This window comes from Canis lupus, chromosome 35 (genome assembly GCF_003254725.2).
Source record: "Canis lupus dingo isolate Sandy chromosome 35, ASM325472v2, whole genome shotgun sequence".
Classification (NCBI taxonomy): domain Eukaryota; kingdom Metazoa; phylum Chordata; class Mammalia; order Carnivora; family Canidae; genus Canis; species Canis lupus.
Window position 1 is genome coordinate 15,241,531 of NC_064277.1, and position 72,089 is coordinate 15,313,619.

Sequence of the window (72,089 nt, forward strand, 5' to 3'; positions counted from 1 at the left end):
ATAGTCTCCACAGAGCCAGCCATCTCTTCTAATGTATCCTAAGTACCACTTGAGAGAAGGCTGTGGATCAGAAAGGCTTGAGGAAAGAGCTGGCTCTGAGGGATATGTAGGCCTCTGGTGGAAAGGGAAAGGAAGGCATTGGGATTGGGGGCAAAACAGAAATATGGAAGAAGCACCAGAGGGACAATTGTTAGAAGCTGACGTGAAGACCTGAAGTGTTTGGTTGTGAGGGAAAGGAAGATGCCAATGGGCCATGAGCAACCCTGGAAGGAGGTAGCAAGGTCTCCAAGGAGAGGAGAGTAAAAATGTAGAGGCTGATGACAAAGGAGACACACTGGGAAAATACCACCTTTATGAAGGAGCGATTGGTACCTTCTTTTGAGTGAGGTATTCATTAATTTACCTGCAGATATTTACTGAATTCCCACTTCCCAATTCCTACTATGGACAGAAAGTCCCTTCCTTCTCTGAGTTTACACTCTAGTGAGGAAGACAGAGAGTAAACAAGTAGCAAAGTAAGTCAGAGGGTTGCGAACACTATGGAGGAGAACAAAGCTGGGCCAGGGAATGAGGTATCCAGTAGAGCCTGTGACACAGGAACCATTTTGTCTTACAAATCCATGCATGGCCACAGATAACTCCACTTCCCCAGGTTTCATCACTCACTCAATCATTCATTTGTTCATTCACTTTGCTCATATTTCTTTTTGCCAAACACTGTTCTAGGCACTGGAGCAGAGCCATCAACACGACGAGCCAACTCCATCCCTCAGGGGAGCTCGTGGTCTAGTAAACAAGCAACAGATAAGTAAATAATGCAATTGTGAGTAGTAGTGGTCATTGTGATGGATGAGCAGGTAAGGAGTGAGGGAAGTGGTGAGGAGGTGCTTGAACAGAGAATGATGAGTACTCACGTGCTGATGGATAAAGAGTATTCTAGAGAAGAGAAAAGCAAAGCAAATACCCTGAAGATGGATTGAGCTTTAAGTATCACAGAACAGCAAGTTCATGGTTTATGATGTCTTTCCTCTCCTCTTTTGTTTTTAAAGATTTTATTTACTTATTCATGAGAGACACAGAGAGAGAGAGAGAGGCAGAGACACAGGCAGAGGGAGAAGCAGGCTCCCCACGAGGCACCTGATGTGGGACTTGAACCCGGGACTCCAAGATCACAACCTGAGCTGAAGGCAGATGCTCAACCGCTGAGAAACCCAGGCATCCCCCTCTCCTCTTTTCTTTTCCTTCCCTTCTTTTTAAAAAATATTTTATTTATTTATTTATTTATTTATTTATTTATTTATTTATTTATTTTAGTATTTTAGAGAGAGGGAGAAAAAGAGAGACTCTTAAAAAGACTCCACACTGAGCTCAGAGCCCATTGCAGGACTTGATCCCATGACCCCAAGATCACAACCCACGCCAGAATCAAGAGTCAGGTGCCCAACCACCTGAGCCACCCAGGCAGGCACCCCACCCTTCTCTTCTTTTAAAGACACTCTGCTCCTCAGTAAAAGACTTGTGTAAACCAAGGCATCATCTTACTATGAGGGAGAGGCAGTGTGACATTAGGAAAGTGTGACATCAAAGAACTCAACTGCTTGGGGTCTAGTTAGAAGACCTCCTTCTGTGTTCTTACCTGTAAAATAAAGGCTGGGGTTCCATTTTCTTGTTAATATTCGTCGACCTTCTGCTTTGTGATGGAAGAGGCAGATGGAAGAATGTTCTTAGGCAGAGAAGGAAGGCAAGATTCCTCTGTGCATTTTTGTGCATTCTGGTTCTTCTTCAATTCTATGATGGGCACAGAGGGTGTTTATTGGGCCACCTCAAGGCCTATGCCATAATATCAAAAGCTTTGTTGATGTATGTGGTGGTGGTCAGAGACAGCTTTCTGGAACACTTTCCTGGTACCCATTGGGAGGCACAGATGTTCTGAGAGCTGGAAACTGGAAAGAATCCATTTGGGGTCCTAAGGTGACTTCTCGCAGCATACATCAAGGGCATATTGGTGACAGGCAGGGATCCCTGCATGGCCACAGGCACCATTAGTTGGTGCGGTTTCATTCAGTTTCCCTTGAGTCCATGACATTACACACTGCAGTGCAGACCCAGTTCTAACCCAGGAACCCAGTGCACAGCATTGGTGGCGGTGCCACCTCCAGGCTCAGCAGGACAGGGCACGAGGCTTTTACTGATAGAGATCCTGAGGCTCACACAGGCAGAGGGACTTGCTCAGGGGTGTACAGTGATGGGGCAAGGACTTGAACCCAGCTTTTCTGGCTTATGACAGAATCTTACATGAAGATAGTTATCCTGAGAGAGGATGTGGACAGATTCTAAACTCCCAAAGATGGCCTTGCTTCCTAGCGCTGCCCATGGCAGTGACCCACATCAGAATCACCTGGGGGTCTTGCAAAACTCCTGATGCTGGGTCTCATGCAGGGTCAATTGGAATGGAATCTCTGGAGGTGAGCCCAGGCGTCAGTGTTTTGTGAAGGACCCCAGATGGTGCCACTGTGCAACCGAGATTGAGAACCACTGTCTAAGGTCAAGCTTAGTTCCAGCTGTTGAAAATGAAAATATAATCATTGAGGAACTCTTCTCTCTCTCTCTCAAAAAAAAAAAAAAAAGAAAAAAGAACCTGATAATTTGCCACTTTTTCTTTCTCTGGTCACTCTAGAGCAGTCATTTTTCAAGATAAGGACCTGGGTTAAGTGGGTGCAAATGCATGAATAAAATGTGAAATAAATTACTAAGTGAGAAATAAAATCCATGAATAATGTAAAAGGGGAAGAGCTGGGGGAACTAGGGCAGAGAGCAAAGCCAAGGAAATACAAGAAGAGGGTCACTTGGGGAAGGCTCCGTGGGTGTGAATACAAATGGAGAAAGAAAACGAGTGTGCAAATCCTCTCTTTTTGAGACTTCAGAGCAAAATGTGCCTGGGATACCTGAGGGATATCAGCTCTTATGAATGATTGACATGCTCCAGCCAGAGGCGGCCAGTGCCTCCCAGAAAGGACGGTCACAGCCTGGGTCTGTGCAGCGTGTGTAGGACTGAGCGGGGACACACTCAGCTCCAAGGTGAGGTGTGGGGAGAAGGGACGAGTGTGGGAATCAGAATCCATGGTGAATGGAGGTGGGGGGGCTTGGGGAATTTGAAGAGTTCTCTGATGGTTGGATATGCTTTTCCCTGCTCCCTTCTCTTGTTCTATCCCACTCCTCCACTGAGACTTTGGTGTGACCAGCCCCCCTGTAAGCCCAAACAATCGGACACTCTGTGATTAGCCATGGTTTGCATTTTCCAGGCACCTCCCTGGATGAACAAACTGGAGACGTGGTAGGTAATGACTCCAAACCATGGTCACTTGGGGACTGACTTTATTCTCATAGTTGCCACTAAAACCTCCCAAAGGGAGGAAACTCTGTCAGTGTCCTTTGATTGACAAATAATGAATTCTCTGAGAAATTCGCTCCTGACAGATTCCCAGCAAGCTCAGGCTGCGAGTGAAGAAGTTTTGTGAGCTTGAGATATTTTATCAAATGGTAACCGGTTATGTGCTTTATGGTTTCAGGATAATACATTCTTTCTTAGACACAGTCCACTGAGGAGAGGATGTCACCATGAAAGACTCATTTGAACTGACAATTCTTTATCATCAATTAATTACGATTGAAAGTTGAGAAAGTACATGCAATTGCTAGATGTCTGGGGCATGATTGGAAGGCACTGAGTTTCATAAATGGCCTCTATGAAATTGTAGTTGAGCTGGGGCAAGACAGCTCAACTACATATTTGGATGAATATTTGGTGCATATTTGGATGAATTTTATTCTCAGGTGCTGCAAGAGAGATGTGTGTGTAGTTTCCTACTTCAACTTGCTTGGCCCACAAAAATATCCTTATTTTTTAAAAAAGATTTATATAAATTCGAGAGAGTTCAAGAGGGATAAGTGGGGGCAGGGGAGGCAGAGGGAGAGGGAAAAAGAATCTCAAGCAGACTCCATACCGAGTGCAGAGCCTGACATGGGACTCAATCCCAGGACCCTGAGATCATGACCTGAGCCAAAATTAAGAGTCGGTTGCTTAAACAGCTGAGTCACCCAGGTGATCCCCTCTTCCACTTTCTCGGTATAATTCCATTCACTTCCCAATGGAATCTCTCCTTGCTTTATAAAATTTTTCTGGACTGAATGTTAATGCCTCACCCCCCAAGTTCATATGTTGAAACCCTACTACCAAATGGGATGATATGAAGAAGGGGTGCTTAGGGAGGTAATTAGGGGAAGATAAGGTCTGGAGACCTCATAAATGGGATTAGCACCCTTATGGGAGTCATGTGAAAGCTTGCTTCCTATTGCTGCTCTCCACCATATGAGGACACAGTGAGAAGTCAGCAGTCTGCACCCCAGAAAAGGGCCCTTTCCAGAACCTGACCATCCTGGCATCCCAATCTCAGATTTCCAGGCTCTGAAACTGTGAGAAACAAGTTTCCATTATTCATAAGCCACAGGTATACTTTAGAATGTTCTCAGAACATTGACTGGAAAGGCAGATATTATTATCAAAGTGTGGCTAAACAGATATCAACACCCTCAATGATTTACTGTGTTACTATGGTTTCCTGAAAGAAGAAAAAAAAAGTTCCAAATTGGCAGATTGGCATAAATGGTACATAATGAGAGATCCTTTTGATTGCCTAGGATAGCAAATGGGTGCCTTTGATGTGAATGTCTGTAAATGTGCTTTCGACACCTGTGTGTAAATGCGTAAGGCAAATATTGTGGTGCCAGGCCCAGCAGAAATTGCCATAGACACAGAAATTCCCAAACAAACACTTAGCATAACAACTCTACCAAACTAATCATAATGTTCCTATTGAATCATCTAAAATAAGATGAGATCTCTCTTGCCTGCACAGAATTAGTCAAGCTCCTTTTCTGCATGATTACATCTCTACAGAAGCTTCCTTTGAGCTTATAACCCATTTATTTAAGCATGGCCAATGCTGTTTACTCCTTCATGGGAAAGGAAGACCTTGTAGCTCTTAAAAACATTATAAGACTGGGAAAAGGAGAAAGAGTCCCAAGCCGTTTGGCAGCTAGGAGGAGAGTAAGCCACATGCTCAGCATTTGAGTCCGTGACTGATCCCTGGATTCATCAAGAAAAGCATAGCAAGAAACATGCTTATCAATTAGACATCCAGAACCCTGAAGCTACCCAACCCAAAGTCAAGTCATGCTACGGGAATCCCACTGACAGCTGCTGAATAGATTTTTAGCTGGGAAAGAACACGCCTTAAGGAGAAACAGTATGGGTCTGCAACCTTTTTATTTTTTTTATTTTTTTATTTTTTGCAACCTTTTTAGTAAAGGGCTGAACACAGGAAACATTTTAGATTTTGCAGCCCATATGGTCTCCATCAGTTCTATCTACTCAGTTCCACTGCAATGCAAAAGCAGCCCTGGGCTAAATGTAAACTATATGTAAGACAGGTGTGGTTGTGTTCTAATAAAACTTTATTTACAAAAACAGGCCATGCACCAGGGTTTACTGGAGGCCATATTTTGCCAAACTCCTCCCCCTCATTTATATTATTGAGAATAAGATGAGTAAGTGGAAGGTGGATGTGTTCACCAAATTATAGAGTATGATTTTTAGAGGCAATGTAGGGTAGCAGTTAAGAACACAGACCTTGAAGCTGAATTCAGACCACTTACTAGCTGGATGACCTTGAGCAAATTATTAAACCACTCTATGCCTCCCCTCATTCACTTATAAAATGAGGATAACGCTATCATTATGCAGACTCCCACAACTTAATGTCATGGTTTGGGTACATACCAAAGAAGACCCCAAGGAAAGGACTCAGATATGAGTAATTTGTTTGAGAGGTGACCCCAAGAAGCGCAAGTGCAGGAGTAAATGAAACAGTGGGAGCGGAGAAGCTCATGAGGGAGCATTAAAGAGCAGGTCATCCTGGAAGTCATGGGGTGCAATTATGCTAAGGACCCATGGAGATACCGTGTTGGATGGGGGCACCTGCATGTGGCTCATCATCCATCAAGAGTCCTCACAGAACTCTCCACTGTGACCACAGAGGCCAGCAGGTTGGATCGAGGAAACATGAGCAGGGCAGTCATGTACACCAGACTCCTTCCTGAGGTTGTTACTCTGATGGGGGAAATTAATTATTTGTGAAACACTTAAGGGAAAAAATGCCGGGTATTTATTTAGTAAGCACCATTTAAGTGATTGTCAAGCAGCAGGAAAGAATATATGGCACAAGAAAAGTTAAATTGTTGAAATTACATGTCTCTAAAGGTAATACTGGTTGAGCATTTAGCTAAGCTCCGCAGTGGATTCTGAAGAAGCACTTGAAATTTTAGGATGCAGGTAGGTAAATGATAGGCAATGGCCTCTCCAACTTCGTAAAGTCAAGTCAACACCATATACTACGTTAGCTGGTGATGGTGAATCAGGGTGACCCTAGGAAAGCTGGGAGACACAGGCTATCAAATAAAACTTACGCCATACTTAATATATGCATAGTTGTTACAGTAGAATGGTAATTAGGTACAAATGATATGCTGTTTGCATAAATTACTATAATTTGTATTACTTTAAAAATTTTAATTCTAGTGTAGTTAACATACAGTATTATGCTAGTTTCAGGTGTACAATATAGTAATTCAACAATTCTATACATGACTCAGTGCTCATCACAATAAGTGTCCTCTTAATCCGTCACCTATTTCACCCATCCCCCCACACCACCTCCGCTCTGGTAACCATCTGCTTGTTCTCCATAGTTGAGAGTCTGTTTTTTGGTTTGTTTCTTTCCCCTCTCCTTAGTTCATTTGTTTTGTTTCTTAAATTCCATGTATGAGTGAAATCATATGGTATTTGTCTTACCCTGCCTGACTTATTTTGCTTAGCATTATGCTCTCTGGATCCAAGTTGTTGCTAATGGCAAGATTTCATCTGGAATATATGTGTCCCTATGTTTCTAGCAGCATTATCAACAATAGCCAAATTATGGAAGCAGCCCAAATGACTGTCCGTAGATGAATGGATAAAAATACACAATGGCATATTGTGTTACTTTTATACAACCAGATACATATTTCTTTTCTTACCCTGTTAATCCTCCAATACCTAAAAGTAGGAAACTGATGGCTTTTGGTGATATGGTTTAATCATCATGACCACCTATGTTCGAGGATGAAGGCCTTGAATTGAATCTCATGTAGTTTGGGCTTCCTTGTTTACAACCTTTCTGATCTCAATTCCGTTCATTCTCACCCCATCAGATGTCTCCCATGTGCTACTATTCCTCCCCCTCACTTCTCCTTGGAGTTTTAAACCATGCACACGTATTTCCCCTTTCCTTTTCCTGAATGTTCTGGTTGCTCATAGGATCTGTCTGGGGAGAGAGCCACAGCTTATTACATACTGCAGCAGGCTTGGAGAGAAGGACTCCTGGCCAGGAGTGCCTGGGAGAAGATAGAAAGCCCAGAGAAATGAGTCCTGCACCTTTCACATACGAAGTCCAGATGGGTTGAAGGTAAAGGGTTGGTCTTCACAGGAAGTAGGGCAGCGACGAGACAGTGCTCACATTAAGTTGGTCCTTGTTTCCAGAATTCATCAGCAAAAGCTTGGACAATCTTTGACATGGATCAGGAGCCATCAGAATAATCCTTCACCCACATCCAGGGACTGGAGGAAGAATCTAGAATGGGAAGAAGAGGAAACAACTACTTCTCCTATATAACCTCACCAAGCACTCACATAACTGAAGTAGAATAATCTTCAGAGACATTTCTAGACATGTGTCTTTGTCAAAATGATTTTGGCTGCAAACCAAGACAAAAACCAACTGGAGGTTGGAAATTTAGTATTCCACAAAAGAAAACACACAAGATTGCTAAATTCACTGGTTCAATAAAGGTCATCAAAGATCTAGATCCTATTCTGCCAACTTGGATGTATCACCCCCACAGTTGGGCTAACTCTCTCCATTGTTGAAGATGCTGCTGCCTCTTCACACATCACACGTGGACATAACCATATCCAGAGGAAGGAGACTATATTTTCATGGATTTCTTTTAAAGTGATGAAACCTTCTATAGAAGGCCCCCAGAAAAATTTCTATCCCAACTCGTTGGTCAGAATGGACTATAGCCCAGTCCTAAACATTCCATAGGCACAGAGGTAGGACCATCATGGTTGACTTAGGTTGATTAGGATTTGCCCCTGGAGCTGGCCTGAGGTTGGGATCAGCCTTCCCTGATTCATGTGAAAGAAGAGTAGATTCCAAACCAAATTTGGAGCTCTGCCTACAAGAAAGCAGGCAGATTGAATGTTGCCTGACAACCAACAGTAGGATTTTTAGAGATATTGAGAAGGCCCACCTCATACTCTCTTCTCCCAACCTTTTCTATCTTTCCGCAGATGGCTAACAGTCCTTTAAATAATAAGTGGCGGGATCCCTGGGTGGCGCAGCGGTTTAGCGCCTGCCTTTGGCCCAGGGCGTGATCCTGGAGACCCGGGATCGAATCCCACGTTAGGCTCCCGGTGCATGGAGCCTGCTTCTTCCTCTGCCTGTGTCTCTGCCTGTCTCTCTCACTGTGTGCCTATCATAAATAAATAAAAAAATTAAAAAAAATTAATAATAAGTGGCATTTTGTTTTACAACTGCACATGAAAAGCACAAAGATATAAATGTGGTTGGGAAAAGAGTGTGAGTTAGATGATTTTCTCTTAAATTGAGAAAGACTGGAATGCAATTTTTTTCCCTTTTTGGGAAAAGAAAGGATATTAGAAACCAGAAGGAGAGTAGGTACCTGAAGAGGTTGGCAGAACTGTTTCTTCATTGTATCCCCAGCAAGCAGCACCGGCTGGCACGTACTTCTGTCTTGCCAAGCTGCTCACGTGCCCATGTCGGCAAGAAGTATGATGAGGAACCCTCAGCCCAGTCATGCATCCCAGACATAAGTCCGACTCATCCCAGTCTACGTGGTTCCACCCCAGGCTAATTTGGTACCTTTCCTTGGTTCCAGTTCTTGATGACATTTTTTTCAAGAGGATTTATCCAAATCTAATGGCCTTGCCCCACACGTATACCCGCCCCTTAAACTTGAGTTATTGCTTTTCTCCATTTGTTATTAATAGTGTCTCCATTCTTCTAATTTCTGACTCCCCAACCAGCACCAAGTTCCAGAAGACATCTCTCTGCTTTATCTTAAACCATCACGGGCTACAGATTATTTTAACCTCTATCAACTGTTGTTATACTACTATGGTTTTTGCTTTTATTCGAATTAATCATTCTCTCTCATATCTTTTTTTTTTTAGGTTCCCATTTCTTGCTTTCTCCATCAATCTTCTCCTATCCTGAGACTCATAATCCCCATTGTTCTGGTTTTGCCCATTGCCATTTTGTCTATTATGAGGGAACATCCACCAAATGCACGTGTCCATGAGTGTTAGCAATCACTTATGGGTGTACAAATATAAAATTTGTGCTAATACAGCTAATGCAGTGTTGACAAAAGTCTCATACAAATGGCCAGTTTGTACGTACATTATCTCCCCTGGTCTCATCTCCCCCTTCAGTGCGTATAAACTAAGAGCTGCAACATGCATAAATGCAGTATCTGCTCACAGAAGCCCACCAAGTAGCACCCCAATGTTCTTTTCACTTCTCCAGTAGATCCTGCTTTGTTCCCATGCAAATAGGTGCAGATATTTATGTAATTTGAAAGGGCTTATAAAGTCCACAGAGGAATCCGACACCCAAATTTAAGTTGTATCCTTAGCTCACCTCACTATGCAAAAGCATTGCAAACTATTCGGTGACGTTAATTCCCATCTGGCCACCTCCACAATAACTACCCCAGCAGGAGAAATTAGGGAAATGAATTCCAGGCATGCCTTAGGATTTATTTTCTGTGTGAGTTTAAGCTAAAGCTTTCACTTTCAATATATATTTGATTTTCAAATAGGCTGCAGAGAAACAAAGTGAATGCAACTGTTCTTTATGGTTTGACAGACAGTGTCAGGCTTCCTGGGAGTCTGCTGTGGTTTTTGTTGATTCATGAAGTTGGGTTATATTTTGCAAAATTTCTTTAATAGCATATACATGTGTTATGTATATTGTTGCAGGTTCTTCTTTATTCCATTGTGGATGCATGTTCCAGGTAGTACGTGCTTTCTATTCTGGAAGCAGAGAGAGAACAAGGTGATCCCAGGGATGGGGTGTGAGAGCATATTTAAGGGCGTGGAAACCAGTGGTGAGAACATGAGTTTATGGACACACTTAGTACCAGTCCTTAAGGGAGTAATTTTGGACAGTCTTTGAAGTTGCTTGAGAACCAGCAGCATCATAGATTTGTATAATCACGGCAGCGGCTGTGCTAGATTTGCCTAATGCAGTTCTGGGCACAAAAATATGTACAATCCACTTGTTGAATTGAGCAGAAGTTTAAGGAGAGGAACCAAAGCTTAATGCATATAGGAGAGGAGGGAGCCTCTAACCCCTTTTCAGAAACGAATTAAGCCTCAGTGTTCTGTCTCCTATCCTCTTTAGAGTTTGAAGTCAATTTTCCAAAGGTCAGGCTTAAAGGGGTTGGAGTGAAATAGGGAAGATTAAGGAAGAGGTTTTGGAAATAATAGCTCACATTTACTAGGAATTTACTACAAACTGAATCCTATGACAATGCTTTCCCAGCACATCAGGGGAATAAGATGAAACTCAGGGCCCATAAACTTTTAACTAACCCTGTTTTTAATTATGAAATTAATTTCTAATGTGTCTTTATTGTGTCCCAATCTTCCCCTAAATTTTAATATAAAGCAAAGGCATTTTAGCTTGCTCTGACACTTAAAAACTTATAAGGAAACAGACAGTGAAGGATTTCATTAAGCTAATGGACTATGGATATAGCCTGGATGATGTTGATTTATAAAGAAAAATAAGTTGAGGGATACCTGGGTGGTTCAGCAGGTGAGTGTTTGCCTTCCACTCAGGGCATGATCCTGGGGTCCAGGATCGAGTCTGGCATCTGGCTCCTTGCAGGGAGCCTGCTTCTCCCTCTGCCTATGTCTTTACCTCTCTCTCTCTCTCTGTATCTCTCATGGATAAAGAAATAAAAAGAAGAAAAAAATAAATTGATCAGCCAAATTTTGGCCTGGTCTTAGACATTCATCATAGCAGTCCTGAAAATGAGTTACTCCAAATAGCTTGCCTACCATTCTCCTCTGTGGGAGGAAGAAGTAGTGTGCGTGGGGCTGAAAAGAAGAGAGGGACTTGCTCATTCATTCAACAAATATTTACTGGGTCTTACTAAGCGCCATGCAGTAGGCTAAGCACAGAGGATACAACATGAATAAAGCTAACTCCCTTCTTCTAGGCAGCTTGCATCTAGAAGGGAACACAGATACGTAAACAAATAATGTCAACACAGGGTGAAACATTTTAAAATAGAGGAATTCTCAAGTGTAAGAAGCATATAAGGGGAGCATTTAATCTGGACTTTTAGAGGAAAGGAAGGGGAAGGGCATCTACAGCAAAGACCCGAAGGATGAGTTAGCAGGAAGCCAGGAGCAGGGGTAGGAACATTCCAAGGCCTTAAGGTCATGGTTATAGACAGGAAGGAACAAAAACAATGGTAGGGTCACACAGTGAAATAGGATGTTGATGTGGGCATTCAGGCCATGTTCCTAAGGGCAATATGACAATAGCCATTAATCCAAGTGGTATAAACAATTGAAAAGATTTGCCAAAGGAATTAGGACATGAGGCCTGTGAAATGTGTCTCATGTGGACTCTGGCATGAATCTCACCATTTCAGTCCCGCGACATGCACTTGCACATGGTTGACTATGTGAATCAAATAAAACGCACACTAAAACCCAACTGTATAGAAGTGTGGGCCTGTGTACTATTGAGCTGCTTGGTAACTGAGCATAAATAACTATCATCAATGGTACTTTTACAGAGTTAAGCCAATTTTCCTTTTTCTTCTCACTCTGTTAGCTCCTCAATTATCCATAATCAATGAAATGTCATCAACCATTCCTCACTTCATGCTCAAGTGATTATAGGCAAATTAAAACACAAAACCCCAATATCTAATTTCCTAGAACCTAGAGTTCCTCCCATCACTTCACATGCTCTGTGTTGAAATAACTTATATGGGAGTGAATCAATTGCTATTTGTAAGGTGGAGAGTGGACAGATTTGAGAACTATAATTGCTTTGGGGAGTCGCATTTTTATGTGAAGCCATGGTGAATAATCACATTGTAAAAGGCTTCTCAGGAAAGGCCACCAGACACCATCCTGATGCACGGAAAAAGGGGGTTTCTGTGGTCATGAATGGGCCTTTGTTGCAGTCATTCTATAGGCTTTCTCTTCTCTTTTAGTGGGTGCTTTGACACTAAAGGGGAGTTGTACTTAAGCAATGGAACAAATCGTGCCATTGGTAACAATTACGGGCAAAAATAAATAGAAATGCAGTAGGTAAAGGCTTTATTTCAACAATTGCAATCTCAACGATTGCAAACACAGAAAAGGAAATCTTTGGAATTTGTATGTCAACCAGTACAAACTTCATTAGGCTTTTGGGCACTCCTGTGGGACAAGTTGAAGGTAGCCCTAAATGGATGGCAGAAGCACAGGGCTCAGCCCCAGACCAGGACAGGCTTTCTCTCCCTACTTTGAGTTATGAGTTTCATGCTTCTCCTACCAGTCAGGGAAAGGAGGTGATGCCTGAGTAGCAGTAGGAAAACACAACAGTTGAATCTGAATACTATTTCATATTCTAGCATATGGCAGGGATGGTATTCTCAGCCTTCTTCATCCCTTTGGCTTCTTTTCTCCCTTGGTGCTCTGAACTTATGCTATGAATGGCAATCAACAGCAGGAAGAAAAAAATTTCCTTGTCTTTTGGATGATTTTTTGCTCAAAGTGTGGCCTGCAGATCAGCATCACTTAAATGCTTGTGGGAGGTACAGAATCTCAAGCCCTACCCAGAACAAATGAATCAGAATTTCTAGTTTAACAAGAAACCAGGTGGTTCCTATTCCAAGGACCAGCCCCTTGAAAGAACCTGAAGCATGGTGTGTGACTCTAAGAAGCCACTGTTCCTGTCATCCTCCGGAATGGAGCCAGGAATGAAATCGTCACAACCTTCATGACAAGGGGTTCCTGCCGGGGGAAGCCAGGATGCTGGGAGGAGAGAAGTAGGCCAGAAAGGGGGAAGCGGAGGGAGAGGAAAGTGAAGGGCCACCCAGGAGCACACTGAGGCTGACTCTCAATGAACTAGAGGTGAGTCAGTGTGATAGGTCACAATTTGTTCTCTGGACTCCTTTCTATTTGCAAACAGCATCCTGTAGAAACGCATTGCCTATGTGTGCGCCATTTTGTTATTATGAGGTGTGACAACTCTCGAGTTTTCTGAGGGTAACTTAGCCTCTTTTTTTTTTTTTTAAATGGTAGTTTGGCAGTAAGAACCCATATTTTGCTGATTCTTGCTGCTTCCTGCAGCTGCAGAGCCCAAGCCCTGCATTTGTTCCCAAACTAACTGACAGGATTTCCCAGAGGAGCTGCACATGTACATGTGATCCCAAACTGTTATCATGTGGCATCTTTAGGACCACGTGGCCTCTTTTCCTGGGGGAGGTTGCTTCTGTTGAGCATGGTTACCACTTCTGTTGGGTTTCATTTCACTATGCCTGGAGTCCTGCAGCCTGTACTGACTGGACCCCATTCACCAGCATTGCTTGAGAGCCGAACTCCCTGAGAAGCAGAAGCCACAGGAAGAGGGCATACACTCTCTGGAATAGTTACCAAAGTCCCTCACCATAATGTGTTATTAAATATTTAGTTTTTACCCCAAATCCACCCCTTCCTAAGATTCAAACCATCTCCATTGGACCCAGCCTGGGGAGATCCCTCTTATGTTGAGAGTTTATAAGTGAGTCAAGTTTTTTGGGTTTGATTGAGTTCATGGGTTTTTTTCCTAGTGCTACATGCAAATAGACTTCCAATGGGGCTTCCCCACCAATCCATTATAGGTACTCAGACATTTCTTAATCCTGGTGATTTGACAAAGCTGAAGCTGAAGCTGGGACTCCCACTACTTACAAACTAGATTTTTGAAAAGAATTATTTCCACAGCGTGGATTCAGCTCTCTTAATTGAAGGGCTTTTAAGGTGCACTAAAATTTTTTAAAGGCATCAGGGAATTTCCAGGAGCTTCCCATTGCTACTATGCCAGGACCACCTCTCACAATGCAATCTTCTTAACCACCGTCTTCCTTCCCAGCCCTGGGTGCAGAACCTCAGAGGGGTTCCTGCTCTTCCTGCTGGAAGCTAGTGGCCACTCTATCCCTGCATGTTCTCTTTCTCCCAAGACTGACTGCCACAAGGGAACTTGTTTGCACAAACATTCCAAGTTCTTGCTGTACCTGAAGACTAACACACAGGCTGTACACATTTTAAAAGTTTTATTGTTAATCCCTTTAGGAAACAGACCTATTAAAACAAAAACTAAAAATACAGGGAAGGGGGACCTGAGTGGCTCAGTTGGTGAAATGTCTGCCTTTGGCTCAGGTCACGATCTGGGGTCCTAGGATCGAGTCCCTCATTGGTCTCCCTGCTCCGTGGGGGGCCTGCAGCTCCTCCTGCTTGCGCTCTCTCTGTCTCTCTCTCTGTCAAATAAATAAATAAAATCTTTAGGGGAAAAAAAACACAAGGAAGTTCTAAATTATAGAATCTTACAGTGTTCTTACTACTTTACACCTGCATTATAAGATCATAAAAATAATAACTGAGATTCAAGGAGGTGAAAATCCTTGCCTAACATCACCCAGCTGGCCAGAGGCAGAGGCCTGCTGTATTGTTCCCCTTCACACTGGAATGCTTTTGTTCTTTCTGTCTCCCTTCTAATTTACTTCTGAAATGGCAGTCTGGACACTCCCATAGACTTCTTCTCGTTTCTATTCCTGAGAGCTGTACTCAACCAAAATTTTCGCCATCCACTGGCACCCCATCACCTTCTAGTGGGACATCTCTACCAGGCACCAACAGTAGTGTCCCATGAGATGTTAATACATCTTTTATCAAAAAACAAACAGAAGATGCTCATGTTACATACTTTTGGAAAGCACTGAGTTAAAAAAAAAGTTTGAGAGATTTCTTTTCTGAGGGCAATTATTGTATATACATATGGCCATTGCAACCATTTTTGTTTTTCTTCCTGCACCTTTGTAACTCTATGCAGAGCACCAATGACCGACAGACCCATGCTGGCTCGGTGGGTCTGGGATAGGGCTGAGATTATGCGCTCTAACCAGCTCCCAGATGCTCCTGATGCTGCTGGTCTGAGGACCACACTTTGAAGAGTGAGGCCATAAAGTACGGTTTGGTTGATGCTGCTCATGGAAGACATAAGAGGAAAAGGCTTATTAATGGAACTTCAAACACTAGACGAAACTGAGTAGGAGCAAGAGGTATTCCCTGGTCTTGAAGGGGTGCTTTACATCTTTGAGATCCTCCATGCTGCTCCTCACTCATCCCTTTCCATAATTCTCTACTACCCCTTCATTATTGTTTAGAAGAGATACCTGAATACAGGTACCTAGGATGCTAGGCATGGCCATGGCTGACATGTTCACCATGAGCCTCAAATGAGCCTGCTGGGTTAGTCACCTCCTTTATAAATTGGTCCCCAACCAGAATGTAGTCCAGCTTGGGTGGGTTGCTCCTGGCAGCCTGCCTCCTCCTCCTGAGGGTAGCCAGAGTCCTCTTGAGAACCAGCCCGTGGCTGCTCTCTTCTTATCCAGGCCCATCTGGGCAGCTGAACTTTGCCAAAGCAGATTTCCCTTCGGAACCAGCTATAAGCACAATATAATTTTATGGGCAAGGAGAACCTTCACTTGCTTCTACTCCCTCCCATTACACTTTCCTCTCCTGTTTGCTGATTTGTTATGCAGGCCACAGAAGAACCAGACAAAGTACTCATGTCTGGTCCAGCAGAACGCCTTTCCAGAAATGGGCTACTGGTACCTTCTGTCTGTATAGACACATGTATTCTCACAGACTCTACCTTTGAGGAGACACAATTCAGATAAGATTTCTCATCGGCAAACCTCTCAGTGAGAGGCCTGGAGTGAAAGAGAATGCGTTAGCCTGCCAGCCTGTGTCCTGTCTGCGCCCACTCTAACCTAGCTCTGTGATCACGGCCAAGTCACTTAACTTCTTTGAGACTTACTGTCCCATTCCTCATAAGGAGCAGTGATTCCTACCTTGCAGGGTGGGTACATGGGTTAGTAACCAAAGGCCCTGGCACAGATTGGGCATATTATCCAGCTACTGTGGGCATGCTCTTGGCTTTGACTACCTTTCTAAAGGCTCACATTTGACAAGACTCCAGGAAGCTGTCCCAGGGCCCCGTTACTAGTAAGGGCATGTGAATTTCTGATGGCCTGGCAGGCATAGGCTGTGAGGACAATCTGAATGTGACTCTGTCACCCCCACTGATCACCAGGATCATCCAGGCTCATCTGGTTGGCTTCCCTCTCATGCCTCCTTGAGACCATTCTTACCTGTGAAGAGAAGGCAACAAGGGAAACTGAGGGCCTTGCCTAGGCTGTCCCTTAGTGACACTTCTGTATTCTCTGCCCTGCGTGTCATCTGTCCCACCCCCCCGCCCTAGTTGCTTGGCTTTTGGAGGTTGGGCTGCCACTAGCCACTTCCTACAGGCGCCATCTTCCCACCTCCTTCTCTGCGGCCCAAGTACCCCCAACACACCAGACTCACACAGATACACACACACACACACACACACACACGTATATACCGCACCACACACACTCTCTCTCTCACATACCACACACACCCCACACTCACACATACAGATACACACAGGTATGCACACACACACACGTATATACCACACAACACAAACACTCCCTCTCACACACACACCCCACATATGCACACATACACATGCACATGCCACACTCACCATACTCACTGAAGCTACACAGAAACACACACAAATCACACTCAAAAAACAACACGTATACACACACATACACAAAACTGCCTACCACTGATAGAGTTGTCCTCTTATTCTTAGCAGGGAACCAGGGAAATTTGAATGTGATGTTTCAGAAAGCTCATAAATAACAGTAATGCAGTTTTCTCTGAGTTGCAAATCCCAATTTCCAAATCTCCTATCAGAACTTCAAAGGAAAAGAATCAATCTTATGATCAAATACAAAACAAATGGGTTTACTTAAAAAAGGCGAGCTCCGAGCTAAGAAGGAATCCAAACATGAATGTGTGGAGAATAGTGTTACGCCATGGAGTATTTCCCTCTCACATTCCCAGGGCTGCTCTCTGAACCTCCCCACCTTCTCTCTGGCTTCTGTTTAGCTCTGTCATTGAGCAGAGAAACCACAATTATCTGTCTACGCATCACACGTCTCAACTTCTTCCACCACCTCTACACAAGAAGGGCAGAAGAAAACTGAAGAAAATACAGAGTTTACTTCATTTAAGTTATGCTACCAGAATCAGAAGGCTTGGGTTTGAGATCCTGATCTGCTGTGTACCAGCTGGGAGATCTGGGAAATCTGCTTAATCTCCCTGAACCTCAGTTTACTCATCCAGCAAAGGGAGATAACGGGGTTTACTTGACAGAATTTTTGTGAAGAAAAAAATAAAATAATACTTCTAAAAGTACTTAAAAAACTTGAATATTGCCTAATGCAATGATATGCTATTGATGAAAGTTCCTCGGCATCTCTAAGCCACTGTAAATATGTATCTATGTACATATTTACTTATATATAAAAAACTTGTATATATATTTTATAGAAATATATATAAATAAGTACATATATAAAATATACATATAAAACTAATTCTTCACACACTCTGATTTCTCTAAGATGCTAAGTCTACCATCTTAATTACCCACAATTTGTAAGGCATAAAATACATAAGAGCATTTTATTTCAACTAAAATTTGCTTTTCATAACTGGCAACTGAATAGTGCTGAAATGAGAAATATGGCATAAGCTGCTTGGACCACTCGATTCTCAAATATAATAAAACACTACTTTTTAAAAAATACCCTTAAACCACTAGAAAAAAAAATCTGTGGCTAAAAGTGATTCCTGCTCCGAAATAGTCTTCTGATCAGGCCAACTAACAGATTATATTAACATAGATATCGTGTGAATAAATCAGAAATTATAAAAAGATCAGCACTCCTTTTGTCTTAGTTTTGGTAATCAGATTATTACTTGAACTTCACTTAATCGTAAGAAATTTTTTTCCCCTGTTTAAGTGTGAGCGCAAACATCTCTTTTCTTTTGCTTGTTTGTTTTTTTCTCCTCTTGAGTATCCCATGGAAGTAAAATCAAAGTGACATAAAGTTCACACTTTCTGTCACTGCTGGTCTTATGTTGTGGCCTGATAGATGAGGCATACACTTCCTTCAGCTCTAAAAATACTGAACCCCAATAGCCAAGAGTCAATTGTAAGTATTTAATTAGAGTTTTAGAAGGAAACATCTCAATTCAGAATTGGTGATTTGGCTTTAAAATTAAGTGGAAGAAGAACATGTGCTTGGCTGCTCACTCTTGATGAGCCACCCATACCCTTCTTTTCTGGGGTTCCTATACTTTCCTAGGAGCAAAACACCCCTAGATCCCTCGGAAGCTAAGAGATGAGTCTTGTTACTATGCTGTCTTTCTGGGACACATACCGGGAAAGCGGGTAGGGGTGGGTCTTTCCATAGGTAAGTGAACATTTATGTGAAATCAGAGTTCCTTGGTTGGAACAAAAAGCTGGTCTTCACTACATTTAGGGATGCTTGGCTGGCCTTATTCCATTTTTCTATGTCAAGCGCAGAGCAGTAACCCAATTAACATTTTCATTTCCATCGAATTAGTGATCTAGCTCTTGACCTTGTACTCAGACACCTGAATAATGGGGGGTTAATTTAGCTGAGAATATAGCCTTTTGCCAATTCATAACTAATATGTGAGCAGACTTAGGGGGAAAACATGAAAAGCTAAAAGAATATAAGATCCATGTCTGGCTCCTAGAGGAAGCTAAAATTAGAAATAATTTGGAGGATGGACTGAGGTCTTATTAAATATACCTGATATTTCCCAGCTGGAAAAAAATATCTGCCTGGGTGAGTCAGCTGGAGGGTAGGGTTCAGGAATACTTCATCTCACTGATGATGGCACACTTATGTTTCACCAGGGTCTAAGCATAGATGCCTTTTTATTTATACCACTCTTTATTTCTGTTTCAGTGATCCACAAAACTCTATGTCATATTATATGAAAGCCATCTGAAACTGAATAATTTCAACATTATGCTATATTTTTCCCTCTTGTTTTATTGAGACATTATTGGCATCTACCATCATGTAAGTTTAAGGTGTACACTGTGATGATTTGATATGCATACGTACTGTGGAATGATGACCACAGTAAAGTTAGTTAAGACATTTGTGACTGCAAATTTTTCTTTCTTTCTTTCTTTCATTTTCTTTCTTTCTTCTTTCTTTCTTTCTTTCTTTCTTTCTTCTTTCTTTCTTTCTTTCTTTTCTTTCTTTCTCTTTCTTTTGTTCTTCTTTCTTTTTCTCCTTGTCCTACTCCCCACTTTTCTTCTCCTTCTTACCCCTCCTCCTCCTCCTTTTTCTTCCTCTTCTTTTCTCCTTCTCCTGCTTCTTCTCCTGATCAGAACTTTTAAGATCTACACTCCTAGGAAGTTTCAAATATACAATACAGTATTATAAGCTATTGCCACCATATTGTATGTTAGATCTCCAGAGCTTACTCAGCTTTCAACTGGATGTTTGTATTATGCTACATTTTATATGAAATTTTCCAAAATTGTAAAAGATCTCTTTGATGATTCCCTTAAATTTTTTTGATTCACAAAACATTGAAATTTTCTTGAAATAATAAAAGGCTAGATGTGGAATGGTATAGTATATCCGTCATATAGTAATGGTGCTACTGTGTTGCGCACTGTGAAAGGAGGTGTATGGTAGGTAGAAGAACAGGATGTTAGTTCTAGAGGGGACTGGTGAGAAAGTGAGGCCAAGAGAGCATTCATAACTTGCCAGAATTGCATCCAGTTCTCCTAAAAATTCAAAGATTTTTATGCATTAATAATTAAAATTTTTATGCATTATCACTTTATGCAAAATTGTTATATAATATATAATATTATATATCATGTATCATATGATATTGTATATTATATATCATATAATTGATTATATAACATTGTAATTCTTTTAAGATTAATATTTATTGTATTATATGACTAGACTTCTATGCTTTGACAAAGATAAAAACTGAAAAATAGGTTATTACACAAATCTCCTTTCCTCTGCCCGGGAACTACACTTAACTTGATGGATCTTGAGCTGTTGGTTTCCCCCTGTGTTCAAAGCAATAGGAAATGTCTCACTGCTTAGGATAATAAAGCATCTCATTTGTTTTCTGAAGACAACTTACTTAAGAAGCTTACTAGAAACCTTTTCAAAACGGAGATAGTATCTGTATAAAGAAGCTATTTTGCTAGAAAATAAATATTTAAAATAAGAGACTGTTGGATTTCCATTTATCATTGCTATATAGTTCTTAGGATTCTGGAAAAATAAAATATATATTTTTCTCCCCAGATCTGGAGAGAAAATTTCACTTGTTCTTTTCATGAAAGAAAATTCATGAAAGGAAAGAAAATTCAAAGCACTCCAAAGCCTGAAAGGGTCTATTTGATTTCCTTGTGTGTGTGTGTGTGTGTGTGTGTGTTTTAACCACACGCTGATTCTAAAACGTATTTGTTGGCATTAAAGGCCACAAGCAGTCAAGAAAAACCTAAACAACAAAGTAGGACTTGGACTACCAGGTATCAAAACTTAATACAAAATGACAAAAGCCAGTGTGGAATTGTTATAATGATAGACAAGCTAATGGAACAGGACAGAAGCAGTTCACCTGGATATGGGGCACCGATTTTGACAAAGCTGGCACCACAGAGTGAAGGGAGGATGACCGTTTCAATCAGTGGTGCTGGGTCAATTAATTGTCACATGGAAAAAAAAAATGTGACCCCCCTCCCCATCTTCTCATGTCACAGACAAAAATCCATTCCAGGTAGGTTATTAACTAAAGTGAAAGTACCACAATACAGATTTTAGAAGGTGCTGTAGAGATTTCTTAAACAGAATGCAAATAGTGTGATGGTAAAAAAAAAAAAAGAAGAAGAAAAAAAAGAAAAAAGATCAAGTTGGGTAACGGTAAAAATAGGAGTGTGTGTTCATCAAAAGACACAATTGAGAAAATGAAAGGCAAGCAGAAAAATAGAAGGTACGTGCTATATTCAGAATATATTCAGAATTTCTACAACTAAATAAGGCAAAGACAAACAGCTCTGTGTACATATTCGGTGAGATGCTTTTCATGTGTAACGCTTTGAATTGTTGGAGCTCGTTTTGGGGGAGGTTTATGTTTCCCACCCCTAGGGTACTATCTATTTCTGAATGTAAGTAGTAGATTCAAAATAAAGAATGTGATAGCACTGTGATGCTAAAGACAGGGAAATAGATCTTGAGTTACTTTGCGTCTATTATTCTAGGGAGTTTTTATTTGTGTTCAAAACCAAAAACAGTGAAACAGAGTACAAACTGCAAGGCATTATTTTGTTTGGGGAAGTGCAAACTTTACCTCCACAATGAACTCTTTTATTGAATTTGAACACTATAAAAAAAAAAAAAAAAAAAAAAAAAAAAAAAAAAAAAAAAAAAAAAGAATTTGAACACTATTTTGAAAATGTAACCTTATTATTTTTAGTTGTTATTTCGTTTTTAAATTAAAGAACAAGTCATGATGATTGTTATTACTGATAATTTTGTAATTACTTCCGAAACTAATCTTGTCACTTACAGAAAGTGTCATAGATGCTGTCCAGGTGTCAACCTGGACACTCAAAAGATGTGCAAGACCTCTACTCAAAAAAACTATAAAAAGGATTGGGAGATATTAAAGATATGGATAAGTTGAGGGACATATTTTGTTGAAGGGCTAAAGGATAAATACTGTCATCTATTAATTCTCCCCAAATCGTTTATTATAAAGTCAAATCAAAATTCCCTTAATTTTCCAATGGAACATAAAGGAATATAAATAAGTTTTAACACTTTAAAATGAAAAATATGTGGTTATCAAAAGTCACTATTCACAGAGTAAAAAGGCCATAGAGTGAGAGAGGCATTTGAAATACAATTAATTGACAACTAACTCATATCCAGAATACATAACCTACATAAATAAATACAGACATAAATACAAAACCTTGAACCAGTGAATCCAAAAAACCAGACACAAAATAATACACATTGAGTATTTCTATTTACTTCAAGTTAAAAAAAAGAGGCCAATTTAAACTCTGGTTTTAAAAATAAATAAATAAATAAATAAACTCTGGTTTTATGAGTAGGTAAAGAAAATGTATATAAATACACAATTCTGGAGTATTAGTCTTAAAATAGAAGGAAATCCAGCCATTTGAAGCAACATGGATGAACCTGGAGGACGTTATATTAAAAGAAATCAGCAAAAATAAATAAATAAATAAATAAATAAATAAATAAATAAATAAATAAATAAAAAATGAAATCAGCCTGTCACAGGAGGACAAGTATTGTATTATTCCACTTATATGAAATTTTTAAAATAGTCAAGAATTCTTTACTCACAGAAGTAAAGAAATCAATGCTGGTTGCCAGGGGCTAGAGGGTGGGGGAATTGGGGATTTGTTCCCAGGTATATTTCAGTTATGCTAGATGAACAAATTCTAGAGATCTGCTATACCACATGGAGCCTACGTTAACAATATGGTACGGTACACTTCAAAAGTTAAGTGGGCAGATCTCATGCTAAGTATTCTTACCTCCAAAAACAAAAGGCAAAAGAGAAAAGAGGACACAAGGAAACTCTGGGAAGGAGTTGGAAATGTCTGTTACCTTGATGATGGTGGTGGTATCACAGGTGTTTGCATGTGTCCAAACTCATCAAATTGCACACATTAAATATGCACAGTTCTTCGTGTATCAACTATACCTCAATAGAGCTGTTAAAATAAATGAAACTCTAGTTTATTAGAGTGGTCATCTTAAATGGTAAAACTATTAAAAAAAAAACAAAAGGGAAAGATGTAGTTACCATAAAGCAAGGATTGTGGATATCTCAGGCTCCTGGAGGCTGAGACATTCTTTTCTTGACCAATATATTGATGGTTACATGGGTGTGTGCTGATAATCTATTTTGAACCATGTATTTGTATTATTTGTATGCACACCTTTGTTTTTATGTTCTAGTTGCAATGAAAACCTTTTTAAAAAAGATTTTATTTATTTATTTTGAGAGAGAGTGTGCAGGAGGGGTAAAGGGAGAGAGAATCTCAAATAGACTCCATGCTAAGTGTGTATCCTTTTTTTTTTTGATATTTTATTTATTTATTCATGAGAGACGCTGAGAGAGAGAGAGAGAGAGAGAGAGAGGCAGAGACATACGCAGAAGGAGGGAAGGCATAGAGGGAGAAGCAGGCTCCATGCAGGCAGCCTGACGTGGGACTCGATTCTGGGACCCCAGGATCATGCCCTGAGCTGAAGGCAGACTCTCAACCACTGAGCCAACCAGGCATCCCCTAAGCGTGTATCCTGATGTGGGGTTCGATCTCATGATTTCAAGATCATGACCTGAGCTGAAATCAAGAGTTGGACGCTTAACTGACTGAGCCACCCAGGTGCCCCTGTGAAAACATTTTTTTGAAGTTAATGTGAGATGATAAAGGAAAGATTGAGTCTATAAAGAAGCTTGGGGGAATATTCTATCCAAGCCCCTGTAACGAAACAACCAGACCACATGAGATTGTACAGGTGCAAGGTGTACTGTTGGTTGACCAGTTGGGTTGGGTCATGGGTGGTTCTTTTCAGTAAACACCAATACCACAGTAATGAAAAATATTAGTCTTTCTGTGATGAAGTGTTTTAAGGTAAATTATAGGTCATGTAACAATCCTTTGAACTCTTCCAGGCCAGTCCCTTGTTCTCTCTCTGCTCCTGATTCCACAGCTCTTGGTTTCTCTTGGCCCATGTTGGCCTCACACTTCATTTAGTCTCTATCTAGCCCCTTGGACAGACGCTGCTGCTGAATTACCTAGAATTTGGCTCTGAGTCCTCTCTTAAATCAGTTTTGCTATTGCTCTCTAGCTCAGTGGGAATATTTACACCACCCACTAAAGAGAGGTGCAGAAATCATGTCCAATGTGATTGAAACCTTGCAGCTGCAGGGATGTGCAGGTGCTGTCATTATATGTGGATCATGCATAGGATGCAAATACTCTGGGCTAGTGGGTTAGACAGCTTAGTCTCCACTAATTGTCCATTAAACCTATTAGCTTTCAAAGTTTTAAAGAAGGTAAAATATCTTATTTAAGGAACATATTCACTAATCAAGTCATCTTGCTGGAACATTTTGGAGATTGATTCCCAGTTCCAGCAGTTGAAAGTATAATTTAGTGTTCATTGAGTATATGGTCTAATGTGATTATTTATGTTCTGGAAGAGTCAAGAAGAGGTGGTATAAGCAATAACTTTACCTAAAATGGACGTGCTATAATAAAAGCCTGGGTAAATCATTTCAAATATTGCATATTAGTTTTTAGTTCATTTCATTGGAAATCTTTGCATTGTCCTATAAATTAAAAAAGGTATCCTTCTATTTTTCCATATCAAAATGCACTTCCTCTGCATGAATAGAATGACTTATTCCAGAGCAGGGACTTGAAAATTTTTAAATTGCTAATTTTGATGTTTTAATAAGTGACAAATGAGCACATTGTTGGAGGCAGGTATAACTCATTGTTTGATGTTTCATTTTAATCCAGTTTTCATTGACACAAGCTCTTTTTGGTTTAGTGTGGGGGGAAAAATGAAAGATACTTTCTCCTTGGACAGCTAACTATTTAGTCCAGTTTAAAAAGTATGTGCACGAGCCCCATAGCAATAGCAATGAATGATAAAAGCCATTCTCCAAGGATTGAATATAGCACAGCCATTTTTCATCTCTATTATTTTTTGTCATTTCTTTAAAAAATCTAGCCTATTGCCTTTTCATGTTATTATGTATGACTTCTTTCCCCTCAAGACTTCTGGGCTGTTGCTATAGCAAAAATAATGATGAAATTTTGCTTAATGTTCTTTTGCTCTTGAATTTCAAATGAAAAACTATGTGACACTGCCTGCATCTCTCAGATTGACCACTGCCGGCCTCATTTATGGAAGAGGGGAAGGTTTCCTCAGTACTTCGCTAATTCATTTATTTTGAAGGAGAGTAATTGCACCCAGGAGCACCCATTTCACCATTTCTGCAATCCATATTCATTGGAAAGAAGGATAAAGTTTTGAGCTCAATTTATATGGTGCCACTTACGGATGTTTTTCCTAAATTTGGTCGGTGATCCCCGCAGAGTACTTAGGGATGCTTGAACATAAGTAGGAAGGGCATATAGCATTCATTTATTCTATAAATATTTATCATCACCTACCATTAGCCAGGAGTAGGCTAGGTACCAAGGATACAAGGACACGATGTGGAAAAGACACACACGGTCCCTGTCCTCAGAGGGGACATGAGCTGGTATCGGATGCAGGAGAGTTCACTGCAGTGACCCAACCATTACAAAGGCATGGGGCACAATCAAAGCACCAGGAGGCTTACCTAATTTTTGGAAATCAGAGAAGCAACAGCCAAACAGAGACGTGATGAGCAGAAGTAGGAGGCAAAAATGAATCAAAGGAAGAATTTCAGGTCTTCAACTGGAGTGTGGATTTCAGGGGAGATGTAGTGTGGGGGCTGGATGCCAGGATGATGCAGGGAGCATGCAGGGTGGTAGGGCCAGACTTTGAAGGTTCTTGTAAGCTAAGAAAAAAAACTTTGGGTTGATGATCTGTGCAAGAGGAAGCTCCCCAACTGTTTGCACACAGGCATGTACACTGCGTCTGGTACTGGAAGTGGCTCCAGAGGGATAGAATATTAAGGATGAATTCTCTTCCTTGGTGACTGATCCATTTCAATCCCACTGGGGATTGACAGCACCCCAGGCTATGCTGTCATGAGAGCTGGTGGATGAATTTCAGTGCTTGGAGGATTGTGTGGCACCATGTGAGTTGATGAACATAGCAAAGAGCAAGAGAGGTAGTGGCTGACACAGCTCTGGACTTAGCTCTGTTTCACTCAGCTGAGAATCTTCCTCTTGCGCAGCTTTTGAGTGAATTTGGAGGGAGGAAGCTAATGACGAGGCTGGGTCCAAACTGGAAAATTTCAGGACGTTGATCACCTTGTTCTTTCTGAAGTAGCACTGGTAGTTGCTAAAAATATATCAGCATTGGCTGGGTAGAGAAAGGATCGTTTGTCAGGTTCATTGTTGCTTGGCTTCCTGGTCTCCCATGCTGGGCAGGTTCAGGGAGCAGGCCACTTGGGGCAGTAGGGTGCAGCACCACTCCTGGGGCACATAGAGGCTACAAACCCAGAGGATTGTGTTCTTCACCACCATTTAGGCTTCAGTTGAACCCACACTTCAGTGCAGAGCCTCCATCACACCCTCATGGCTGTACGACTGAGAGAGACTCCTAACTCCAGGCCCTCCCCACTGCAGGGCATCAGCTCCCTAGGACACCAGCCTTACCACCCTAACCCTAACCCTAACCCTAACCCTAACCCTAACCCTAACATCTCTCCACCCCTCAAACACTACCGATGGCTCCCTGGCACCTGTAACAGGGGCTCTCAGCTTTAACGGCATGCTGGAGTCACCCAGACAGAATTCCAATGTATGGCTCAGAACACTTGCATCTCCAAAAGAATCCAGAATCATGCTTAACCACTGACCAACTTTTGAGAACATGTGCCTGAGAGCACCCTTTCTGTTAGTTACTGATGATTTTGGTACCTACCCCTAGAGCAATGAACCACGCCATACTAGTTGGTCGGGTTGCTTTACACAAACACCGAGATTGATGATGTGTACCTGGTTCCATTTTTAGGGTCCTCATTTTCTGTTGCCAATGGCTGGATGCACAGCAGGAGACGCCTATGTTAACCAGTGCCCCAGAATCCCCGGAGCTTCCCTGGGCACACAGCACCTATGTCCCTATATTTCCATGTGTACTTGTCTAGTTCCAGAAGGGAAATGACATAGAAGCCCATGCCTGAGCTCTCTCCCATGACTCCAGTGATGCGAACCTTTCCCTGCTGCTTTTGCTCTGTATCATTGCTATAATAAACCTGAGCCATGAGTATAAAATGTTTTTAATGAATGAATACATGAGTGCAATGAACAATGAAATGAAATGACCGGGGCACCTGGGTGGCTCAGTGGTTGAGCATCTGCCTTTGGCTCAGGTCGTGATCCCAGGGTCCTGGGATCGAGTCTTGCATCAGGCTCCTCACAGGGAGCCTGCTTCTCCCTCTGCCTGTGTCTCTGCCTCTCTCTGTGTGTCTCTCATGAATAAATATTTTTTAAAAAGAAGAAATGGCCATCAGACACACGTGTTGTCTGTTTTCCAGTGCACAAGGAACGAGTCTGTATTGCGATGCATTTGCTGTAAACTGTAAGACCCACTCTAGCAGATGGACTCTTCTCAGGGAAATATTTAACATTTACGATTAGCTAGAACCCAACGAATGCCTGGGTGTTTCAAATCTTGGATACCTCTTTGCTTGCTTAGCTCCAAAGAGACACAAGACAAATTCTTGTCATCAAATTGTCTGCCAAGCAGCCATACTTCCCTACTGCCCATTCTACTCAGCTGGCGTGGGGTATACCCAGAACACATTTCTGCCCAGGAGAGAAGGATGGCCCAGATTGATGCCATATCCTCCATCACACAGCAAGTCAGATGCATGAGCATGAGGGTTATGTGACTGCATGCACAGGTGGTAGAAAATGGTTTAGAACAGTTGGAAATGATTTTGACTGGGTCTGCTCACGGAGGCTAGTGTCACTAGTAGTGGGAAAAGACAAAGTAGCCATGCTTCTGAATCTGTGCCACTATTTCCTGGCTCCTGTTCAGACCTTGAAAAGGGAGGATATGGCAGGAGGGGCAATGGGACTGGCGAGTGTTTGATTGGTCTTCAGGAGTGAAGAGGTGAGGGAGGTGAAGGATAAGTTTATATGTATATATAGCCCTTTGTAAGATCCTTACTGATGCTCGTCGTCCGTATCTCTATTTAAAATTTTAAAGACCTTTTTCCAGATTCCCCTCTCCTCTGTGGTTCAAGGAACTGTGACAGGCATTTCTTCGTGAGGTTGACATTTTCATCAGAAGGGAAAGCCTGGGGACTTTGATAACAGCTGATCACAGGAATCCTGGATAACCAGCAGTGGCCTTTCCCCTTCGCTTCTACTCTAATTAAGTGATCACAGCCACCTCTCCTGAATGTCTGCAAGGGGCTGGAGATCCTTGGCAATGGTTCTGTCAATCACGCAGAGAACACAAATGGGCTGGGTCAAGAGAAGTGGCTGGAAGCCGGAAGCCGCCAGAAGCCTTACCTTTATTTCACGTAATTCATTTGAAATTTGGTTCACAGGCTTGAAAAGGAGGATATAAAACATTGCAAATATATACTCTCTATGAACCTTGGCATGTTTTAGTCTAGTTAAGAGATCTGAGCCTTGCGCTACTCAATAATAATACAAATGCAATTTCACATAACCCCAGAAATACTAAGGCAAGCTATGAATAATAACTTTGTGTGGGTCATATTATTTTGATGCACTAGAATCACTTGTTATTTAAAGGAATTCATTGGGGATGCCTGAGTGGCTCAGTGGTTGAGCATCTGCCTTTGGCTCAGGGTGTGATCCCGGGGTCCTGGGATCGAGTCCCACATCGGGCTCCCTGCAGGGAACCTGCTTCTCCCTCTGCCTGTGTCTCTGCCTCTCTCTGTGTGTCTCTCAAAAATACATAAATAAAATCTTAAAAAAAATAAAGGAATTCTATGATGATATTTTTTGTAGTACATGAAAACATCCTGTGAGTTTCTCTGCATTTTAAGTTGTTTTATACTTTTTTTTTTTTTTTCTGAAGGTTGCAGGCACGAAGCATACCATTAGATAGAAGGTGTTAAAATTTCGGTTGGCACTGCTGTCTCTTTGTTTATCTCCTCTGGGATATTGAAGCCATGAGGACAGACCTGAGTGACTATAAGTCAGAGAATTTTTCTGTCCTTGGCTCAGTTACACCACAGCAGCTCCCTATGCAGGGAGCGTACAAATCAAAAGCCATCCAAGCGCTCCTGTCCAGAGCTGTGAAGGGTAGAAAACATTAGGTGCCCCTGCCAGGCAATCAGAATCATGGACTCCTCTCCTCCTTCTGTGTCCTCTTGCGTTTATCTCAGAGCTCCAAGTTAGGGGACAAGAAGAGGTCTTCACTGGGAGCTCCGCTGGGGAGCACTGGTTCTTTTCCAAGATGCCTTTGGCTTTAAAGTACACATTCTGTAATTAGATCGACTCTCTGCAGAAATACAGGAAGGGGGCACATATGTGTAAGCCTAACCTGGTACAGCTTAAGCTTTTCAAAGTGAAATAGAGCCCGGGGAATTGTGATGGCACACAACCAGCCAAGTGCTGTGTGTGACCCGCACGCCCTCCCAGAGCCCGCAGAACATCACTGTGGGCAGATGTTACCCCTCTGTCATCATTACAGAGGAGGAAACGGGGGACATCCGAGGTCCAGCCACTCACCCACAGGCATAGCTCGGAAGGAAGTGGTGGTGTTGGAATTTTAAGCCAGGGGCTGGGGGGGACCTGGTTCTAGAGTTCATGCTCTGAAATGCGATGACCTCACCGGAGTTGCCACTTCAATTTCAGCTCAGCACTAAGCTGTAGTTTCCCTTTGGATTCCTATTTAGCTGCCTGGATCCTTTTTATATTAGGATTTCCGATGCTTAGGCTTATGATATATACATGTAAAATATATGTCATATGTATGTATTTGTCCTTGCATCCTTCCAGAATGCACTGCAAAAGAAAGATGATGGATGCTGCTCATTCGTTTGCTTGTTTACTAGCCTTGATTTTAGACAATATTTTTAGTTGTGATACGGTCTTCATTTCATCTGTCTTGAGGCAATGAGTTGGAGAGAGAAAGAGAGTCCCTGCTGATCCCTGTCATAACTGATAAGCCCCCCTGGGACAGAAAGCCCTGGCTGGCTTCTCAAACTTCTAAATTAGATTTTTAAAAGGGCACTGGGCTCCACCAGCAAAAGGCAAATCTTCCTTCTAATTCCATTTTTAGATCTCACAGTTGTCCCGGAGCATAGGCATGTCCAAACCTAAGTTTTATTCTTGATTTTGATCACCTCAGTGAGTACTATTGCCAAAGAAATTCTCAAGAATTTTTCTTAGCCCTTTCTTCTCTATTTCTTCCTTTCCCCCCAGCCTTTACCACGCACCTCCCTATATCATCTTCTGTACTCTGTACCTTTACACTCACCACTGGCTTTCTTGGACCACCCAGTGTGATTTCCCACGAAGACCCCAATTTTTCCATAGCAGCAAAGCTCCTGATCTGTCCCAACTTTATCTTCACCCAACAAAACTCAATTTTTCTGTGCTCTACTTCCTCAAACAATCAGGAGGCTTGTCAAAAGATGTTGGTTTCGTTTTCTGTTTTTTTTTTTTTTAAGATTTTATTTCTTTATTTGAGAGAGAGAGGGAGAAAGTGAGCACAAGTGGGATGGAAGGGCAGAGAGAGAGGGAGAGGCAGATTCACCTTTGGGCCCCTTGATATGGGGCTTGATCCCAGGACCCTGCAACCGTGACCTGAAGGGGCTGAAGGCAGATGCTCAACTGACTGAGCTACCCAGGTGCCCCAAGATGTTGGTTTCTAATAAAGGCTTAACAATCATTTCTACATTAACAATCACCTATTAAATTTTGATTCCTAGGAGCAAGACTTTGAGGAGCCACTGACAAAGACAATCCTCTTTGAAAGATATGAACATAATACTGGTAGGAAGTTAGAATTTGAAAACCATTTGCTTACGTTTTTGGGAATTTTTTTTGTTTGTTTGTTTGTTTTGCTTGGGCTTTTTAACATAAGATTTCCAGCCGTATCACAGTGTCCAGCTTGAAATACTCACCATTTATCTGGGCCTTCTGGAGACTACCCTGATCTGTATGCAGTTTCATAAGAGAATTTTATTTTCCTCTCTAAAGATTGATTTTGTTAGTCCAGGCATCAGCAGCAAGTTAAAATTTGCATTTTAAATTTAGAATGATTTATTTTCAATGAAAGGTGTATCAGTGCGGCTGTTAGTCTAGCAGTGATGAGAGGAAAACAGATTTATGAAAGAATATGAGAAATGTGAGCTTCCCTACAAAGGAAGAGATTGGTGCGTTTGACTTCATAATTTAAAATCTCTGTATGACAAAAGATTCTATAAACAAAATTAAGTGAGGAACAACAGACCTAGAATAACACTTGGGACATATGTCACCAAAGGGTTAGGGGTAAGACTTTATGAGAAGCTCCTAGCACTCAATGGACAAAGAACAAACAACCTAATTTATACATGGGGAAAAAATAAAAAAGCACTCAGAGAAAAACACAAATGATTAATAAGCACCTGAGAAGAAGCTTGATGTAACTAATCAAAGCTATGTGAGCTTTGCTTTCTGTGTATCAGATCAGCAAGGTTAATATGATTAACACTTAGTGTTATCATTGGCAAACAGCACATCAGCTGTCAGTGTTAAGTGGGAGAGTCAACTGGCCACCCTGCTCTATAGAGCAATTTGGCAATATTTATAAAAAATGTAAGTATGTTTTTGACTCAGCAGATCCTCCAAGGGGTCTATCTGGCATACATATCTGCAAAAGTGGACAAACATGCGGGTTCAAAGATCTTAATTGTAGCCTCGTAATAATGAAATAATTGAAAATAATCTCAATGTTAGCCAACCGAGTTTATGGACTGCATCCATGCCAGCGTGCAAAGCAGCTGAAAAATGAGTGAGAGTGTACCCACATGGAAAAGTGTCCCTTTCTTTATTTTTTAGGGTCCCGGGCAACATGTCCACTATTTACATTTTTGTAAATAACAACAAACACATCTATGTGGACATAATCATATCGGTGGATATCAGTGTGGGTGTGTGTTCATAGAAGAATGACTGGATGATTCAAACCATCAGCAGTGACCTCTCCGGGAGGAACTTGAGATAGGGACAAGGGAGTGTTTTTAAAGCTAATTTCCAAGTTGGGTTTTTTAAAAATTACTTTCATTATTAACATACTTTAAGAAAACAGGAAAATTCTCTGGGATGCCTGGGTGGCTCAGCGGTTGAGCATCTGCCTTTGGCTCAGGTTGTGATCCCAGGGTCCTGGGATAGAGTCTTGTATCTGGTTCCCCATAGGGAGCCTGCTTCTCCCTCTGCGAATGTCTCTGCCTCTCTCTCTGTGTCTCTCATGAATAAATAAAATCTTCAAAAAAAAAGGAAAGAGAAAAATTCTAGAATTTCTTATAGTGTACCAAAGTACACCAACTCTATTATAGTGTTGTTACATTCTAGAATCCTATATCTCTTCAAATGCCCCCATTGATAATATACATTTACCCATACTTCTCACTGATTATCTAAAATGCTGGAAAGGACACTGCCCTGGAAGTAAGAACAGGAGTTCTGACTTCTTTCTGTTCTGTCATGACCCAGCTATCTATTTGCAGACCAGTCATTACACTCCTCTGAATCTCTAAAAAAATGAAAGTCGACCAAGATGAGTTGTTTTCTAACTCTGGTCCCCACAGATGCAAGAACTTGTCTCCGTACCTACCTGTGTACCCTGCTTTCCAGTTCTGTTTCTTTCACTGTTATTTATTTATATAGTCACCTAGGGTTTTGTCTGATTTCTGAGCAAAGGTCATTTGGAAATATCCAGTGGAATTAAGGCTCCTCACCGAACAAATACTTCTTGAGTCTATGAAATGCAGGCTCTTTTCAGGGGATGCAGACCCTTCAGCCAGTCCTTAAACTGCTCTCTCTAAGAAGCTGTCTGTTTTCCCCTTACATCAGGCCAGAAGCACAGACCTTTCTTTGTTTTCTCCAGAACATAAAGTTGAACTGTATAGGGCTCTAACAGAGATGAATGAGAAGAAACAAAATGCATGCATCAGAAAACAAGGGGCAAAGTGGGCTGCTGGGGAAAAGAGAAACTTTTGATCTCGCCTTTCTTCCAATAGGCCATTAGGTCAGCTGGCATCACTCCTGGCATGATGATTTTGCTTTGCTCATGAACGTGCTCTGTTCAGAAATAATAGTCAGCGGAGAGCCCGGAGGACACATTCGTTAGGGAGTTGTAATTCCTGCTGTACAGTTAAAGGTCAGCCCAGAAACCAGCACCAGCTCTTAATCAGTGGCTGTGGGAGGAGACAACCAGGAGCCAATCTTCCCTCTCAACACCAATGAAATGGAGGGCCTACGTTCATGGTCAGCCCCATTCATCCCAGTAAGCTGGGTAAAATTTAACACATGGTTGGCCTTTTCTTTGACTGAGGTGAAAAAACAAAACTCCTTTCTAGGGAGTCCTACATGAATGTAGATGTGACAGTTAAAGCAGATGTTATCATCCTGTTTCTACCCACCCTTTCAAGGCACAATGTGAAAAATACCATGAAGCGTATCGCTGTCACTGTCCACATCACAGTGTAAGTGCCCATGAACCTGTTTGCTAAAGAGGTGAAGAGAATGTCAAGAGACAGCACTCCTTTGTCAACATTCCCATTTCACAATCCAAACACAGCCTATGAGGCCATGCTGGAGCGAAACAAATAGATTGGTGATTTATTTTGTCATTCTTTTTTTTTTTTTTTTTTCCCTTAGGTAAGTCTTCCTACCCTGCTTAAAAAAATCACAGGCTAAATGTACTCAGTTCCAACTCATTGAATTTCTCAGTGTCCTTTCAACGCTTCTATATATAACACATTTCACTGAAATTAGTAGTTCTTGTCCTGTAGCTTTGTGTGATTGAAGGGAGGGCTCTGTCTCCTATTTCTCTTATATCCCCTCAGAGACCTAAATAAAATGCTAACATTCAGTAGACTGTGACTAAAAATGTGTGTTTTTGATGCCATTAAAAAGACAAGACACCGTTTAGAAGCAATTTGAAATATGTCAAATCACTAAATAAGCATATTAAATATAACAGTGTAGCTAGGTTGGAAACCTTATGGAGTAATCTACAAAGGATGGGAAGAGTGGGGAGGAGGGGAACTCTCTCTCTCTGTGATTTCAATAAAAAAAATACTTGCATCGCCACAAGGCTACTATGTAAATAGTTTTTAAGCCCCTCCTATGTGTCAAGTTGGCATAATTCATTTACTGATACAATCATGCTGAGAAACAAACTATCCCAAACATAGTGACTTAATGTGATAAATATATAGTTCAACAATCTATAGATTAGTGACTTTGACTGGGCTCAGTGGGGTGGCTCTTCTTATCCAAGAGCTGGACCCCTCACTTGCGTGGGATTGGGTGGTTGTCAGTTGTCAGTTGTCAGCTGGCATCATGGAGTTAACTGGGTCACATTTCTCTCCTCCTCCAGCAGGCTAGCCCAGAAGCCCAGACATGTTTCTGTGGTAGAGTCAGAAGGCAAGAGTCAGAGCAAGTCCTAACATCCAGGTGTTTACGGGGCCTGTGCTTGCAGCGTGGTGGCTAATATCTGATTGGTCAAAGTCTATCATATGACTGAAGCCAGAGGCAGAGTGTCACTAAAAATGTTACAGAGTAAAGAATTTGTAATATTTGAAGAAATAACAAACTGAGGCCATAAATGCCATCTCTCCACAGATTCTGTACTAATTTAATTGATTCCATCTTATTTAACTTCACAGTAAGTTATCACTACTATCCCCATTTAATAGATTTGAATACTAAGGAGAAGAGAGAAAGGCTAACCGGCAGTAACTGACAGAGCCACTACTTCTGCTCTAATATATAATCTTCTGTCTCCATACATCTTAGAGTTTCTTGAACCTTCGTTATTCACCAAAAAACTATGAAAGATTATAGTAAAGAAAGAGAGAGAGAAGGAAAGACAGGGAAGATTTTCAAATAGAGAATGATAAATGATAATGTTATGAACAAAGGACTTAGTTTCCTTATCCCACTTGGCTGTGATTCCTTTCCAAAAGGGATGAGCCAAGTATATGTAAGTTATACCCAAATAAAGAACCAAAGAAAAGAAGGTGGAATGCTGAGAGTTAATGACCCAAGAATTCTGGATAAACAATTTGGCTGGGGGAAAAGAAAGGAAGAAAGAAAGAAAGAAAGAAAGAAAGAAAGAAAGAAAGAAAGAAAGAAAGAAAGAAAGAAAGAAGAAAGAAAGAAAGGAAGGAAGGAAGGAAGGAAGGAAGGAAGGAAGGAAGGAAGGAAGAAAGAAAGAAAGAAAGAAAGAAAGAAAGAAAGAAAGAAAGAAAGAAAGAAAGAGAAAAGAAAAAGAATCTTATTAAGTTCATGGACACCCAAAAAAAAATACCAACAGGATTTTTTTCTCAGTGGAGAGCAATCAAAATGGCTCTAAAAAACATATGAAAAACGAATAAAATTGGAGAGAATGCGGAGAAAGGGGAACCCTCCTGCGCCGTTGGTGGGAATGTGAACTGGTGCAGCCACTCTGGAAAACTGTGTGGAGGTTCCTCAAAGAGTTAAAAATAGACCTGCCCTACGACCCAGCAATTGCACTGCTGGGGATTTACCCCAAAGATGCAGATGTAGTGAAACGCCGGGACACCTGCACCCCGATGTTTCTAGCAGCAATGGCCACAATAGCCCAGCTGTGGAAGGAGCCTCGGTGTCCATCGAAAGATGAATGGATAAAGAAGCTGTGGTCTATGTATACAATGGAATATTCCTCAGCCATTAGAAACGATGAATACCCACCATTTGCTTCGACGTGGATGGAACTGGAGGGTATTATGCTGAGTGAAATAAGTCAATCGGAGAAGGACAAACATATGGTCTCATTCATTTGGGGAATATAAAAAATAGTGTGGGAAAGATCAGAAAGGGAGACAGAACATGAGAGACTCCTAACTCTGGGAAACGAACTGGCGGGGGGGGGGGGGGGGGGGGGGGGGCGTTGGAAGGGGAGGTGGGTGGGGCGTGTGGGTGACTGGGTGATGGGCACTGAGGGAGGCACTTGATGGGATGAACACTGGGTGTTATTCTATATGTTGGCAAATTGAACACCAATAAAAAATAAACTTATTAAAAACAACAACAAAAAAACACACAATAACACTGGAAGAAATTGAACTCATAATAAATTTGTTTGTGATGTCAAAAAAAGGAAAAATGAATAAATAAGAATAGCCAAGAATATTCTGAAAAATAAGAGTATTGGAAAGTCCATTGTTTTTTCAGTTAGTGCAATATATTATGAAATTACAATAATTTTAAAAAGTGGCACTCCCACATGAATTGACAGATCAGTAGACTAGAAAGTACAGAAGTAGGCCAGAACCCAATATAGGGATTTAGAATACAATAAAGGTGGCAATTCAAATCAGCAAGAAAATGATGGATTACTTAATAAATGATTCTCTGATAACTGGATAGTCATGAGAAAATTTTATTGTATTTCTATGACACCTTAGACTAAAAGAATTTTTACATCTGTCAAAGTGTCAAAAGCGAAATGAAACATAACAGCATGAGAACAAAACATGAGTATGTTTTAAATATAATTTCAAAATGGGGCAAGACTTTTTAGATTTGACACATAACTCAAGTCCCACTGGACAGCAGTTGAGGGACTATGGCATGCATCTCAGAATTATCCCACTGGGGTATGAGGACACCCAGTGATTTAACCAGAACTCCTGGGCATTGACTCTCAGCACTTCTGGCTATTGCAAGAAAGCTTCCCAGCAGGCCAAGGAAACATGAAAGGCCACCAATGGCATCTGATAAGTATGGGAAGCAAATATGGTGTGTGCATGTCATTCATCAGGTGAAACAGTGAGAGATGGCTCTCCAACTACCACACTTTGTTTTTGTACTCATGAAATCTGGTCATGGGAGGAATATAGCACCATATGTGTATTGCTTGCTCAAAGCATAGGGAACATCTTGTAAGATGTCCCTCCAAATGGAAAAAGCTGTGGTCTCTTAGCTTCTACCATAGTTGGATCTTCCAAAGGCTGTTCTACCATTTTTTTAGGTCAGCTTTTCCTGGGTGGTAGGATTCAAGATAAGACCAGGAAATCCCACATGTATGAGCTCATTGACTCTTTCTCTCTCTCTCTCTCTCTCTCTCTCTCTCTTTTTTTCAGTATTACGATTTCCTTGTTCAGAAATAATACTGTGTGGGACACCCTATCAATTTTGGATCACTTGGGTCATGAGGCCCCATAGAAGAACTGCTTGAATTTCAACCTAAACCAGTTACAGAACTTGTCTGGCTTTGGGCCACACTTATGATCAGCAGCTTTGAGGTTACTTAGCAATAGATTGGAGCACTGTGCCTCTTACTGGCAGACAATGCAAGATGATGCAAGTTGGGTTTCACTTCGGAGAATACCGAGAATGTCTCACATCACTAAGTCCTGAGAATCTCTACTGAAACTCAATGAGAGAGACACCTGAGTGGCTCAGTAAACACACGATGTGTACATAGGACCCCTGGACCCAAGGTGAGATGAACTCTAGTAAAAACTCTTTTATCATTAAAACCCCATAACTCCCTATCTGACCAGTGGACTTGTCCCCAGGGTCTCCAAGAAACTGGATACCGAGATGCCTGTGGTGCCCACACAACATTGCTTCTAACCAAGGAACTCACTTTATTGCAAGAAAAAAAATGAGCTGGCATGTATGGGTGTCCAGACGGTTTAGAATTGCCCCCAAATCTGGGCAGCCCTGATGGCCCAGCGGTTTGGTGCTGCCTTCAGCCCGGGGTATGATCCTGGAGATCCAGGATCGAGTCCCACGTCCGGCTCCCTGCATGGAGCCTGCTTCTCCCTCTGCCTATGTCTCTGCCTCTCTGTGTGTGTGTGTCTGTCATGAATAAATAAAATCTTGAAAAAAAAAAAAAAGAATTGCCCCCAAATCTGGTATCCCTCTTTCCCAAGAGCATCTTGCCCCCTGGTAAGCAGCTGCAGAACTCTCTGGGGAAGGCTCAGGGGATTTTATAATACATATGTGTAGGAATGTTGCAGGTCTTTTTTTTTTTTTTTTTTTTTTTTTAAGGAATGCTGCCTCTTTGTTTAGGGATCTAGAGTCTATGAACAGGCTCTGATAGGGAAATTAGGTGGAGAACTCTGTGTGTCTTCTGGTAAACAGTCACCAGACCAAAGTTTTCAATGGTTTTAGGAATCAAATTGGACCTTAGTAGGTTTCCCATCTGTTTTGGTGCTAGAAATACATGATAAATTATCTACCACAAAAAGATCTCTGAAGGTAAAACCCGTTTTGATCACAACTCTGGCCCCGCTGCCTGTTGCAGTGTCCATACTCACCTTGGCTGTCATGGTTACCTTGGCCTCTGTCACTCTGGGCTCTCACCATCCCGGCCATAATCAGGAATCTCATTCTAAAGGCAGCCTTCAACCCTGGCCTCACTGTCAGAGCCACTTTTGTATCTAGAATACTCGCTGCAAGGGAGCCTGGGAAATATCTAGTTTAGCATTCTGATTCCTGTGATACAGGAAGAGGCTGGGGATGGATGCAGAGTACAATAGACAAGACCCTCATGAGGAGAGAAAGAACATTTCTTGTGTGTATAAGTTTGCAGAAAAGACTGAGCTTGTGCTTATGAATAAGGTGGATGAATGGATTAAGAATGTGTTGTACACAACGAAGGAATCACTAAATTCTACTCTGAAACTAATAATATAGTATAGGTTAAGTTGAATTTAAATAGAATTTAAAAAAGAAAATGCAGGGGCACCTGGATGGCTCAGTGGTTGAACATCTGCCCTTGGCTCAGGGTGTGATCCTGGGGTCCTGGGATCGAGTCCCACATCAGGCTCCTTACAGGGAGCCTGCTTCTCCCTCTGCCTCTGTTTCTGCCTCTCTCTCTGTGCCTCTCATGAATAAATAAATAAAATCTGTAAAAATATATAAATACATAAGAAAACACAGTAAATGATTTTTAATAAAAAGAATGTGTGTGGGATGCATGAAGAAGCTTCTTGAGTCTGAAGAGGTATGGAACATGCCCTTTTGTAAAAATGGCCTTTGATAGGCTCTAAAATAAGTATAAGAGGACACCCAGAGCACCATAATACAGAGGCCTACCAAACATGAGCCTTTGCAGTTGATAAAATTCTTGTTTGCAAGGAATGTTTCATGGTGTGAGGAAATGCTGATTATATCACACTGAGTGAAAAAGGACATGTGTGAAACCATTACAGACATTTTCAATTTGTGTATGTGAGGGTGTGTACGTACATATATACTGTACACCCTCATATACTGGAAGGAAGCATCTCAAACTGCTAAAAAGGGTAGTAGAACCACAAATGGTAATATGGTTTCTTCACTCTCTTTTACTTTTCCAAAATTTTTCCCCAATTACTTACATCATTTGGAAAGTTAGCATTACTTTATAAAGCATAACATATATAACAAGATATGGGATAGCTAATGAATGTGCTCTGGTTAAAGTTTGAAGAAGACAAGTGTCATCATCATTCTAGAACCCTAGAATTTGTTTTCTTGCATAGCATTAAAAGAGAGAGAGAGAAAGAGAGAAAGAGACAGAGAGAGAGAGAGAGAGAGAGAGAGAGAGAGAAGAGAGATATGTGAAGAATTAGGCTTCGGGTTAGGTGAGAAAAATATGTATCCCTAAAATCCTCAGAGTCAGCTTGATCTCAGTATCCTGGAGACAAAAGATACTTCGTGTGGGTTCAATTTGATTTGAGCAATAGAACCCCTATTTGCTGTTCAGTGAACACCTAGACGGACTCCTAGTATTCAAAACAAGCAACAGTGGATGCTCCATTTGAAGCCAAGCTCTCCAGGAGGACGCTTGAACTCTAGAAAAACCCATTTGTAAGCCACTGACCTAATCCAACTCATCATTTTCCAGATGAAGAGATCTCAGGAAGAAAGGGGCTCATCCTCTTCCCCTATAATGGAGGGTCAGGTGAAAGAAGGTCCCCCACGATACCACTCAGAGTGTAAGGCCAGGTGCCTTTTATCATCATTCAAGACATGAAGTCAAAGGTAGAAGAGGAAATCATGTCCCAAAGAACTATGAGAGGACAAAGCCAAAGGTCAATACTATGTCATGCCCTTGAAGGGCCGGGAAGCAGACAGATTGTGAGGATCAGGCGTGGATTTGCTGAGGCTCCAGTGATGGCTTGCAACATATTGCAGCTTTGAGGAGCCAGAATGGGGCAGACATACCACAGCTTGCTGGAGGTCAGTGATCCTTAGGACTAAAAAGCAGGTGTCTCAACTCAATAGAATGGCCTGGTTAACACACACACGCGTACAGACACCTGCCTGCAACTAAAACACGAAAACTTCATGCTCACATGTCCACCTTACTGGAACCGTCCAGTTGTCCTTACTCAGGTCCTCAATGACAGCCTCACTGCCAATCCAGTGGATAGCCATGTTCATTTTCCTACGCTAGGTCTCCGTAGCCCTTTCCTTTGGTTACCGTCTCTGAACTTGAGCATCCTCCTCTCCCATCACATCAGTCAGCATCTAGCTATGGCATTCCAACTTTGGTAGCTTAAGAATCATCTGGGCAAACAGGATTAAAATGAGGATTTGGGGCTCCCTTCCCAGAGGACTTGGGGTGGGTGCAGCTATACACAGATGGCCCTTAAATTACAGTTCGAGAAGCAATGAACAATACAGTAAAGGTTCTCATGGTCTCCAGCTCAGATCTCTTTCCTGGGCTCAAGGCCTAAAATATCAATTGGCTGATTGATTTAGACAAATCTTGTCACCTTGAATTCAACACACTCTTACCCACTAGCCCCTGCTTAAGTGCCTCTAAAGCTTTACCTTCTTCGCCCTCACCCCAAGACTCCTAACTTCGTAGTCACTGCTCCTGCAAAGCAGTTGAGCTGTTCCTTCATCTCACCCGAGGACCTGCCAACCACACCTGAGAGTAACCTCCCCATTTAGAATGGACCGCGGCTGGATTTTTAAACAGAGATGTTTCTTTGTCAAAATATTCTGCTGCCAGCTCTTAAACCAATAATTTTTTTTCTCCCTGCAGCATATCATTACCTGGCTTTTCTGAAATTGCTTTAATATGAGCCACAGTCTGACCACAATAATATTTTTTTACTTCCTTTCCTCTTGTGAGGATGGTTGAACAAAGTCAGCTACAATCTAGTGGTAATGAGGCCGGCCTCAGTTCAATCCTCCTGAGTACTAGTTAGCTTTGTCCTGGTCCCAGGTGGCAGTTCTCCTCCTCCCCTCAGCTAGTTATCTCGCCAATGCAAGTTGTTTATTAGGAGGAAGGTCAGTGGGGGTGGGAGAGAAGGAAAGTGAGAGGGAGGGAGTGGGGACACCTTTTTCTTATTAACCCTAAAATATCCAAAAACCCAGAACTGGAGCCCATCTTTCACTGAGAGGTCTGGTTAGTGGATTTTATGAAAATAGTCCTGGTACCCTGAGGGATCCTTAGTAAAATTAGGTTGGTTCCTTGTGAAATCTCTCCTAAGACAACAGTCTCTGCTTCTCCTTGGCAATGGTTAGTACTTCCTATTGATGATAGCCTTGAAGTAACTGTGTTTCCAATTTTAAAATTTGGAATCAAAGACCTTACATGTGTCAAAAATGGGTAGATCAATGGCAGAACGGAGCACTTGCTTCACCTGGAAACAGCTAGATGGGCATGTTCATTTCTAAATAAAAACTTTTTTAAAGTTTTAATAATTGCCTTAATAATCTTAATAGTCTTAATAATCTTACTGATTGTCTTAATAGTCGTCTAATTATGGGTAGAAACATATAAGGCTGATGATCTAATGGCCATTTTAACAGGGAATGAACTAATTACAGAAAATATTTTATTAATGTGATTTGTGGAAATCATTTTGAAGATACTTACAAACTTCAGGAACTTACATTTTTATAATCAGATACAGAAACCAGCAACTTGGTGTTTTTAACATTTTTAACAGTAATTAGATTTTATTAATCATTAGCTATTACTATTATTTAATAATAATGCTTAACAGTAAATTCAGTTCTATTGCTGACATCAGTACAAGAGAAGATAACTCCTGTATATTTCTCCTCAGCTCTAGAACTATCTGGGTGATTTTGAGGAACATACTATACAGTAGGGTCCCTGATTTCAACTTCTGTTAATGAAATAAATAATATTTCTAGATCTTTCCATTGCTAATACTTTATGACCCCTTTGACAGAAAAAAAAACTTTTTTTCTCAGCAGAACTAGCAATTTAACTTGTTCCAATGAGTATCATATTTTCATTCCTCAGTGCTACCCCTATGTCGGAAAAATTCAAAATTGTTCTATTTCCATTCAGCCTCAAGCAATGGTCCTCTTTTGGATTAAGGATCCTTTTGAGAAGCTGATAGAAACTGTAAGACTTCTCAGCTTGGAAAAAAAAAAAAAAGAAGGGAATTCTATGCACAAACACACAATACAGTTCTAGAAGATCTGTTGACCTCCTGAAGCCTAATGGACTTTGTAAAAGGTCAGAGACTCTGGGTTTTTTAAACTCTGGACTAAATATTAACTTTCAGATGCCAGCTTTAAGAACAAAAGCTTCAGCTCGATGTTGAAGAATATAAAACGAGATAAGATTGCAGAAAAGAACCTTCTCCAACCTCACTCATATTTTATACTTCCACCACACAAATCTTAAAGCATAATGCAGCACACATTTCCCCCAATTCCAACCCTTTGTGGCCCCCACTGGCCCTTGAATGGAGAGTATATTGCTCAGCATGGCCTGCAGGACCCTGTGTACTCTCCTGCCTCATTGCTTAGGACTCCCTAAAGGCCACTTCTGTCTAAATGGACATGGGCTATTCCCCTGTGACTCTCACCTCTGAACCTTTCCAACGGTTTATCCCTTTGCTTGGATTTTGGCTTTTCTCCCCAGGTTATTCTGTTATCTTTCATTGCACCTAACATCACATGTTACCTCCTCGACAAAGCCTTCCCTGAGCCTTTTTGCCAGATGTTATCAGGCCTTTCTGATAGCTCCATGGCACTTTATTCTCACACATAACTTAGCTTCTTCAATTGGTATTTATAACAATATACACTCCGTGTCCTGCACAAGTCACTCATGAAAGATTATTGAATGAATGAATGATGATGATAGCAAAAGTCTAACTGGATAGGAAGGAATAAATCTGAGACTCTATGAAGTGAGAACATCCTGAACAATCAGATGCAAATGATCAGCACTGGCCTGGGAGCCAGGATTCCAGAGCCCCATCCTCTGCTCAACCACCTCCTTATGGTGTCACCTCAAGTGAGCCATTTAATTTCTTTAACTCATTTTTCTTGTATAAATTAAATGGAACATATATATAATAAATTCCATATATGACATATATATATATATATATATATATTTCTTGTGATACTCAGTGTTGAAATATATATCACTATCACTTCATGTGACAATCAAAAAGAAAGTGGAAAAATCAATGAATCCGGATACAGGTAACTATTTTGACTCCCTTGACTTTTTTCAAGCTTCGTAGACATCTACAGGTTTAAGCTAAAGTATAGTCAGTCATCATTTCACAATGTGACCACCTTTGCTTTTCTGTGAGTTTTTTTGAATCCAGGTATTTAAACGCAGTCAAAGCCAGTTACAGATCAATGAATCTAATCAGGCTTTGTTGCAGAGATCCTTAACATGGAGTCCGTGCACTGCAGGTCCGTCAGTGTGCTACAGGAGAGCCCAAGTCTCTGGAAGTCTATGCAAAATTATATAAATCTGAGTTTCATTGTTCCAGAAAAGAGTCTATAGTTTTCATCAAACCCTCAAAGGGGTCCATGACCACAAAAAGTTTAAGAATTACTATTAAAGCTTAATTGAGGCTACAGAACTCATTGGATTGATACTCACTTAACATAATGCTAGGGACAGGGCCCAAAGATGTGTTGGAATGGGCATCTGGCTGGAATGATATTAAGAGTTGTCCAGGGAAGTGTTAGAGGGCCTGATCCAGGGATGACAGTGGAAAGAGAATGGAAGAACTAAATATCAGAGGCATTGTTCAGACAGCTGATCCCAACCCCATGTGCTCTGTCATGGATGAATTGTTGTGGATACGGGATCCTCTTCTGTCCCCGGGTATTTTTAGCTCTGGGAAGTTCAGTCCTTCTTAGTGTAGGGCTACCATTTTCCTTCTGGCCTCATATCTTTCTGAAGCTTAATACATAAATAATTTATCCCTAATTTTGGAAGGACAACTTGAGGCTGCTGATGGATGAGTAAGAGGGAAAAGATGTTCTGCTGAGTTCGATGTGGGAAGCAGTTAAAGGGAAAAGAAAACCCAGCTACTGGGGAAAATGGTCTGAACAGTTACTGAGGAGAAAGATTTCTGGGAGGTAGAGAGAAGAGAGATGAATCTTCAGGAAGCCAAACCTGGGTGGCTCAGTTGGTTGAACATCTGCCTTTGGCTTGGGTCATGATCTCAGGGTTCTGGGATTGAGCCCCATGTCGGGCTCCCTGCTCAGTGGGGAGTCTGCTTCTCCCTCTACCCCTCCCCTGACTCATGTGTTCTCTTTCTCTCTCTCAAATAAATAAAATCTTTTAAAAAACAAAAACAAGGGCAGTCCCAGTGGCTTAGCGGTTTAGTGCTGTCTTTGGCCAGGGATGTGATTCTGGAGACCCGGATCGAGTCCCTGCATGGAGCCTGCTTCTCCCTCTGCCTGTGTCTCTGCCTCTCTCTCTCTCTCTCTCTCTCTCTGTCATGAAAAAATAAATAAAATATTAAAAAAAAAACTTTGGAGAAAAGCAAAGATGTTCAAAGAAAAGGAATGTTGGAGAAGCTTTACCCTGTGGTATGTAATAGAATCTTTTATACTACTTTCTTACTGATGCTTTAGTAAAACCTACATTAATGCAGATTGGCCTAAATCTGTAAGCTTGACTACTGTTTTTCAATATTGTTTATACATTAGAATCACTTAAGGAGGGGAACCTGGGTGGCTCAGTGGTTGATCGTCTGCCTTTGGCTCAGGTTGTGATCCCCAGGTCCTGGGATCGAGTCCCACGTCGGGCTCCCCACAGGGAGCCTGCTTCTCCTTCTCTGCTTCTCCCTCTGCCTAGGTCTCTGCCTCTCTCTCTGTATCTTTCATGAATAAAGATATAAAGTTTTAAGAAAAAAGAATTCAAAATGTTAAATGATAGGAGATCGAGCTTAACAGGGTAGAAGGAAAAGAAGACTGTCTTTAAAAGAGCTTGGTGGGTGGGGGAGCCTGGGTGGCTCAGTCAGTTAAGTGGTAAAGGGTTGGCCTTCAGCTCAGATCATGATCCAGGGGTCCTTGGCTCCCTGCTCAGGGGGTGTCTGCGTCTCTTTCTCCCTCTGCCCTCTCCCACCATTCTACACCGGCTCATACTCTTTCCCTCTATCAAATAAATAAATAAAATCTTTAAAAAAAAAAAAAAGAGCTGAAGGCCTTTCCATATTGGTGCAGTGTAAAATCATGAAGGCTATTGTTTCCAGCAGTAAGGCCCCCCCATCACGCACCACACTGTCACAGGGGGCATTTTTCACTACTTGCACATTTGGAGGTCAGATTCATACACAAGTATACACATACACACACATGCACATATGCACACGCACATCATTTCTGGGATATATTCACAAGCACACACACGTGCACACATCCTCAGTTCTTTTCAGCTGACTCTGCATATTCCGCTCTTGTGCATAATATAATGGAAGCAGTTGACTGTTATTACAGTGACTGTTCCAATTATTAGGGCAATGAAACAGGTTGCCAAAGAACCATAAAAGGCTCTTCAGTTTGAAAAAAAAAATGCCAGCAGTTTGGTTTTTGGCGAAATTAGTTCCTTTCTTGCAGAGCACAGAACTGTAATTACACAATAAAACTTCATTTTGCCACTCTGAGAGCTGCTGGTGTACCATGTGTTTAAGACAGCGACACTATGATTATCCTCATAGTACCTGAATTCTAATCAAGCTTTTTCAGTGCTGTAGTTTCAGCATGAGAAAGAAAACAGAAAGAAAGAGGGCGTATCAAAAGTCTGACCTTGAGAAGTGAATAGAGTTAGTGAGAGCCCGTGGGCCATTCTAGGACAAGGAAGATGATCCTTTATTCTAAAACAGCTCAGACTTCGCTCTAAACCCAAGGGACCGATGTTGCTGAGTGAAGATCAAGTTGATTATCAATATACCCACGTAGCAGGAAGTATACTGATAGGAAAAATGCCTTTCTACTAACACATGGAAGATAATTCAGGCAGGATTTGTTTTGTTTTGTTTTGCCATAACAAAGTAATAAATAAAATGAAAATCTTAATCACGATGCCAACTGCCGTTGGGGAATTTTTTTTAATTGAGTATGAATACAATGGCAGAGTTTTACGCCTTTTTAAAAGCACTAACGACTTTGATTCAATGATGAAAATGAATTTGTTTCCAGGACTGCAGTAATTTTCCCTTTGCTTCTGCAAGTGAGGACAGGGGGCAATTCAATCAGAAGGTATTTATTGACTGGGTGGAGGAGAGAGTGGAAGCCATCCAACTGGGGACAGCATGGTACAGGACTGAGTAGCATGCGAGGACTCTAGTGAGACTCCTCCACCAGCCACGCAGCCCTGGAGAAGTTATATAATCCCTGTGCTTCCGTTTGCTCATCTCTAAAATGGGAGTAGTAGGTGCTAGTTGTACCTACTTCATGCAGTTTTAGGATCAAACGAGTTGTTATATGTAAAGTGCCAAGCAGAGCTCTCAATGAATGTTAGTCTCTGTTGGTCATCTTTCACTCGTCCTTCTTCTACCCCCTGCATCCAGCTCATCACCAAGATGAAGCCTGTCTTCACAGTCTCTCTCACATCCCCTCTACCTTTTAAATTCCCACTGCTACTTTCCTAGTTCAGGTAGGTCCTCATTACTTCTGATCTGAAACCCTGTAGCAAAACCTCCACATTGGCCTCCTGGCCCCCTCTATCTTCTTCCTCTGTAGCTCATTGTGTACAGCAGGATCACATTAAGCTTCATGATCTGCAATCACTGTCCGCCCTCATGCAAAAGCCTGTCAGTGCCCAGTGTCCAAAGAATGAAGCTCCTGGCATGATGGCTGTCCATAGTTTGGCCCCAACAGGCTTCCCTGCCCTGTCTCCCACTGCACTCCCTAATGCCTGCTGTACTCCAAGCCTAAGTGGGAGGTATATGTCTGAACAAAGCCCACGGTGTGCCTCTACACTATCTCCCGTCCTTGTCATGGGCTACCCCTTAGTGATCCCTCTCCCTTTTCCTCTCCCCCACTTCCTACCTACTACCCCACCTGAACATTTTCACTTGTTAAAATCATACTCATTCTTTAGATTAGAGCTTAAATGCCACCTAATCTGTGAGCCAGACTTCCTCCATCTCAGCAAACAGATTTGGTGTTGCATTCTTGAATCCTTGCAGATATTTCTCTAAAGTGATTTTCTACCCCTGTAGACAGTCACGTGTATCTGTGCAAACCTCCTTTTGCCACTGTGAGTCTTTTTTTCCAGGCCTGGTCCTATGTCTTATTCATCATTGCCTCTACTGTGGTACCTAACCTCCACTGGAGCACCTGCCCTATTTTGAGATCTCAGTAAATAATTATGAAATGAGAGACATTCATTGCAACCAGAAGTTATTGATTTTCCAATGACCAAAGCAAACACATACAAAACAGATGGTGGGAATGATCAACCTTAAGAAACCAAGGCCAAGAATTTGAGAATATATTTCCAGCACTGAGCTGAGGCCTCTTGGCAGATACATGACCATTGGGGAGGCAGGGCTAGGCAGCCTCTTAAAGCCCATGGAAGATATTCCTTAAGGAATTCTTTGCCCTTTGTCCTAATTTTTAAAAAGATTTTATTTATTTATTCATGAGAGACAAAGAGAGAGGCAGAGACACAGGTAGAGGAAGAAGCAGGCTTATTGCAGGGAGTCTAATGTGGGACCCAATCCCAGGACAGGGATCACACCCTGAGCTGAAGGCAGATGCTCAACCACTGCCCCACCTAGGCATCCCACACTTTGTACTAATTTTTAAGGAGTTTTCCCAGGTGCTGGGTTCCTATTGGAGGGTAGACTAATAGTGATGAACACCTGGGTCTTTATGACATGTATGTTTTCCATAGAAAATTAATAGATTGGTGGTTTGGTTTGCAAATCAATCTAGTGGAATCGCCATTGATCATTGCTGGCAAAGTGCCAAAGGATTCTAGGCATCCAGAAACCTAAGGTTTTGTTGGTCCTACTCAGGTCATAGAAGAGAGAATAAAGACCAAAATAAACAATAAATGAAAAGAAAGAACCTTTTAAGAGCCTACTTATTTATTTATTTATTTAGACTTATTAAAACAAGTCTAAATTCTCCTGGGGGCTTTAGACTACTTCTGGATCTTCTGATTCACTCCCAGCCTCTGTAAGTCATCAGCCCTGGCTCCCTCCACCCTCCACCCAGGAGGGTCTAATGACTAAGTCTAACAACTGAAGGAGAGTGGGGGTCTGGAGTAGGGAGGTTCCTCAAAGCCATCTAGCAAGTGCCCTCTGCTTCCCCAGGCCCTCTCTGTCTTTCCCTTAGAGTGCTCTATGTTCTGTCCAAACTTCCCTGCTCTCATTGACTCATCCCCATGCCTCTCTTGGGCTCTGTTTGTCTCTTAGCTGGGAGTCTCTGAATGTCAGCCTGTGTGCGTCTGCCTGCATGTATCTCTGCTAATCTGCGATGCTATTAAAATCGCTGGGATTGTGTATATCAATATGCAAATTTATGCAACTAATGCACAACTTAGCATTTCAGTTTTGAGCCAAAAGATGACACATGACTACCTACAATGGTTTTCTTTCCCCCAGAAAACTTTTGGCTATGAAAACAATAATCCCACGGTTTATCTGCTATAGCCACTGCCCCTGCTGTTTTAGCCACTAAGAGAAGGCAGTCAGGGGGAATGACACACGCAGAACATCTTGCAGTTGCCCCTAAAAATTAAAGCATGAAAGAGAAGTGTACAGACTGCTAGCATATGGAAGCCAGGAAGGGAAACTTTAAACTGAAGACACCAAAGGTAATCATTTTTAAATGGCACTGTGTGAGCTGGGAAATGTTTTGTTAGCCAGTCCTTAGAGAATTGAGTTCTACACTAGAGAAGGAGGAATCGATACTCTCAAAAGACCTGAAAAGCAAGCAAATATGTGGAAACACTCATATACACCATGGAATTAATGAGCAAAGCAGCTGAAGTTAGAGATATGGGCCTATGTATTTATAAGAATAGATTTTTTTTTGTGAAAGTAAAGCCCTTTCATTTTCTACTTATTTTATTGCACAATAAATCAAGAGATTTAAAGGAGCTAGGTATCGTGAGAATTTCATTTTCAGAAAAGCATCAGAAGAGGTTTCTTATTCCTGATTTTCTGCATTTACCCTTCAAGGAGAATCAAGGTCATTTCTCACTGCTGGGACACCCCACCCAGCAAGGATAGATACTTGGGCTAATGGTTCAGAGATTGAGGTTCTTCGTCAACTAGTTTCAAATTCGTGATGTTCAAGGTATTCTCCAAGGAAGTCTGATCTATCCAAGCAGGATGTTCTGAGCCCCTAGGGGAAGTAAGAAGATGCTTGAAGTGCCTTTCAGTGTAGGGGGAGACTGATGACCAGGAGCAGTCAGTAAATGGGATGTGACATGAGTGATGGCCTCTGGTCTACATTTTACCTACGGAGATCTTTGCCATGCAGTTGGCTCTCTAACGCATCCAATTTCTCTTCCCTGCCTCCTTTTCTCTCCTTAGGTTCAATTAGTTCTAGAGTCCCATCAATCAGGGCTTTTGTGGCTTCTACAATGTGTCAGTTAGGATCCCTTTGGGTCATATGTACCAAAAAGCCAAGTATATAGGCTTAACCAGGGCATATGCCAGCTGAAACTTTCTTTTTTTACCAGAAAAATGACAGCTTTCCTAGAAGCCCCACAACCTAGACTTCAATTATGCCACCAAATCTGGCTCACATGGCCACTCCTAGCTTAAGGAAAGAGGCATTTTTAACTGAGTACATCATCATTTTGAACAAATTTGCGTTTCTCTCTGTAAAGAAGAAATGGATTTGAATATGCAATTGATTAATCAAGAATACTTTGGGTGCACTTATCACACATAGGTAGTGGTACAGGTTGTTATATGAAAGGGAGAGATTTTAAAACAATCACAGTACTTAACACATAAGCACTGTGGGAATTTGGCAAAGGGCAGGAATGCTATAAACTTGGTGCTGTCTGCAGTAAAGATCTACAAGGTCAAAACTATTTTCTAGAGACAACAGCATTGTCTCTAGGTAAATGTAAATCAAAACCACCAGGAGCTACCATTTTACATCCGCTAGGGTGGCCGGGATTGCAGAAACAGAAAATAACCAGTGTGATTGAGTAAGTATAGAAACTGGAAGCCTCATGTACCACTGGTGGGAATGCAAGTGGTGCAGCCACTGTGCAAATAATTTGGCGGTTTCTCAAAAGGTTAAACACACATATGACTCAGCCAGGTGACCTGGAAGTTCCACTCCTAGGTAGAGATCCCAAAGAATTGAAAACAGACTGAAACAGATACTGTATGCCCATGTTCATAGTAGCATTATTTACAGTGGCTAAAAAGTGGAAACAACCAAAGTGTTCACCAACAGTTGAATGGATAAACTAAATGTGTTACATATATATATATACAGTGGGATATTATCATGCCGTAAAAAGGAGTGAAGTTCTGATACATGGAAAAATATTGAAAATTTTGTGCTAAGTGAAATAAGCCTGGCACAAAAAGACAAATATTGTATGACTCCACTTATATGGAATATGAAGAATCCACAGATTTATAGAGACAGAAAGTAGGTTAGAGGTTACCAAGGGCTGGGGAGACAGGGAATGGGGGGTTAATTATTGCTTGATGATTGCTTGAGAGTGTGTGTTTGGGGTGATAGAAATGTGTTTTTTTGTTTGTTTTTGTTTTTGTTTTTTTTTTTTTTGTTTTTGTTTTTTTGGTTTTTTTTTTGAAATGTTTTAGAAATAGAGGGTAGTGATAGTGGCATAATATTGTGAATGTAATTAATGCCACTGAATTACACACTTAGAAATTATTAAAATGGAAGTTTTTACTACATGTATTTTATTTAATACAAATTGTAAAATAATATCTTATAATAATACTAAGATACCATTTGCCTTTTACTCCCCTGTGTGTACAGAGCTTACAAGATGGTAGACTAAGAAATGAGTATTTTTAACAGGCACATCATCATCTCAAACAAATTTGCACTTCTCTTTGCAAAAAACAAAGGAGGAATGGATTTGGGTAACCAGTTAATGAATCTCTCTGACATAGCTCCCTGACAGCTAATGGAATGCGTGTTTGTGTAGTGCTGTGTTTTAAACTGTTCTCTGTCTTAATTTCCAAAATTATACATATGGGTACAACTCCCATAAACAAGGAATGTATGTTGACTTAGGTTAAATGGACAGGAAGGTCTGATGGAGGAAGTTAGACCTCCGTTAGAGCCTGAAATCTGAAAGGGGCTCAGCCAGGGGGGAGCGTACAGGAGGGTGTTTCAGCCTGGAACAAACATCTGAATCTGTAGGCTCACCTTCTTTTCTACCAAACACACTAGACATATTTATAAGTGTGATGCACTCTATTCTTTTTCTTGAGAAAGAGTATATGAATGCAAATGGGAGTGACATCATCGTGAAGATACCCTTGAATTCCTTTAAGTTTTTTTAATAGGTCCCTGACAATTATCAGTATATGAAATATTACCAATGACTCCAAGTCTGTTGATTATAGTAAAGAATGCTCTGTTCTCTTTCACTACCAAGGGACTGCATATGTTTTCCTTCACCAAATACCTCTCTGAGACTCTGTCTCCTCATCTGTTGAGTAAGTACAATGAACTAACCGCTAGTGTTTCTCCCAGATCTAAATTTAAAACAGATGTATTACCCAGACTGAAATGGGGGGGAAAGCCAAAAGAATAGTGCTCACCCTGGGTCTCTGTGGGTGGGCATGTCCACTTATGAGGCCCAGGCTGGCTTCATGAACTTGTAGCTTGTAGAGCTACATGGGACCCCACACTTGGTTTAATGCTTTGCTGTCGCCATCTTGGAATTCCAACAATTCTTGAACAAGGAACCTGAATATTCCTTTTATACTGGGTCCCACAAATTATATAGCTGGCCTGTTGTAGGCAGTTGCAGAGAATGATTAAGAATCCAGATGCAGAGTATGTCTGGCGCCAACCCCACGTCTACTGTTTACTAGCTGAGTAATTTTCACTAATGAATTAACTTCTCTAAACCTCAGTTTAACCACACGTAAAGTGATGATGATAATGATGATTGTACCAATAGCATGGGGCTGTTGGAAGTATTGAATAAGATCATGTATTTTAAAAATACACAAGTGCAACATTTGAAGTACAAGGAAGTGTGTAGTAAATATCAGCAATTATGACTGGCTCCGCTGCATTATTAAATGCATTGAACAAAATATTTGTTGGGCACCTACTATGTGCCAGACACTGTCCTAGGCACTTGAGATTTGTCTGTGAATAAAACAGAAAAAGATTCTTGCCCTCCCAGAGCTTATGTTTTTCAGGGATGGGAGAGAGGCTTGACAGTGAGCACGATGAATGTGAGTGCTATAATTAGAAGGAGTTAAGTGCTGTGGATAAAAGAAAAATCAAAGGAGGATAAATGAGGTAGGGGAAATAGGGAGGGTGGGCTTCAGCATTAAATGGGAAGCTTCCGTAAAAATAAAAGATTCAAAGACTTCAAGGAGATAAAAGTATGCACTAACTGGATATGATGGGGTTCAGGACAGGCCACCCCAAAACATGCCACTTTGACGTATTGATTATTTTGAATTAAAACTACTTAAGAAACAGCCAGGGCAAGAATGACTCTGACAGTCCTTTGTCCCCCTGAAAGCAGGAAATAAATCTCCCATGTGAAAGGTATGCTCTATGTACCAGGTGGTAGAGACATCCTTATCACCAAAGAGAGAATTCATAGCCAAGAAGACTATAGAAACAGATTTACTACCCCAAGATCAACTTCTTTGTCTTGTCAATTCTTCACAAATTTACTGTTTCTTTGTCTAAAAGGCATAAAAGTTGCCTACTTTGGTTACTTCTTTGAGCATCATATTTCTATGACCTCCTGTATACACAAAATTAAATTTGATTTTCTCCTGTTAATTCATCTTATGCCAATTTAATTATTAGACCAGTCAAAGAACTGAGAAGGGAAGAAAACTTTTCCTCCCCTACAGATAATATGTGGATATTCAAGGAGAGGTGTCCTGAGTAACAGGGGGCAACCCTTTAAGGCAAAGCCTCCATGAAGCTCTGCCCTTTCCAATAAAAGCCAGGGAAGTCTAGAACCATCCACCAGCATTTCTTCTCCACCATGCAGAGGAAATATTTTGAACCTGGCCATTGCTGCAACATATTCCAAAGCTGGAGGTTGCAATTCAACCATCTGCATGAATTTATGGTAATACCCATTTACTGAAATCTCTCATTTTCTTCAAGTTTAACTTTTTTTTTTGTATATTTTTTTATTGGAGTTCAATTTGCCAACATATAGTATAACACCCAGGACTCATCCCATCAAGTGCCCCCCTTCAGGTTTAACTTTGAGTAACAAAAACACAGAAATTCTTATAAATATTATTTCAAATAACCAACATAATGGTTTCTTGGAAACTGACCAATATGAACAACTGGGCCAGGATATGGATCATGAATGAGGACCAGTGGCCATGAAGGAACAGACAAGGAGAGAAGACCAAGATAGAAGCAGGACAGAGGTACTGCTATCAGTGATACCTGGGGAAGTCTCACTTCCTCCCCACTGGAGTGTTGCTAGCAAGCACCTGGAGCATGCCACGCCCACTCTGTGTGCTTTATGGTGGGTTTTGCATTATAAACAATTCAGAAAACTCTGTGTAGTTCTAGAGTGGGAATTTGCTCTGCTCAAGGTATAATGACGATCTGAACCACATGGCCAAAATTGGCAATCACCACCAACATTCTGCTGGTGGAATAAGCAAGCAATATCCTCTCTAGAATGGATTCTTAACAATGTCTATCATATTTGAGTACCCAATGACCAAACAGAAAGAAAAAGAAGAAATTGGAAGGAAAGGAAGGAAGGAAGGAAGAAAGGAAGGGAGGGAGGGAGGGAGGGAGGGAGGGAGGAAGGAAGGAAGGAAGGAAGGAAGGAAGGAAGGAAGGAAGGAAGGAAGGAAGGAAGGAAGGAAGGAAGGGAGAAAGAGCCACATACAATGTTGAATCACTATTTATACCATTTGCTCTTTTTGTGAAGCCTCAGGGAAATCTCCAACTTTAAGACAAAAGACAAGCCTCATTGTCGACAAGGCACCTTGTCGATTTACGGATTGTTTAAAACATAACTTCAAAACCAAAATATAATAAAATGGATTTTGAGCCTTTTACTGAACGAAAATAAAAGAAACCACGAAGTGAGTATTACTTAACATTTTAAAGGCGGTATCTTTGAAACTGGGATAATTAGATGTTCACAATAGAAATCTCAACCCAGTGTGCTGATTCAGTCTCCGCAGTAAAATCTCAATAATTTAAATCCCACTAAAGCACACAAGAACTGAGCTAAACTTTACCTTTGTGCCATCTACAAAGAAATAGATTGCTTAGCAAATTAAATATGAATAAGGTTTTAGGTGGGTTATTTAGCTTATCAAGAACACAAAATACCCTTAGCAGCACTATTTGCCTTTAATGTACTAATTATATAGTACAAATTGAAAATTGTGTTCGCATGTATTACCAGCTAAAACTTCACTTATTCTACAATACAGTAATTAAGTAATTCAGATCATACTTTTTTATTTTAAATGAGTGAACTTGATGTCATTTTAGGCAGATCCTAGTTCTGGTAAGGTCCGTATGAAAGAGAATCTAATTGCCTAGTAAGGATTTTCCTTGGGTTAGTGCAATTTATAGCCTTCCAGTAACTTTTGCTCACACTAACTTGCCACAGGAAAGAAGTCTCTGTCCTCTAACACATTGCTGAAAACAACTTATAAAGGGCTGACATGTGGCGACTGTCAGGCTCCCTCTTGCATTCTGATTCCTGGACATCTCAAACTATTTTTAACCGGTTTTGCCCATACTTCACTAATAAATGATTTCTCCAGCCTCATGGTTGTACTGCAAGTCATCAGTTTTCCCGAGCACAGTCCAAATGGAGGCATTTGTTCTTGTCATAACTCGGCCATGTGATTTTGGTCTCCACTGTGTGGTATTGCTTGTGACACATTAAGGCTTCTTTCTCCTACAGTGATACATGTGTGTGCCACGTGAGTGCCACAGCTTTCTTGAGCAGAGCCCTGGGGTTGCCTACCTGCCCTCAGAAGCTGGGAAGCCCCTGGCACACCGTTGTTCATGCTGGCTGAGCTAGATGGAGACCCACCCTAGAAGTGATGCTTAAAGACAAAGAACAAAGGGAAGGAAATATCTCGTGCATTGTTCTCGTTGAGAAGTAAAGGAGTTGAGATGATGTATGCAGAAGCTTCATTGCCAACTCAAATCTGGATAAATGAGGTGCATTAAATCTTCCTAGAAAACAAATAATGGGAAAGCTTGAGCTTTATCTGTTTTGGAGACAAAATTTTGGGGACAAAATCAAAAGTACCCCCTGACAAGTGGGTTCCTCAAGACAAACAGACACAAAGAAACACATCATAAATAAAAACATAAAAAACCACATCACTGGGGCATCTGGGTGGTTCTGTGGTTGAGTGTCTGCCTTTGGCTCAGGTCGTGTGATCTCGGGGTCCTGGGATTGAGTCCCACATCAGGCTCCCTGCAGAGAGCCTGCTTCTCCCTCTGTCTGTGTCTCTGCCTCTCTCTCTTTGTCTCTCATGAATAAATAAATAAAATCTTTTTTAAAAAAACCCACAACATCACTACTCAGGAGGGAAATGCAAATCAAAAGCACAGTGAGATACCACTCACATCCATTAATATAGCTATCATAAAAAAAAAAAAAAAAAAAAACCAACCCAAGTATTTGTGGTGATGTGGAAAAACTAGATCCCTGGTGCACTGTTGGTGAGAATATAAAATAGTGCCGCCACTGTCGAAACAGTATAGTGGCTCCTCAAAAAATTAAACATAGAACTACCACATGATCCAGAAATTCCACTTCTGGGCAAATACCCAAAAGAATTGAAAGCAGGGACTCAACCAGTATTTCCACACTGTATTCATAGCAGCACTACTCATTTTGTCCAAAAGGTAGAAACAACTAATTATCCATCAACTGATGAATGGATAAAAAAGATGTGGTCTAGCCACATGATGGAATAGTATTCATCCATAAATTAAGAAGGAAATTCTGACACACGCTACCACATGAATGAACCTCGATGACACTATGCTAAGGGAAAGAAGTCAGACATAAAAGGACAAATATTATGTGATTCCATTTATATAAGGTCCCAAGAGAAATTAAATTCATAGAGACAGAAGGTAGAACGATGGTGGCCAGGCGCCAGGGGGAGGGTGTGTTGGGAAAGTATTGTTTAATAGGTAGAGTTTTGGGATGATAAAGGGTTCTGGAGGAGGACAGCCATGATGATACAACCATGTTAATGTGTTCAATACCACTACACTGTACACTTAACAATGGTTAGCATTACAAACTTTATGTATGTCTACTTCACCATTTGGTCCTTTTGCAATGGGGAAAGTTACACTGAGCATTGCTTTTGTTTATTCCTTATAGTCAGTCAAAAATTCATTTGTCCTTCATTTTTTTACTGGCTGGAAAGTCTTTCAAAGAATGTATTTGTGGTATCATATCTTATCATAAAGTCAGATAAGAATGTTTAGGAATTCAGAACATCTAAGGGTATTATATAACTTAATGGCTAATCTAGATTTAAAAAAAAAATGTTTGTTTATTAGCATAGACCATATCAGTTGTTGCCCTGACGAGGACAGAACACCTGCGTGGGGGGTGGTGGTGGCAGTTTTTATATGTGGAGGTGGGGGCTAGAGAGGTTGGGAAGGTTGTTATGATGTTTTTGGTTATGACGTGTTACCCCACAAGCTACGTGGGGTAAAGGAACCATGCAGACAGTGCCTGGGTGGCTCAGTGGTTGAGCATCTGCCTTCAGCTCAGGTCATGATCCCAGGGTCCTGGAATCAAGTCCCTCATCGGGCTCCTCATGGGGAGCCTGTTTCTCCTTCTGCCTATGTCTCTGTCTCTTTCTTTGTGTCTCTCATGAATAAATAAAGAAAATCTTAAAAAAAAAAAAAAAGGAACTACATAGGAAAGACCAGCCAAGATGGAACACACCATCAATAATGCCAATGGCAGGTGAGGAGAATAGAGCCATGACGGGGCCAATGTGTGGGCCACGGTGCACCTGGGATGGGCTTAGTCCTGTCCACCAGGTGTGCCCTGATGTCTCTGTGACTCCATCTTGTCAGCTTTAAGGAGGCCAGCCTAGTTAGTGTTTGTCAAATCCAGTTCAAAACAAATTTCTCTCTCATCCTCATTTTCTAGATATAATCAACAACTTAAAAAAAAAAAAAAACTGGAAAAAATTAAACCTGAATGGCCACTCTTGTTAAATAACTATAGATACTGAAAATCTCCACAGTGGCAATAGTCAGAAAGAGGGCGCTTTCCAGGAGGCTGACTCATCCATTTCATGCAGACAACCATGGCGTGTTACCTAACATGGTTCTGGAATGTGTTTGACCTTGTTTGAGGAACTTGGAGCTCTAATCTTTTGAAGCAGAAACATGGGCCATTTTGGACACTTCAGTAGACCTCTCTGTGGCCAGTTGAATAACTGAAATTAGGAAGTCTCTAAATTGTCCTGTGTGGGCACAAGAATCCAGCAGACTTAGAAAATAAATTGGCAAACCAGTAGTCTAATAAGATGACCCTTATAGAAGCGATTATTTTTGGTGAGTGGTATTACTGTCCGCTATGAGACAGCTTTTCAAATTCTCATAAGAGGTCTCAACAAAGGTAAGTGAGTTCTCATCCCTGTGATGTGCAACAGAGTTCCACACTCAGCTTTCTGTCAACATTTAAATCGGTGTCAGGATAGGATTATTGCTTCCATTTCCATGTGGCCCTCTGGCTGGGGGAGATTTTTGCTATTTTTGCAGAAATTTCAATAACCAACATTCTTCCGAAAGCAAAGAACTTCACAGAAGTCTATTCCTCTCCCATAAAATGACACTTTGGAAAATGATGATGAGGAGTAGAAGTTTCAACGTCGATTCTCTGAACAAGGCCTCACTGTTCTGAAAGACATCTTCATTTTGCAGCTTCCTTTCCTGAGTCTTGAAATCTGGCGAAATAAATTTTTTTTTTTGATAGGACAGAAATTACTAAGAGATCTTCCACGTCTGAAAATACTGTTGATAAGATACTCCAGACAAACTTCCCTGTGTAACAATTAAAAATGCTGGATAAGATTTTATTTTATTTTATTATTTTTTAAAGATTTTATTTGACACAGAGAAAAAGAGAGAGCACAAGTAGGGGGACAGCAGAGGGAGAGCAGGGAGCCTGACATGGGGCTCAATTCCAGGACCCTGAGGTCATGACCTGAGTCAAAGGCAGATGCTTAACTGACTGAGCCACCCAGGCACCCCTGGATAAGGTTTTTAAAAAATTCATTGAAAAACACACTATTGAGCTGACAATAATGAAAGGCCTCTACACAGCAGACAAGCACAAAGCAAAAGCAGGAATGTGGGGAGGTAAGCATGCACGTAAGCTGGCTTTCACCCAGGAGCAGGGCCTGACCCTGAGGACCTAAAGCTTCTGCTCTGACAGCTGTGTGGGACACAGGGGCACAATGGTGAAAACAAGGGCCCATCTAAGGTGGGAATCTAACAAGGAACAGTGCATAAAGCTGGGTTGCCAAAGGACTGCTCTCATTGTAAATGTCCACCAGAAATAAACCTGCCTTGCAGATTTAGCAAGGAAAAATGTTTCCAGCTTGAGTGGGGGTAAAAGGGAGACAAATCTGACTCCAAACAATAGCAGCTGAAAGCTGACTCTCTTGAAGATTTGCTGCTCAAATTTACTCTACCTGTGTTGTCCTACAAACTTCAAGCTAATAAGCTCTTTTAAAGTGTCATGGGTTGGTAATGCCCGCTGTGGCCTAGAAAAAGTCAACACAAATACTTGCCGGATAAGCCAAAGGGAATGACCTGCCAAAGCTCAAAGAATTTCTACAAATAAAGCATGAACTTACAGACACACACACACACACGCACACACGCACACACACACCACGCACAAATACATACACACACACACAACAAATGTAAGCTACCACATGCAACATGCAAGAGCCAGCAGAAACAACACACAGCAAAATCGAACTCCTAATAATTTTAGATATTGGACAAAGACCACAAATTAAGTATGATTTAATTGTCTAAGGGCATAAAAGACAGATTCAAAGTAGAAATAAGAGATAATAAAATAACAGGGAAAGGAAAGAAATACTTACTTTATTAATAAAAAACACAATAAAATGTAAAGCTTGAAGGACTTACTGTCATCAGGAAAGGCCCAGTTTAAGACAGAATTTGCGACCTGGAAAAAAAGGTTTGAAGAAATATTACCAAAATGTAGCATGAAGAGACAGAGATAGAATATGACAGGTTGATAAGCGTCATGGAGAGTAGCAGGGGAAGACCTGACGTACATCTAATTGCAGTTCACCGGCAGAGAGAATGAAGGAGGACATTGAAAGAGATGGTTTCTAAAATTGTTGCAAGATGTCCATCCGCACATTCAGAAAGGAAGTATAGTGGTCATATACTGGCTGCTTAAAAATAATAACCATTCATTAAGGACTATGTGCCAGGCCATGTAACAGCATCGGATTTATGGAGCAGTTTCACAGCCGGAGACTCAGGCTTGCAAAAATGCATCCTTATCTTTATAAAACTCAGTGCAATGGTCTGTCTCCAAGCTCTACTCTATCTGATGCAGATACTTAATCCAGCTGCTTCTGCATGAGCTCAGTCCTTTTCAATGACTTCTAAGTCCATTCAGACTTACAAGTGCATCATATTCATGCTAAAGTGTCCCTCTGGCCTATTTCCTACCCTTCTCTCCTGGAGGTATCTGTAGGGAAGGAGCTGTGAGTTTCTGGATCGAAGTCAGAAGATCTCAACTCTGGCTGCCCAGATTGATATTAATTATCAATCCAGGTGATTTTAAAATATGACAAAACCAAGACTTCCCCCTCATCTAGATATTCTGATCTCAGGGCTGGATTGAGGCCTAGTATCTATATTTTTTAAAGATTTTATTTCTATATTTCAGAGAGAGAGAGAGAGAGAGATTGAGAAAGCATGACAGGCAGAGCGGCAGAGGGAGAGGAAGAAGCAGAATGCCAAGCAGACTCCTCGCTGAGCGTGAAGCCCGATATAGGGTTCAATCCCATGACCCTGAGATCATGACCTGAGCCAAAATCAAGAGTCGAATGCTTAACTGATGGAGCACCCAAGAGCCCTGGGTTCTGTATTTTTAAACATTCCACAAGGCTGAAAATCACAGATCTAAACCCTAGGCAGGCCTTCTACCATAGGTCAACCTTATCTCATTGGTCCTCATCCCTGACTGAGCAGCAGCCTTCTCAAACTGTAATGTGTATACGAGCCCCTGGGATCATTTTAAATTATGGATTCTGAACAGGTCTGGAATAGAACCTGAGGTTCCACATTTCTAACACACCCCCGGGTGATGCTGACACTGCTGGTCTGCAGACTGCGCTCCAAATAAGCAGCAAGTGTGCACAGAACAAAATGGCCTTCAGATTCAGACTGGAATCTACACCATCAGCTCTCTGGCTCTTGGGCCTTCAGACTATACCACCAGCCTTCCTGGGTCTTCAGTTTGCAGGTGGCAGATCATGGGACTTCTCAGACTCCATAATCATGTGAGCCAATACTTTGTAATCAATCTCTTTCTAGATATCAATACATATCTCCTCTTGGTTTTGTTTCTCTGCAGAATCACAATATACCCCGGCCATCTGCTGAGGCTGACTCGACCCCACCTCAGCTCTCTGTCCCCTGCCCCACACCTTGTCTTTTTTCCCTCTTTGAGCCTGCAGACCCGGTGGCCTCTCATTACTGTTTCTCACTCACGCCCAGGTAGTATTTTCCTCCCACTCGGGACCCTGGGAATGTGAGGATGTGCTACAGCCCCCAGCTCCTCATTTTTGGAACATGCCATTCTGGGGGTGATGGGTAATCACTCACACCGTTCTTGACCACCCTTTAGCCAAAGGACTCTGGGGCTTCTCAATGGATCTACAGGGGAGGAGACTTCTCCACTGTCTCGGATTCCTAAACTTCACATGAGCACATCTCTTGTGACCTACTCTTGCCTTCTCAGGCTTCCTCCTAACAAGAGCTAGACACCTGTTTCTAACTTTTCTTGATTTTTTTTTCCCCTTCCACTCTTGCCTTCCTCTTCAGAGCAGAGAAAGGACCTTTTATTGAGCTGAGTGTGGCAAGCAGGGAAAGTCTTTTCTTCCTATATATGTCCCCTCTCACATCTGTTTTATCTTACAACATGGAAGTGCCTTTTCAACTTAAAAGCCAAGTTGGTACCAAGACCCAGAGAATGTGTGCAACTTTGCCAAGGACACACAGGCAATTGGTGAAGAGCCAGGAGCCAGGCAGTTCACACTTATCACCCCGCATCCAGGATGACCACACCAGCCTCCCTGACACTCTGCCTTTGTTTCTTTGGCAGGCATCTGGGACCTTGAAACTTCACAGAGCCTCTCCATGTGGAGCTCCAAGCACTTCTGAGTGCTGACACCAGGGGAGGAAGATGGATCCTATGATCAGAGGAAAGAAAATGTTCCCCTTCCCTTTGTTTTCAGGCATTCTAACACTACCTGTGCATACATGAGCACAAAAGGCATTACTCCCTAGAATCTTCTAGTTGGGTAAACAGCAAACTAAAAATAAAAAATAAATTTAAAAATGCTTTTTGACCATACTCTCAAAGATTAATGAGTTAATCACAGTCTAAAGACAAAATCTCTGTTCTAAACAACAAAACCTCTCTTCTGACAGTAAGCCTTTCTGGTGCTATATCATATATGAAAAATGTGACATAAAATGTGGATGTACTGATAAAGTTACATGGAAATGAAGCTTTACATGGGAAATGAAGCTTTGTGGTCACATTAAAAGTAACTACTTAACATTATAAATTATTATGCCTTTTATAGTCATCTTAGGCTGTCAGGCTCCAATCAACAATGATGTGAATTCAACTGTGAGTCAAAGATATTTTTATAACTTATATTCTTATATGTATTATGGTTTATTTGAGACAAAGAATGACATTGGGTAATTCCAGCTGTGTCTACACACAGCTAAATACAATGCAGGATCGCTGGGGGAAAAATGTGTTTTTTTTTCTTTTGATAGTCTATAAATCCTGAGTATAAGGAAAGATACATTATGAACATATCTGGCAGCAGGTAAAATTCACACCTTTATGTAATCTCTTGGGAGTCAAATTCAAGTCCCTAAAAACAGCAATTCTGGACCAAGTCTTTTTAGAACCAAATATTTTTCTTTTGAAGGAAGCTTTGTTATCTCCACTTCTTGGCCAGAAGCTGTGGGAAGTTATGGATAGCAGGACGAGGAACAGTCTGCTAAGAAACCTCTTGTGGACTCAGGGGCTCCCATGGTGACAGCAACTAATGAAGTTAAAGAAATCCTCTGGGTTCGTGAAGGGTCACCTCATTGTTAGCAGAGAAAGAGAGACAGATTGTTTTCTGTATCTTCATGTGTCACAGAAATAATTGGGTCATATGCCTCTCCTTACTACAATGTGTAACCTGTTTTCTTAAGTGTTCCATGTGGATAGTCACTGTTCTCATTGAAATAACTGTGAATGCATCCATGTGCCCGAGTCTGTGTCTTTTCAGTGGTTAACATTTCCAGTCTCTCTCCCTGTGGCACGATCAAGAAATATTAACAAGTGTCAGTGGAAAGAACCATTCTTTATATTTATGATGCTTCTTACAAGTTCAAAGCCGTTTCTTTCAATCTGCCCATGGCCCTTAAAAACATTCCCTCCCTCCCTCCTGCTTCAGACATTTTCCAATCAGGAATTAAATCACTTCGGTGTGAAATGATAGCCGATGTGTCCACGTGCCAATGAAAAATGATCGGTGCTTGGATTCTATTGCTGAATTTGGGATCAAAATGTGATGGGACTATAGGGGCTGAGGAACTGCCTGCATAGACCTGTATTCTACTGGCTTTTCCACAGGCCTTTGTCACCCCCCTCCACACCCCATGGCAACAACTGGAAAGAAATGGGGCTTAATTAGTGTTATGGAGGGGGAACCTCTCCTAGGAACTGCTGTGAAGACAATCAATCCCTCTTCATCTGACACTTCTTCAGCCCGGTACCCCCAGCACCCTCAATTTAAGGCCTGTCTGCTCAATCATGATCTTTCAACCTCAGCCAACATGTTCCCACTATATCCTCTACTTACATTTATTGCAGTGGATTATAATCATCTATTTACACTTCGGTCTGTAATAGGGAAGCTCAGGAATTCCTTGAGCTCAGGAACTGTGTCTAATTTGTGATTATATCCTTAATACTTAGAACTGAGCCTGGCACCCAATAGATGCTCTGAAAATGAATTTGTAAATTCACTTGTAAATGCATGAATGAGTAGATTGCCATAACGGAAAGACTGGGAGGCTGTGGATGCAGCAAATCTGTCCCTTCGGGATGTTTTCAGCTGCAGGTTAACAGAAAGCCTGACCAAAGCAGTTTCAGAGTTCTCTGACCCAGCAGTCCCATGATGGCACAAAGGACCCTCTCTGGTATTGGCTTCCCCCAGGTTCCTTCAAGCTTGCTGAATGGCTTCCTGGAAGAAGTAAGTCTGTACGATTCGCTGTTCCTGTTTGAATAAAAGAGAGGGAGTGCCAAGAGTCCTTCCCTTCTGTCTGATTGGGCCCAAGAGGCCATGTGCCCATCTGACAACCGGGGCCGAGTTCCTGAATCAGTAACTAGCCAGGGGAGTGGGATTACGATGGTTGATTGAAACCGATGGGGTTCTGGGCTAAATCAGAGAGCAAGTGTCCAAATCGCTATGTTCTTCCACAGTGGCTGAGGGCTGGGATGGCATTGAGGGACCAATCACAACGCCTGCCCTTAGGAATGCGGGTGCCGGTAAAGATTTAGGTACATCACTGATTGCGAGATAAAGTGATAGTTGTCCCACTTTTCCCACCAGCACTGGTCTCTTCATATATACCAAAAAATCTTCATCAAATGTTTATGATGTATCTTTGCAATGCCACCCAACAAACGAACAAATCCAGGGTTTGAATTTTTAACTATTGTTATTTTGTTCTTAATGTATGAGGCCCCAGAAAGTAGATTCTACTTTAATAGATGCAGACAAGCTCAAAACCGAGACGAAGTAGGGGTCTCCTGCTTCTGTTCCCCCACTTCCCTCCAGATTGTATTTCATTATTTTTTTAGGAAGGGTAAGGGTTGTGGGAAAGGGAGAGAGAGAATCTTAAGCAGACTCCACATCCAGCACAGAATCTGATGTGGGGCTCTATCTCACAACTCTGAGATCATGACCTGAGCTGAATTGAGTGCTTAATCAACGGAGCTACCCAGGAGCCCCATCTCTCCAGATTTTGAATCTCAGACAGAGCACACCGGAATGAGGAAGTCAGGAGCAAGTTCAAGACAGAAACCAGTTCTGCACCTCCATGCAAAAAGATTAAAAAATAAGTGAAATGAACAGGGCTGACTACCCCCAAGGTCCAGGCCTGGCCTGGGTCTGAGTCAAGAAACACAAGAAGGAAAAGCTTGGACACTTACCTTTGGGACACCATAACCCCACCCATTGGTAATGAACAAATTAATGACCCAAATACAACCAATAACAATAATTTCTCCTTCTTTATGGGGTGGGACACTGAGGTTCTGGAATTAAAAGTTCCTCTCTCACTATATCTGGGAGATATTACAGGGTAGCTAATATTTACAAACCACTTGAGGGCTTATACTCACAAACACTTTCTTGTTTTCCCTCTGCCTTACTCTGTGTTGCGGGGACTATTACCACCCATTTTACAGATGGTGAGATTGAGATCCGGGACCAAACCAGAGCTATTGGTGCCATAGCGCATGTTCTTATGCCCCGAGGCGCTGAAGAAGAAAAACAAATGATCTAAATTTGGAGGGAAATACTTACTATCAGCAAAGGGAGGAAATGCACAACAAAAGTCAGCTTGGCTAGAAGCTTGTTCCTCAAAATGTGTTCCATGGACCAGCAGCATTGGTGTCACCTGAGCCCTTGTTAGAAATGACCTTCACACCCTACCCCAGACCTCACTGATCATAATCTGAACTTTAATAAGGGTCCCAGGAGATGCGAAAGCATGTTCAAGTGGGAGAGTACTTGCCATCTGGGGTGTTCAGACTACCAGAGATTAGGAGTGGGAGGCTGAGGGGCAGAGTGTACTACAAGGATAATGTGTGGGTGGACTTGGAGATTAGGGGGTAACAGAATGTTTTTGGGCTGGGGGTGGGGTGGGGGGGTGTCAGTGATAATAGAACTAGACAACCTCACACCCCAGACTAAGGTCTCATATATTAGAATCTGACGCTGTGTCTGGAAACTTCTATGCTGTCTAGACTAATAAAGCACTCCCTGGGAGATGGCTCTTGACATATTTTTGTTGATGCAGGGTTGGCAGGTCAATTTTTCAGGGCTACTCTGGTCTGCACTTTGCTCATGCAAAGTCTGCTACTGTGATGGCAAAAACACTTGTGAACTGCAGGTTAAACTCCAGGCAACAGCTAAAGAGATTTTTTTATATTTTCTTCTTTCATCTCTTACATAAAAGGAGAGGCAGGACTATTTCCTTCTACAGAAATGGTAACAAGGAAGACCTGACTTCACCGTTTCCCATAGCGAGCTGAGTACACTACGTCTCTTTTCAAGAAAACAAAAGCGATCTGATCCCAGCGTGCAAAGTGTGCAAAGCATGCAAAGCTCAATACTCACCATAGACCTGAAAGCTTCCAAGAAAATTGGATTTTAATCATTGCTCTGTAAAGCGGGCAGAGCAATCTGGGGTCAGGGAGGGGCCCACTGTAGACCAGAGAACCCAAAGCGATGGAGGGTCATCATTTTGCGAGTTCATGCAACAAATTGGGTTTCATTTTTGTGCCTCACAAAAACTCTCCAGAAAAGACAGATTTCTAAAAAACCAAATCTCCTCCTCCATATAAAGCCCTTTCACATAATCAAGCTTTTATTTCAGCTTTTACGACACTGTTTGCTCTTCTGTGCTTTGTCCTGAAATCTTACAAAACCAAGATTTGGCTCCTTATAATTCATGGCATGTGATGTCTTTGGCCCTTGAATTTTCTTTAGAAAAATAAAGTGATTATACAGTTCAGTTCTGTAGCGCGGGACAGAGCCTAGTTTCTGATGAAAGGCTAGGATTTAGACTTTTCCTGACGAAATCAGGTACCTACAAGCTGCTGTCTCAGAGCAACGCCTGACAAATACAATCAAGTGTCACTTTTTTTTTTTTCACTAACTGATTGAGAGATCAGAGTAAATCAATAAAAAGTTTGCGTTTATAGACTCCATTTTAAAGAAATACAATTTTATTGCTTTGAAGCACATATAAACTCAAGTTAGGCTAATCAAGTGGTATCTGCTGACGGTTCTTCAAGGACTTGTTTTAGCAAAGAAACAAGGATCAAGTGGAATAACCACAGCTCATTCACTAATATTCTGCAGTGTTGCTGATTTATTATTAACTCATCAACACCTCTGGTTTATTTCTATTTCCTAATAATCCAGCTTCTATAGGGGCACATTTCTCAAGTTTGTTCACCTAAGTAATTTAAAACTTCTCCATTTAATTTTTGTTCTACTGTTAGTGTGCTCACTAAAGCATGCGTCCAAACTCACCACTTTCTAGTCAAGGTTTAGAGAGCATCTAAGCGTACGATGGGTCTGCAGCTAAGCGATCTCTAACTCTGGTTTGATGATAGCCTTCGGTCAGGTATGGTTTCATGGAGGAAAAAAAAAAATTAAAAGACTGGGGCTGGAGACAAATTGTTTATGGTCACCAATTTTATTTCTTCCTCAGTTTGGGCTTGATACACGCCTCAAAAGATTGTGCTAGGATGAAATAGGTTTTAAATACGTGAAATTGCTCTTTATAAACAGAAAAGCACTATTCAAATGTTGGGTATTATTGCTATTTTGAAATCTGGATTACCGAAGCCCAAGTTAATGAGATTTTTTTTTTTTCATGTATGAAAAGAACTCGTTCAGTCTGATTTTTTCCAGGGTGAATCATTCCTTGTGAGTAAGGAAGTGAATTCAAAGTCCTCTACATTTTTCAGGTCTCTAGAGTGGCACCTTGCTTGCAAAGTGCCATTTGGGTTTAGAAATACAAACTCACTTCTCCTGGGGGATCCAATGAACGTCAGTCTCCTCCCCAAAGTCTGCTGTGATTACTTCATCTGCTATTTCTCTGCCTCTTCTGATTGACCAGACCCTGCAATCAGATTAAATTTAGCAATTACTGGAAACCACTGAGAGAAAAGACCACTTTGCTGGGTGCTGAGGTAGGGAGTGACAAGGTGGTGGGATCCCAGGTGGAGAAAGGGCCGAAGGGGCAGATCTAACAGTGCACCTGTCCAGTGCCCGGAAGTTCACAATCTGGGGAAAGACACACAGTGGACATTCATGTCCTAAGAGGCAAGTAGTGGTGAGTGCAAACTAGAGATATGGGATGTTGAGTGTACAGAAAGGAGAGATTAATTCTAACTTGGAGAGTCCAGGCAGGCTTCTTAGAGCAGATGAGAATCTAGCCAAGTCTTGAAAACATGTAGTATGTGGGGAAGAGGTTAGATTTGTAATTAGATCCAGCCTGGTGAGCTCTGGGGTTGGCTAGGAGAATACAAGGTCAACTCAAGAAGTTGAAACATGGGGTATAGAGTGACATGGACCAATCAAGAATCAGAAATCTGCATCCCTAAGCTGAGATGTGCAAAATATCACACTTCTTGACTCTGCCAAAATCAACTTCACCCAGACTCAGAGCCCCTCTGCCACCAAGCAGGTGGGAAATCTCATGTTGGCCATGACTGGATGCCTTCCCCTTCCTTTAGGCTACATGGATGTTTGTGGGGTCCAGAGATAAAAGGGCAGAAACCTTTTTGCTCTACTGGACCAGAGTCATCACTGAGGTCTTAACAATCAAAGCCTAAGTGGTCATGTAAGTACTTGCCACTTCCACTTCGAGAGTGAGAAGCAGGCATTTTTGTCTTTACTGAGCACCTGCTGATCCAGCCTCTCTGGGCGTGCTGGGCAGCCACAGATCCCTGCGGCCTCTCCCTTTCCTGGGACCTTACCTGAACAGCAGCCACTCCTAGGGCTTCTCTCGCCTCTCCACTTTGGGGGAATAACTCCCTCCCCACTTTCGCTACCTTCAAAGGCAGGCCTTCCATCCTTGTCCTGCCTCAGGGACCCCTCATATAATTATATGCATCAGCTCAGGCTGATATAATAAAATGCCATAGACTAGGTGGCTTAAACAACAAACATTTATTTTCCTCGCAGTTCTGGAGGCTGGGGAGGCCAAGATGAAGGTGCTAGTATATTTGGTTCTTGGTGGGAGCCTGGCTTGTGGACAGTCACCTTCTCACAGTGCCCTCACATGGACTTTCTCAGTGTGGGTGCTTAGAGAGAGAGAAAGCTCTTGTCTCTTCCTTTTTTTTTTTAATTTTGTAAATATTTTATTGATTTATTTGAGAGAGACAGCATGCCAGAGCGAGCACATAAATAGGGGAGTGGCAGGGGTAGAGAGAGAAGCAGGTTCCCCAATGAGCAGGGAGCCCTATGTGGGGCTCCATCTCAGGACCCTGGGATCATGACCTGAGGTGAAGGCAGGTGCTTGACCTACTGAGCCACCCAGGTGCCCCTCTCTTCCTCTTCTTGTAAAGGCACTAATTCCATCATGAGGGCCCCACCCTTGTGACCACATTTAAATTTTATGACCTCCCGAAGGCCCTACTTCCAAACACTATCATATTGGGAATTGGATTTTCAACATGGGAATTTTGGAGGGATCCAAACATTCAGTCCATACTAATAACGTGTGCAATAAACTCAGGTTTTTGCAAATGGTGGGAGTGTTTGTTGTTGGCTCTGCCCTGAAAGATGGTAAGGGCCCAGCTCCCTCTTTGAAATACAGAGAACAAAACTCTGGTAGAAATACAGAGAACAAAACTCAAGGCAATAATGCCTCAGAAATAAATCAGCCATGTATTTTACAGCTGCTGTCATTCGGCTGCATTTCACTGTTTTTCAATATTTTGTTAGAATCAATTTTTCAACCCGACTGTATCATACAGATCATAATGCCAATCAATGGATTTTACATCTTCTTTGTCCTCTGTGGCTCGTGGGTAAGTGGTATGATCAGAGAAAGCACTTATGAATATTAGTTGAATGCCCAGAAATGAATATTCTCTCTGTCTAATATATGACCAATGGCCATTCCTGCATGGAGAAGAGTCTGATTTTCATGAATATGACATTACCAGGCATTGTCCCAACACAAGCACACACGTACGTGCACACACACACATCCCAAAGAATATATAAATAAATAACTTCAAAGTCACAGGAGTTTCTTATTTTGCATGCCCTTTCCTTTTTAGTACTAGAGGATGCAGAAATTCATATTTACTATCACTGTGAAAAGGTTCTAATTTGCTATGTGGCCTTCACACAGGAAACTGACCCAACAGGAAAGTTATCAGATATTGCAGAAAGACCATGCTCCCTTAAAGACACATTTCCTAAGATGGCTGTAATTAGGAGCCTAGGAGAGCAGTAAATTGGATGACTTTATTATCATTACAACCAGGCAGAGCTAGAAGTCCTCTTTCTCCATCACACAGACACACCCAGATCTACAGCCATGTATCCAAGCTGACTAGACTCCTACATGGTGATTGTGTGAGTCTCCTAAACCTACAGGGACAAATTACCACAAACATGATTAAAACAACAGAGTTGTATTCTCTCATGCTCTGGGAGGCCAGAAATCTGAAATTAGTGGACTAAAATCAAGGTGTCCTAGGGCCCTCTCCTTTCTGAGGCTCTAAGCTCTGTCCCTTGCTCTTTTTAGTTCTTGACAGCTTTCACATTCCTTGATGGGACTGTATCACTCCATTCCAACATCCAGAAATCTCTTCCTGCTCTGCTTTCACAACTCTTGCTCAAATCTGTTTCTGTCTCCCTCTTATAAAAATACATATGACTGCATTTAGGGCTACCCAGATAATCGAGGATAATCTCCCCACTTCAAGATCCTTAATTACACCTGCGAATATAAGCCTTTCTTGTCATATAAGCAAATACACACAGGTTCCACAGATTAGGGAATGGATATCTTGTGGGGGCCACTCTCCAGCCTATCATGGAGATGTTCTTATGACCCCCTGTTATGTAATTAATAATGGGGTGATTATCTAGTGTGTACGCTATTTGGGCTTTTGCTTTTTTTTTTTTTTCCCTCCATTTTTCTTTGGCCTTTGGCCACATGACCCTAGGAGTTGGGGGTGAAACTTAAAGAAATCAACCTAACAATTCCCAATTCTGGTAAAAGATTGACGAGGAATTTCATTAATTGACTAACAGAAAATAATATTACTGGGGATTTGTTTATTCCTTGCCCAATTGAGCTCAGATAATCAAGAATCAATGATATATGGCAGAGAACACAGAGGTAGAGCAAATAAATCCTTCATTTCCTTTTCGTGTTTTCTGTAGGCTTTCCTATTGCTAGTTTAGCAAATTGCAAACTAATGATCCATGAAGAAATAGATTGTGAATTACTGATCTAAGGGGCTCTTTCTGTTTCTGACTGTTTATTCTGGATTTACCTCAACCAGTCACTTAACTCCACGATGAAAAGTTTGAGAAATGAAAGCAATGATTATATTTATTTTCTTTCGATGACCTCAGGATTCTTTAAAGAAAACAGATGTAATGATTTAGATTCTTTTTTGTACAAAAGCTCCAGAGAATAAAATGTGCTAAGTGCCTTTGTGTTTCTAATGAAATATTTAAAAGCAAGGGTTTAAATATTTGTAATTTCATCCATTCATTTATCTGTTTATTGAGCAACTATTGACCCAGTGCCAGCTGTGTATCTGTCGCTCTTCTGGTTGCCAGGTACCTTAAAAGCCAGAGTGTACCTTGTAGTACTCTTAAAGCATAGTTTAAACATCGGGAGAATCTAATTTAATTAATGTAAGTTGGTTTACACTTCTAAGAAGAAAGGTGTTAGAGAGATCTGAGTCAATATTAGCTCTCATTTGCCCCTCTCAATCTCAGGCAGCTTTAGCAATGGTGTACTGAAGATAGCCGTGCTTCTTCCCATTTCCTTCCAGCCTGCCTGTATCAGAAAATAGCTCTAGGGTTGCCATGCTCAGCTTTCTAGGATGGAGGCTGGAAGGCATGCCTTTGGGGGTTTACATTATTTCAATAGCTGTAGGTGAACTAAAGATCTGGTCAATTAATCAGTTGATTGAATCAATGAAGACAGCCAATCAAAATTACCCCAATTCTG